Source organism: Crotalus tigris, unplaced genomic scaffold, assembly GCF_016545835.1.
Source record: "Crotalus tigris isolate CLP2741 ecotype Arizona unplaced genomic scaffold, ASM1654583v1 scf7180000023829.5930981, whole genome shotgun sequence".
Taxonomy (NCBI): Eukaryota; Metazoa; Chordata; class Lepidosauria; order Squamata; family Viperidae; genus Crotalus; species Crotalus tigris.
Window position 1 is genome coordinate 2,658,510 of NW_024100213.1, and position 72,089 is coordinate 2,730,598.

A 72,089-nucleotide genomic window follows, 5' to 3' on the forward strand; every position below is an offset into this window, starting at 1 on the left:
CAGCTAGATGTGACCGGAAAGAAATGGTCCCTCAGATAACCAGGTCCCAAGCCATGAAGGGCTTTAAAGGTGACAACCAGCACCTTGAATAGCATCCGGAAGCAAATTGCCAACCGATACAGCTCCTGTAGGAGAGGGTCTGCACAAGATCTACACAAAACTATACAGACTGCTGCATTTTGTATCAACTGGAGCTTTCAGATGCCCTTCAGGGCAGCCCCATGTAAAGTGCCTTACAATAGTCAAGACGGGAGGTGACTAAGATATGAGTGACTGTGAGTAGGAATTGTTGGTCCAGGAAAGGGCACAACTGGCATACAATCCACAGTTGTACAAAGGCCCTCCAGCTGCCATCTGCTCTTCAAGCAGGAACTGTGAGTCCAGGCGTACCCCCAGATTACGCACCGGGTCTGTTTGGGGCAGTGCCACCACATCCAAGACCAAAGATGGCAATTCTCCATGGGCCAAAGAACCCCAAACCCAGAGCACTTGGTCTTGCCAGGGTTCAGTTTCAACCCAGCCCCCTTTATTGTATTTGATTGTATTTGATAAATACAATAAAAGATCAAATACATTATCTCTGTCTCTCCCTCCTCCCTCCCCCATATACACAAACTCACTCAAAGTTAAGTACAAGGACCCCAAACCTATACATATGATTTTCACATAAATTTTACTATCTATAAAAAGGGCTGTTTTTTGTATGAAACTGAATGAGAGTAAAAAAAAAAAAATTGCTTACTACATCATTTAGTGCTGCTTTCCCTCCATCCCTTTAGGGGATCCTTACAACTCTGTAATATATAAAGAACCCAGTGCTGTCAGTCTTGCAGATTAGAAATTGAGAAAGAAAGGAAAGGAGAGAAAGAGAAGCTTGTCATAGTTATCTAATGGACAAATGGAAGAGAAGAATTTAAATTCAGGAGGTTCCGATTCATTACTGAATTTGGTAGCCAATAGCTGAGACTTTCTAGTCATGTCTTTTATATCTCTCCCTACCATACCCACCCCCTTTGCTGACTGACACCACTCTGAGGGCAGTTTCAGTCTGGCTGTTCTATCTCCTAACCCTAAAAGTTCTAGTTTCTTCTCAGGCCTTTGAGATTTCTTTTTCAAATCTGCAAGTCTACTGCTCAGTTCTGCAAAAGGATGAGAAGGCCTGCATACCCCACATGTTCCTCTGTGGGAATGAAAGTCAAAAGTTCTTTCCCATAATTGGTTTGATTTTCCCTTTAATTGCCTTTGTGATCTATTCACTTGAAAATTCAGCCTGCTTTGTCAATCACCCCACCTCTGATGTCATGAAGTAGTTTGATAAAAACACATTCTGGCCAAAGGGGTGTGAGAAAAGAGCTGAAATGACCTTGGCTGCAAGCTTTGTAAGATTCCAGGCCATTCAGCTCCAAGTATTGTTGTGTTTCGTTCAAGCTACAAGTGGATTTTTAGACAGTGGAGGCACGCAGGTAATACAATCAAGGAAAAGATTATGGGCTTGGCAAGTCCATTGAAGGAAAAAAAATGATGAAACTAAATATTCTTAGCAAGGCTCCCATGTTTGCAGAAACAGAAGTCTTGGGAAGCATCTCAATTTGGATTCCTGCCTCAAATACCTGAAATGTTCTCTCTTTTACTTCTCAGATGTTTTTCTTCATATTGAATTTGGTGAACTTGGTGAACTGGAGAGTCAGTTTTAGGCTTTCCTTAGGCATGGAAGTAACTGAGTGACTTTGAGCTACTCACTCTCTCTCAGCCCAGCCCACTTCACACTGTTGTTGTTGTAGAGAAAATAGCAAGCAGGAGCACTAAGTATGTTTGCCACCTTCAGTTATTTATTAAAAAGACAGGATAAAATAACAACAAGAAGCAGCAGCTATCCAGGATAATAATAACAATAATAGCAACAATAGCCACAATAGCAACAATAACAACAACAATAACAATCACTAATAATAATAATAATAATAATAATAATAATAATAATAATTAGTAGTAGTAGTAGTAGTAGTAGTAGCAGCATGAAAACTATTGTGCACCGGATGCAGAACCGCAATAGCAGATTCCAAATCAAAGGGAAAAGCTGCTAATATACCTCTTGTGATTGTAATGAACTCTGCCTATTGATTACTGCAGAATCTGGCAAATTAAAGCCCAGGGCTTTGTAGGCTTCCAACTTGGCAGCCCCCCTGTATATGTGTACAAGAGTTCAATTTGGTTAAGCTGCAGTGACATCAGCAATTTGTCCATTCAAGAGGGGAAAAGCATGTGTCCCTCCTTAGTTTGCCGACTCCAGCACATGCTCACTGATTGCGGTTATCAGAGGGCTAGTTTAGCATAATGAGACTAAAGTAAAGCTTTGATTATACAGGAACATTTCTTACATGTTCCATGTATTAGTATATAACCAAATAAAATAAACAAAGCAGGCCAAAATAACCAATTGGCAATTCATCTTCTCATCGCCATTCCCAAAATAACTCTGAAAAATACCAGCAAGTATTGCCAGTGACATGCCAAGCAAAATTATATCTGTAGTCATCTCATCTGGAAAAGCAAATTAAATCTGCACATCCTTTCCTTTCCAATGTGGCAGCTATTTATAGCTACCCTAATGCAAGGAAAATGGGCCTCTAAGTCAATGGGATTGTTTTATTAAAAAACGTAAAATTATACACATGACTGATGTCAGAATGAGCCAACTGTCCCAGAATGGATTTCTGTCAGTCTAGGTTTTGATCTTTTTTTCTTAATTATTTTCCACCCATCTTGATCTGTCTGTTTTTTTTTTCAATATATCTCTTTTCTATGTGAAAGGATTTTGAAAACTATACTCCAAAACTGAATAATGAAGAGTAGAAAAAGGAAATCTATATTGTGACTTATATGTACAATAATGAAAACCTGAAAACAATTTCTCTGAAATTTCCAGAGAGAAAAAAGATTGCTCTACATTCTTAATTTACAGTGTTTTACTCAACCACTAGATGGCTCTGTCAGCTGCCTGGAGACTTCTGGGGGAAACCAAAATGAATCAATTGGACTCTTTGGGAAGAAGAATGGAAGCCCATTGACTTGTTTAAAAAAACGCATCTGACCATTTGTAGGTCAGACTTGAAATGTTGGATTAACTTCAAGGCAATTTATGGAAGCAAAAGTACTTCAGAAGTTTGTGAAGATTTACCCAATGTCACAATCCCTGATATTATGATTTGTTTTTCTTAAAGCATTTAAATGTTTCTTATACATGTGTAAATTACACAGCCATTGGTTGTGATTTTTGCTTTTGTTTTAAAGATAACCCTATGGTGACATTTGCCTGATTCGGGGTTTGATACCAATCTTCCAAACATTCAAACTATTCATTAGGACCAGGTTGTTCTCACGAACATTTCAATTGAGTTCATGACATAATTAAAAGTTTGCTTTGTTCTATTTTATAAATTATTTTATTTTATTTGTTCCTGTTACCACAGCAAATGTTAACAAGCTACTTGTCACAGCTATACATATCCATGTAAAGAATTGACATCACTTTCTTGTTTCCAATGCATGATAGGCCATGCTAAAATCACAGCAAATTGAATCAAATCAATCAAGTTTCTCAGAAAGCTTGTCTGAAAACTAGACAATCCCAACTTTCACTTTGAACAACAGTGAAAGCCTTGCCAGACTTGAAAGTGTGTTTGACTGTTACTATCACAGAGAAGAAGGGATTAACTTATTCTCCAAATCACCAGAGGGCAGGACAAGAAGTAACGGGTAAAAGCTTGTTAAGGAAGATTGAACCTAGAAGTAGAAAGATTTGTTTTCCAATTCAAAATTTTTATTAGTTTATCCAAACACAATCTAAAATACAAAAGTACAAAAGAAAATAATGGAAAACTTTATAATGAAAAAGGGGGAATAGAAAAGCGTAGGGCAAAGAAAAAGTATTGACTTCTGACTCCTTTTGATGCAGTAGAATAAGATAAAAGCATTAAACCTCAACTTTTTACTTTTATATAATAATATAAACTAGCCATTTCTATAACAACAAACCTACCTAATCGGCAAAACCCAAAATCAAGAAGGAAGAAGAAATTTTCTGACAATGAAAACAATTCAACAGTGGAATAGCTTGCCTCCCAGAGTTGTGGACTAAAAGGACCATCCAATTCTGTAGTAGCTTCGTTCTGTATGCCAGGGCTTTTCAACCAGTGGTACGGGTACCATCTATGGTACATTGGCACCTTGCAGGTGGTACATGACCATCCTAGAAAAGTGGTAGTGGGGGAGGGGAATGAGCTGAACCGGTGGTAGCACCGCACAAGCCTGAGTGAGAGATGGCTGCAGGGCTGTCAGGGCTCAGTGAAGCACCAGGATCAGTGTCGCTTTCCAGCTGATCGGCGCTTCGGGACTGTCAGGGCTCAGTAGAAGTGCCAGGATCAGCGCCAGGCTCCAGCTGGAGCCCGGCACTGATCCTGCTGCTTCTGCTGAGCCCTGAAGAAGCACCAATCAGCTGGAAAGCAGCACTGATCCTGGCGCTTCTGCTGAGCCCAGAAGAAGCGCTGATCAGCTGGAATGTTGCAGCATCTCCAGGGTCTTGTGATTTACATTCAGATGCTGGGCAACTGATTCGTATTTATGATGGTCATAGTGTCCCAGGGTCATGTGAAGTGACCAAAACCTGCTGCAACCACCCAGCAGATGGGGGGAATAAAAACCAAACACCCCCCACCCCACTGCCAATCCTCAACAGAAATGCTCACAACAATGAAAACCTCAGACAGGAGGAAGAGCGCCGCCGGGTGAGCAGGCAGGTGGCTTGCTCAGCTGTGGCTTGGGGGGCACTTTTTTCAGTGCCATTGTAACTTTGAACAGTCACTAAGCAAACTGTTGTAAATCGAGGACTACCTGTACTTTATCACTTTTTCCCTTTTTTTTGTCATCATGTTTTTAATACCTTGCTAGGCGACTGGTGGTACTCAGATGTTGCCATAACCTAAAAGTGGTACAATGGGTGAAAAGGTTGAAAAGCCCTGCTCTATGCCATCCATCTGGTAAATTCGCAAGATTTGTTTTTCTCACCATGAACATGTATACATAACCCGAACCAGACTGTTGTTTCTCTGTGTCATATAATCTATCTGGGTATATGCATAATTCTGTATTTATTTATTTATTTATTTATTTTTGTCATATTTATGTAGTGTATATCGGAGGTGGTGACCCTTTGAGAGCTGAATGCAACAAAATTTCATTTTAATGTATGCCAATTAGTGTACATTTAAAGTGACAATAAAGTTATTATTCTATTCTATTATTCTTCATCACTGGAGGTTTTCAAAAATAGACAGGACAACCACTTGAGAAGGATTGTGTAAGTTTCCCTACCTTGAGCTGTGGGTGAGAACATCGTTCGACTCCCAAAAGGGTCGCCACCCACAGGTTGAGAACCGCTGCAATAGTCACACTTGATTATGAGTTTACGGAAAATGTAGTTCAACATATAATGCAGATACTAGGTGATGGGAGACTTCTGCAGAGTATTTCTCCTTGTGTTCCTGCAATCTTGTCCCATCACAAAGAAAATAGAAGTCATTGCTTTTGAGTTCAGAAGCATATTAATCCAGCCTGGAAAATACAGGGAAGATGATTTTAAATCAAACCTTTAAAAATCAGGCAAACAAGACCAACTTTGTTCGTGGCACAAATGTTTTTTTTTTCCCCCAGGTTGATTGTGGTTAAATACTACACTTCATTTTTGGTCCGTCCTTATTTTATCCAAGTTGGCTTTGTTTAATCCGTCTTGAGGTTTGCCAGTTCTTCTTGAATCTCATTTTCTTGTCTGATCTTTCTGCCTCTGCCATCTATCAGAAAAAAATCAGTTAGAGCCCTAAATTTGGGCTGCGCAATAATAATATAAAAGGCCTCTGAGAAAGGAAAGTTGCCAAGCACCATCCCAACCGTTCAAAGGAGCAGCTTACACTTTCGATGGTTGCATTTTTCCACAGAAAATAGAAAAAATATATATGCAGCTACCAAGAAAAACATCCGATTTAATATTGCCAGCCTATTTTATGTCTTTTCAAACCAGTAAATTTAATCTAACATAGTTTCTGGGAAAGGGGAAAAAAAGGCAAAAGAGATCCACATATTTATAATCATTTTCAAGTAGGCACAGTACAAAGCTTACTCCAAGCCAGCCATTGTAAGGACTGGCTTCTTCCCATCATAGAAATTGCACTTAAAATCCAGCTGGACTCTTCGCTTGAGAAGTTGCTGATGCTGGAAATGTGTTTATTTCAAGTCATGTGACTTCACATGGAAAATATTGCAGCAATGGGGAGCAATGGGGAGAGATGAATTAGCAGCAGTTGGGAGAGATGAAGCATGGCCTTGTAAAACAAAGCAGCCCCAAAACTCAAATCTCTTTCGACAAAGAAAAGAAATTTGTTAATATAAAGGCAGTGGGGATGGGTGGGTGGAGGGGTAGGTGCGTGGGTGGGTGTTCAACAACCAAGAACAGAAAGAAAAATAGAGAGATAACAGAAAGGAGACCATTTGAAATATTGAGTATCTCTCTATCTTACCCCCATATACATAGGCACATATATCAGTTCACCCTCCAGTTTTGGAAGGTAACCTGGCTCTTTGGATTCTTTCTACAATTGCATTTCTATTATTATTATTTTTTTTGAAGTATGTTAACTCAATGATTTTAATTGTGACTTGGTTCATACAATATTATTATTGCATACTTCTAGGACAGTGGTTCTCAATCTGTGGGTCGGGACCCCATTTGGGGTCAAACGACCATTTCACAGGAGTCACCAAACAACGCAGTCTGCCATTTTTTCCCCCTTTTCCCTAGCTGTGCTACTCCCTTTTATTCTATTGGCTTTTGAAAGCCAATAGAATAGACTCTCTTGAATAGAGTCTAATTTTATTGGCTTTCAAAAGCCAATAGGAAATTGTCCAGGCTGTCCCTGCCCTGCTGAGCTGGCCAAAAGTCCCATTCTGCAAACGGTGCTGCACCAGTTGAGTAGTCCTCGACTTACGACCGGTTGGGGGTCGCAGCATTAAAAAGGTTGAGAACCACTGTTCTAGGAACATCTTTGAGAAGATATTTAAATGAAATTAGTAGCAGCCAAGGCTCAGAAATTCTTCTTGCCTGCTCATCAAAGATGAATAGAACTTTACAGCTAGCAAGGCAAAAAGGAGTGCAATGAAAACTCATGCAGATAATATGGAGGAACTGCTGAGCAATATTGCAGGGTCGGGGGGGGGTGTTTCTTTGTTAATGGGCAGTTTCACTTGCAGGGCAAAACCAGCCCCTTAATGCATGAAGATGGTGGTAACTGGGAAGTTTCAATTGCAAACCATTTTTATCTACTGCCATGCTATACCGGTAGTCCTTGGCTTACACCAGTTCATTTAGTGACTGTTTAGTGAAGATACAATGGCACTGAAAAAAGTAACTTATTATTTTTCACACTTATGACCATTGCAGCATCCCCATGGTCAAGTGATCAAAATTTGGACACTTGACAATTGGTTCATATTTATGACAGTTGCCGTGTCACCTGATCACCTTTTGTGACCTTCTGACAAGCAAAGTCAATGGGAAAGCCAGATTCACTTAACAGCGATGTTACTAATTTAACAACTGCAGTAACAAATGTAGCAAGAAAAGTCGTAAAATGGGGCAAAAGTCACTTCACAAATTTCTCACTTAGCAATATAAATTTGGGTGCCAATTGTGGTTGTAAGTTGAGGACTACCCATATAGGGGCTATATCACTAGAGTCATTTCTGTAGATAAAGAAATGCTGTTTTAAAGCTGCAAATGTCATTTCAGAAATGGCAGCGTAATCACTGCCTAGTGCTCGAGAAGGCAATTTCCAATTTTCATTGGAAGGATTCTTGGCTTGTCCCACCACCCAGATCTCATGATCTCATCCTAGTAACTTGCTACCCTGACAAGGTAAAGATATCTCAAGGCAGAACTGGTGCATGTCTGCACTGAAGGCAACAGCAGTTTAATCCATGGCAAGCACAGAAATGTAAAAGGAATTGCCAATTGTACTCTTTCATTTTGGTAAAGAGAAGAAAGACATGTTTATTTAGGCCTGGATCTGAAGAAAGGTACAAACCTCCTGATGGCCAGTAAGCCCTGACTGTGCTTAGTAATTCATTGCCAAGGATATGATACTGCATTGGTTCTAGATTACAAACCCCAGACTCACAAACATAACTCATAGTAGCTGATGTACAGTTTTTTTGAAAACAAGCAAAAGAGCCTAGAAAGATCACATTGCCTTTTAAAGTGGATGCAGGAAAGATGCAAGATGAAAAGGCAGGTGGTCTAGACCAGGGGTCTCCAACCATGGCAACTTTAAGACTTGTGGACTTCAACTCCCAGAATTCCTCAGCCAGCTTGGATGGCTGAGGAATTCTGGGAGTTGAAGTCTACAAGTCTTAAAGTTGCCAAGATTGGAGACTCCTGGTCTAGAAAACATCATTGTGCAATTGCCCTTTTGAAGGGAAGCCAGGAGAGTAAGCTTCTAATAGATGCCATTTGCTTAGATTCCCATCCAAGAGGATATTGATTTGCCTTCCCTTCCTTCAACCCCCACCCTCACCACTTCTCAGCATCTTTTAAAATGAGGCCATTTTGTTCCCTTCATGGTTCCGATATAGCTGGTAAGGTATCCTTTCAGTGTCTTTGGATGCAGATTAAATAGGCTGCTTCTGGTGCCTTCCCCCAGCTTGTATTTCTCCCAGCATACCCAGAGATAAGCTTTCAAAAGAAAACCGGCAATCTTGGAGCACTTGCACGATTATGGAAAAAATTCTGATACTGATGAGCTGCCATTTCCACATAGCCATTCTAGTCTTCCTAGCATGGCAATATCTCTAAATTATACTAATCATGCCATTTTCCCCTTGTTAAATAAAAAACAATCTCAAAATATATCACAACTAGCATCTGTAGAGAAGAAAATATTAGCATTCATTCTCTAGTGGACCATTATTAATCATTTCCCTACATTTATACCTATCTCCTTTAGGGGTCTTTATCTTCTAGAAAGACTGCCTTGTTCCCATCATTAATAGGGTTCTTTTGAAGATGTATTTCAGGGGAGTCTTGAGGTTCTTGTTCTGAAAGCCATTAGGCATCTATGTAACATCCTAATCCCAACAGAGCTTTTTCTTGGTCCATCTGCACCAGATAAGATTATGCAATGATATTTTGTTTAATAATCCTCTGCTGGTCCCAGAAATTGGGCCAAAACCCTTTCAGACAAACAAGATCTCAGATTTCAGCTGTGGTAGCTCTGTCAAAAGGTTGTTTCTACTTGAATTCTTTGATTTTTCTCTCCTCTCAATAATTCATCAAACTATGAACAGGAGGAATAGATCCTTTGGGGAACCGCCATCATCTAAAAGTACAGTACAAGTAATAGTGTTTGTTTAGACATCTACCACCAATTTTGTTTTCCTCCTCAACATTTTTAACTTCAGATTGACTTTTTCAAAAGGCCTGAGGGCAATTTGGATTAGACATGGTATGGTGAAAATTCCAGTCTGGCAAGCTGATTGAATTCTAGACTAGAACATTGGAGCCCATTGTTACCAATAAATGTTTAAAGAATTCTAAGTTATGAAAACATTGCCTTCAGGCCAACAATCACTGAAGTGCTGATAGTATTATACATATGACAAATCTGAGGATAAAAAGAATAATAATCTATAATTGTGAGATAAACATTTAAATTCCACCAGAAAGGACTGGTACTGATACTCTCATATTTCCTTTGCTAGTGAGCTTTTTGAAGATACAGAGGCATAAAGGCTGGAATGATGGACATATGCTAGCATATTGGCAATATCTTGAATGTTATCCTATGTTTGTCTTTTATATCTATCAATCACAAATGGCTCTTCATGAATCTTAAATAACATGCCATTTCAGAGACTTGATGTAATCCACTGCTTTTCTGTCCCTAAAAACAGCCTTTTCAACCATAGATAGCTCATATGCGCTCTCAAATATTGAAAACATTCTTGTCATAATTCTCAGTCCAGTTCATAAAAAGCCACTTTATGCTTTATTTGTTTCAGTTTCCTATCTGTAAAAGAAAGAGACTCCACAATCAGGTCAATATAGGCTTGAACCTCAGCTGAGGAGACTGTCTCACCATGCTTGAAAGGATGTATGGTATGAAACTTCTCTGGTTGTTAGATATGGGCACTTTTTTTTTGGTACATAGGTCATCTTTTAAGTATGAATGATATGCTCATTTAGAATTTTGTAAAAAATACAAACAGCAGTTATTGGCTTATGCACTTCCATAAATGATTCAATTTGTGGATTCTTGGCTTCAGCCCGTGTCACTGCCTTATATGCATAAGTTACTGAGAAATAAACATTGTCATGAATATTGCACCATGTACATGAAGATTGTGAGGAATCTGCCAAGATTTTTATAGGCTTTCCCAAAATGTAAATTCTTTAACACAGGAGTGGTTTTGAACGCTTGATTCCATGTTTCTTTATGCAATACATTGAAGTACCATTCATTTGAGTTTCCATGATACCAGCTTTGTGGTCAGGTTGGGTGTAACAATTATCAATTAATTAACCATTCCTAGATATCTTAGTACATGTTGATAACTGAAGCCCAGCTGCTATTTTATTTTTTAAATCCAGTTTTATCCTTTTGCTGGATATGACATCGACTAAGAAGTTATGTCATCCGAAATATGCATTTGTCTATATGAGACTGGCCAAACCTTTGCCCTCTAAACTTCCCAAAACTTCAAGTCATACTCTACCCTGGTGGACTCCCAGGTATTACTGTCATCCCATCCATTGAGATGTCAGTACTGTTAGTATATTCATCATCCATGGAAATAATCTTACTACATGTTAGAAGCAAAAGCAATATCAAATAGCCATAACAACCTAAAACAAATTTTACATATAAAAACTGACAATCTAAAAAAAAGGAAATTAAAAGAAAAAAAAATAGAAAGTGAAAAACCCAGGAAAAATAGAAAATAAAGAAAAGCATATACCATAGAAAAAGAAAAGAAACATATAAAGAAATAACTTCCTCCTTCATCACAAGTATAAACAATTTTAGAAACATCACTTTCTTTTAAAATATAAGAAATGATCTCTTCTTCTCATATCCCATCACTTACCTGTAAAAAGATCCTTAAAGCTTGTAGTTCAGTCCTGATTCATTAAGGGTTATCAGAGATAACAATATATCTAGCTTAACCTTCATGAAATAAACCAACTTGATATTCTTTTTATTTTTAATCATCTTGATCTTCCTTATTTAATAAATATGCCAAAAATTCTGTAAACAAGACAAGCATTGGTGATGATTCTTTAGGTTGTTCTTCAATGTATCTTCAATATTCAGTAGATCTTCATTAGATTCAGTAGAGAAATATAGACTTCTCCAACTAATAGTTATCATGATTAAAGATTATGAGAATGATAGTCCAACTGTCTGGAGGGCACCATCTTGAGGAAAATTGGCCTTTTGTTGTTGTTGTTGTTCTGGAACCACAAAGATCTAATTGAAGCATCATGATTGTCGTTATAATATGAATAAGATAAATAATTCATGCAACACTATGATGGGAAGATAACACCTTCTTGGATATCTCACTGCCTTTTGATTCTTTGAAAGAATCAGATGCATTTTTGAAATATATGTGAGTACAACTCATTAGAAATACTGAACAGGTTTTTAATAGGGCAAATACAAGGATAAGCAATAATCTGCATAAAAGGTCAGCAAGGTTTGAATGACTACAATAAAATCCAGATGCAAGTGAAAAGCAAATCAAGGACAAATGCTACTCCTTATTGATGATCACAGGGAAACAAGGGATGTAAAATATAGCAGGGAGCACATTTTTTGTTCTTATACCTCTATCACTCTCTTCCCAGTCACATATGAACAGTAGGAAAGATTACTATGTCACTGCCATGTCAGTCTGTTTCCTCCACTTAACTATGAATACTCTCCTGGAGCATCATTTTGGACAACACAGAATATCACAGATTCAAGTAATTCTTTCTCAGTTCTTGAGGCTGGTTATTGTTATCATGAAAACCTGTGGGCTGATATTATGACATATTGTTTTAAAAAGAAAATCAAAAGAGAGGTTGAATAAGCTTTTGACACAAAATTCAAATTGGTTACTCTGAAATAGTGCTACCTCTTCTAGAATTCCTAGACTAAAAATCTGAATTCTATATCTGAAAGAATTGTTGAGCTTGGCAGAATTTATGTTTTCAATTATATTGGCATAATCTAAACTTTTAAAAACATTGTCTTTTCTAAAAAAAATGGAATAGTATCTATCAATTTCATATAGGATAAATATTCGGCTTGAATTGTCAAAATTCTGAATCAGTCATACCAGCAATTGAGTTTTATTTTCCAGATGAATATAACAGATCACATAGTATGGGCAGATTAAACCCATACAAGTACTAAACTCAGCCTTATCCCCTTAATTTTGTTCCACTTCGACCCAGTATATGGTACTGTGTGTCTCTCACAAGCATTGTTTCTTCAGTGACACCACATATTCCTGCATTAGCCTCTTATTTATAAAAATAGGTAATTTAGTTCTTTTGAGAATGAACATATGAGAATTTTTTGTTTTGTGCAGTTGCTAATGAAAAAGGCAAGTACCAGCCTCAAATCTATGTTTAAAAAAGAAAACCTATAACTCCTAACCTGGGTTTTATGTTTCCTCAACATAAAAGTAGCTAGAAGTAGCTGCCTATACAGCAGGTCAGCAGCCTATATGGCATTGGACATTGTCTACAAAAATCTGGTTTCTTAGTCTCCACTAAGCCAGGACAAAAATATATAAATCTGGATTTTCTTTGATTTGTCTGCAGGGGAAATGTCTATGAAATTAACCAAAACTAAGCAAACAATAGGAGCAAGCACATATTTTTGTTTGTTTGTTTGTTTGTTTTTACTCTTATAGAGGAAAGAATTAGCTCTTTTAAAACATGGCTTATTTTTTCCCCCATCCATCTGGTTGCAGTTAGCATGGAGATATAATTTTCAAAACTGATCACTTATGGGTAGACCATGCAATTAAAGTATTTGAAAAACAAACAGCTCTAAACCACTGATTGTTGAGAGTGTGGCTTTGCACACGATGGCCCATTTTCCATGAAGAAAGCATCAATTTCCAGCCAGGACTGCCTTTTGGGAAGTATATATAAAATAAAAGTCAGATTTTAACAGAAGCCAAGTCTAGGCAGAGAGAAAGATGAAAACACTGATTTGTTGGTGTTATTTTAAATCGATACATTGTACTCTCCCCCCTAATGGATATCAAATAAAACAACAGAGTAAAACTAAGGAACACAAAAATAAAGTCATAGAACAAAATCTGAGAATGGCATTACATTTAAAGAGTAATCAGACATGGAAGTTTCGTTTAAGAGCAATGTGAAAATGAATGGAGGAATGACCAAACTGACTGGAGGCAGATGGATTTCCATAACAGCATATGGCCTTATAGCAGATCAGATCACTTGTATTTTGCATGCAATATTATGAATGATAGTAGCTTCCTTGAATTTCAGAGATCTTTCCTATCCTGATAAATGTAGCAAAAAAGTTGAAAATTGTCCCTGCTTCTTCTTCCTGTCAAACATGTACTCTGTCAGTATTGAGTTATATGCTTCCCTCAAATGATGATAGCCAGCATGTTTATATCCTAGACTTTCTTAGGCAATCTTTCTTTGACCAGCCTCCAAGCAGCTAGCAATTTCATGTCAATATGATGAAGCAGCACACAAAGAATCAATTCCAGGGAATGAAAGAATCAATCACTGAATTATTATTTTAAAGATCCAAACTACATGCTCTAGGGCATGGGTGTCAAACTCGCCACATCACGTGACATGTCATGACGTATCATGACTTTTTTTGCATTGCCAGAGCTGAGGTGGGCACGGCCTACTTATGATGCAACCAGCCTGCAGGCCGGCAGTTTGACATCCCTGCTCTAGGGAAAAACAAAAACAAAAACACAACTCTTCAGATTCAGGAGGAATAAATTCAGCTATAGATGGCATTCCTTCTTATGGAATTGTCACAGTGCTTCTAACCCATTAGAACTGAGGCACGTCAAAGATGTTATCTCTTCCTGAACATAGAACTCCAATGAAGAAACCTGGAATGAAATTAGCATATTCTGTTTTCTTTCTCTGATAGCTTCTTGTTCTTTCCCTAGCTCTGGAAGATGCTCACATTTTTTTTCTTCCTCTTGTATGTGCGTGGGAGAGGGGTAGATGAGAGGGGATTTTGGTTGTTCCAGGATCATTTCTTCCCCACCTCCCCCCAAAGCAAGCACATGCTCTGTTCCTGGTATCTGCTTTTTAGACATGGTTTAAAAATAGTTCCTCTTCTCCAGAAACATGTGGCACAGTTCTAGTTACTGAGAATAGGAGGTTCTGCAATTCTGGTTGCAGAATTGCTGGCACACTTTTTACAGCTAGCAGGGGACAAAAAGTGCAATAAAAGAAAGAGGATTTGATGACTTCACACCTTTCCCTATAGAGCAACTGCTCAAACTAGACAGAAAAGAACCAGACTCAATATACTGGATCTGGCCTTTGGTTTTGATTTGTTTTTGCACAAAGTGGAGGCTAAGGAGAGTTTTATTGTTTTAAGACCTGCAGTCCTTAGATGTGAGGATGGATTGGCTTTTTCTTTCTGACTGAATTGCTTTTTCTTCCCAATAAATGGTTAGAAAGAAATTACGTAGGGGAACTTGGGACCTTGTCTATCTGTCTGTCTGTAAGATAATATTTGGTATAGGGAAAAAGGCAGCCAAAAAAAAAAAAAAGACCTTTGTAAATGGACCAGACAGAGGCTGCAAAAAATAAAAAAATATAAACTTTCTCCAATGCATCACTTTATTAGAGGAGCTGGGCAACAATTCAAAATGCTGCCAGTTGCTCCATTCTTAATTCATCTTCCCTTTCCCACCTAGACCTATGATCCAGAATGGAGCACATACAATCAATCTTGTGTTTCCCAGGGTACATGTATACACAAACACTTATAGATATAACCCAGAGTAGAAACAGAGACTTCTCTCTCTCTCTCTCTCTCTCTCTCTCTCTCTCTCTCTCTCTCTCTCTCTCTCTCTCTCTCTCTCTCCTATCTATCTATCTATCTATCTATCTATCTATCTATCTATCTATCTATCTATCTATCTTTCCATTCTGAGATGACTCACATGGACACTGAGACACACGTGCTTTCATCCTGATTACTTCCTGGAGGAAAAACGTCCAAGAAACAACATATTATTTTGTTCAGATGCCATCTGCAGTCACTACTGATAAAGTGGTTGAAAAGATCTTGCAGCCATGCTTGGCATACTTCCTCTACCGTGTACCTTCTTTCAAATCTAATGAAATATTGGAATTTTGTAAAAAAATCACTTGGAACTATTTTGCAGAAAGATAACTCCCATAATCAGAACAGAACGGAACCAGATTTGGTAAATCAGGGTGAGAGCTGTGGAGAAAAAAAAAAATCTCTTCAAGTTTCTTTACAGTATTTGAAAAGCAGAAGCAATTGGAGAATGGCTCAAAATGTTGTGGCTTGCTGCATCATAACCCTCTTTCTTTCTCCCCTCTAGTCTGTCTAGGCTAGGGAATTCTAGAGTTGAAGTCTACTCCTTTTAAAGTTGTCGAAGTTGAGAAACCACTGATCTAATTTCTCACTCCTTGCAAATTCCCCATATTGTTCACTCTCATTCTCTATTATCTTCCTGCCAAGCTCATTCCCATGCATTTCTATGTACATGTAGGCATTCACACATGTTCTAAAACCTCCATTAGGGGAAATTAAAAATAAAAGTGCAACTTTTATTTTAACTTTTTTTCAACTTTTTTTAAACACTAACTGCTAGTGGACAAGAATGCTACTTTTTTACAGACAGTAAAATATATTGTATTGTACTGATCCTCTTGTCCCTAGGCTTTATATTGCTAGAAGTCTTTTCCAATTTAAGTAGGGTAGGATGAATATTAATTCACTTTAAAAGATCCAGGCCAAAAAATCCCTGCCTGATTGGGTCAGATCCAAGAACAATACAGAGCTCTAGAAGATATATCAAACAGAAGATATTTCAGTAGGGAAAATCCCACTTCTTATGTATTTGCAGTTGCATAGCCAGCTTTCAAATTTCTTGTGGTGAATTCCAAAGCATCTTTAGAATACAGAATTTATTGCAGAGCTATGCTTGAATATCTTCTTTTGGATATGGATAAAGGGTGGAAAAATATCATATAAAGCTAACACAATGAAAGAATATTTGGACAGGCCAAAGGGTTTCCATAAAGTCTGAAACCTATACTGTACTACTGTTTGGAACTTAGATTGACCATAGCCTTGGTGCCAAAATCTGTCAGATAGCTATAGCTTCTACACTGATGCTAGGAGAACATACAGCCAAATCTAGTAGATTGTGTGGCAACAGTGAAGATAATAAAATTTTATTCAGAATGAAGGCACTACTCTGGTTTACCTTTATTTTGAGGTAACTTCATTTGGCCTCTCACTGGCTCTGGGATGATGTTGTTGATATTAAGAGGGGTCATTTTTCAAAGGAAATTTTTTTTTTGCTGAAACTGCAGCCAACTGGGATTACCACAAAGCTTCATGTGTGCATTGCCTAAATGGTTTGGGTGGTGTCATAACTTTTCTCTGCAGCAATCCCTATGGAAAACAAATTCCAAAATTAGCCTTGAGGAAAACTTCCAAAAAGCAGGAACACATTTTGCAGGGGAAGCAAATTACCACATTACCCTACCTCCTTCCATTTTGGCTCAACCCTAGTAACCCAGAGCTAACCGATATTACCTTGGCACTCGGCAAATCTAAACCACAATCTGCCAGAGTGAAGCAATTTAAAGTTTGGTGAATTGAATGCAAGAGTTCATCTTGGGCTTAAAGGAGGCCAACCAAGACATTTTGCCACTTGAGGTAGAATAGAAATGGCATTTGCTTCCTCCATTCAGACTGTACTATGTCCAAGACTGACTTTTTTTTCCTTCTTTTTGGGCCTTTTGAGGGAGAAAATCCCACAAATATCTCCTTTGGAAAGTAGAAACAGAGCTTGTACTTATCTAACCATTTGCTACTTTTTCATGACACTCAAAATCAGCGGCCTCAGGCAATTTCTTCCCTCTGCCTAATAGCAGAGTAGATTCTGGCTTTAGGAGACATGGAGAATTCAATTTTGATAAATACAGATATGAGATTAGCCGGATTTTGTAGACTGCAAGTTGGCAGATTGCTTTTCATTTTTAAATAATGCAACACTTTCTCTTTTTTGGAGAGAAAAATGTACATGTAAAAACCTTTGGAAAGAAACTCCCTATCATTATGAATGCGGAAAGATTTTTTTTTTTTTGAGGTAATCATTTTTTTAAAAAAAAAAATCACATTATTGTGAATGTGAAATAGAATTATATCTGTAAAAAATGATGCATCTGTCTCTCTCTCTCAGTTGAGACTAACAGGACCCTCTCAGAGATGGCCATTTGAGATCTAGACTTGCCACAATAGTATTGAACCATGCCTCTTGCAACGATTAATTGAGAAGATATTAACACAAAGGAGAATTCCTCTGAAAACTAATGCAGTGTAATAGTTAGAATTTAGAATTAGGATTAAGGAGATCCTGGTTCAAAGTCATTCTCAAAAATAAACGCTCACTGGGTGATTTTGGGTAGTCACTGTCAGACTAATTTAGAGGAAATCCAGGTTGGGATCCCTGAGAAAAGGCAGAAAATATCTCATTATAGGAATCATAATATTCTCATCATACAAGCCCTATCCCATTGCTGGGGGCCGCCCCACTTCTAATAACTTTGTTTTTAGTCTGCCATTATTTATTCAGTGGAGATAAACATCACTGCCTGCTGGCTGCCAGCAGTTTTGCAGTTCGAATCTCAGCAACTCAAGGTTGACTCAGCCTTCCAACCTTCCGAGATTGGTAAAATAAGGACCCAGATTGTTGGTGGGGGGAGATGCAATAAACTGAACTCTGTAAACCACTTAGAGAGGGTTGTAAAGCATTGTGAAGCAGTATATAAGTCTAAATGCTGTTGAACTTGAACTTGAACTCTGAGATTCAGAAGAGGCCTGAAAGAGGACAAAGCAAATTTTAAAATGAGGCAGCTTCTGATCACTACCCAACATCAGATGAATCCAGATGGATGAGACAATGAGTTTCTGTGTGAAAGAGAATGTGGAAGATGGTGGCAGCAGCAGAATAAGGGTGCAGACTGCCTATCACATCCCTAAAAGCTTCCTATGACAAAATAACTGTCCTCCGGGCTGCAACTGACTAGTGGGAGGCTTTCCTTGTTATATAATTGTCTGTGAAATTGCAGCCCATACGGTTAAAATATTAAATAGGATAGCATTACACTGCTTAATCCACAGCTGAGACAAAGCACAGATCAGGGGTAATCCACTTGACAAGATAGTGCTGACTGTCTGATGTGGGAGATGTCAATTAGCCTTTAAGTGGAAACACACTTTTGCAAGTTAGTAAAATATGACATCCACTTTTTTAAAAGCTTAGCCTCTCCCCAACCCCCTCCAACCCCTTTCCACTCAACTTTCTTTCACTTCTTGAAAAAGAGTGAAAGCTGAACATCATGACAGACTCACCATTCCTGGACATCATATGGCCAGAAGTGAAGTATGCACCTGCAGTTTTATCTTGGTCTTGAACCCATTGTTCAATGCTAATTAGGTATCTATTTCTTTGCTAAATATATTGAATCATACGGATGGATTTCAGGAAACGTCTCCTAGTCCCTGATATTGACCATGTTTGCACAAAGCACTCAGCCATATTGTGGTTTGGCTTAACATGTCATCCAAACCAGGGGAAAGGGTCACTTTGTGGTTAGGTGAAAGGTCCATTAATCTCAATAACCAATAATGGTAGCTCTTATTTAAGCAATGCTGACTATGGCTTAGCATGTCTTTTTGTTAGCTTATAGTTAAACAGTGATTTGTACCCAGAAAAAAATGATGTGCAGAATGGCTGTGAAGTAAAGCTACCTCTGCAATATCTCCATTGCTCTACTTTTATTTTTCATTTACTAGGGATGGGAGAAAGTTTTTTGACGTCTGAATGCAAGCTTACTTAAGTGCACCCTTTTGAATTGATATTCAAATCTAAAGGTAGTTATTGAAAAAATATGAATTCTGCAGTGTAGATCAATAGTTAAAAGTGTGTCAGAAAAATGGATTAAAATTGCATGTATTTGTAAGTATAACATACAAAGACTTTTAATAACATAAGGGAATGCTATTAACAAACCCATTCATATGTATTTGAAGAAAAGGACAGTGAAATACAGGTAGAATATAGTTTGAAACTTTCCAAGTTTCTCAAGCTTTTTACATTGAATTTGAGATCTTTGCTGTTCTATTTCTTGCTGGGTTCAGCATTGTAGAGGTGGGAGTAGTAGCACAGGTACTTCTTTACTGAAGACAAAACAGAACTCAAACAAGATGGCTCTGCCCCTATTTATACATTCTCCCGCTCAAATGCATACTAGTCAGCCCTTGCAGAGAGCAAGTCTGGCCCAGCAGGCCACATGGTCTGCTAATGGTTTCAGTGCAGCTCCCTGCACCTATTACCAGTTTAAGCTCAGTACATTACATTTACAAAAATCATAATTAGAAGAAATGAATGCAATATATTCGTGAAACTAGCAGGAAAAACAAATAGTTTTCTATTCTGAAAATAAGAACTGAAGATTCTCTCTCTCTCTCTCTCTCTCTCTCTCTCTCTCTCTCTCTCTCTCATACACACACACACACACACACACACACACAGAGAGAGAGAGAGAGACCTCATAACCATTAAGGCATTCAACCAGTACTAGTGTGCTGCTAACTGTTTAACAATCAGCTCTGCCAGCTCTATTGCTACTGCTATAACCCCCTGCTAGCTGCCAAACAGCTGATCAGCACAGTAGGCATCATGACTCAGCTTCGTTCTCAATCAGTTTGCAAAATTCAAGAAAACTTAATACTTGGCTGTTGTGAGCTTGCTCCAGCACACCACTGCTTTCATTCTAATCAAGTTAACCAAGCCTTTCTTCTGTTGTTAGAAAAGTTGTTGAAGGATACTGTGAATAATCACATTAAGGATATCTCACAAATCAGGATAATAATAATTGATTATGTCTGCATGGGCAAAAATGTTTTTGACATGAGAATACAAGCAGTGGACAAAAAAGAAAAGAACCAGGAGAATAATTAAACACAAGAAATATAATTATATTGTTTTTATTACATCATGTAAATGTGTTTGTTAAATGATATCAAATATCATTAAATGATATTTGTTTTATTTTGGCCCTGTTACTATTGTTCCTACTAATTAGGAGTAGGACTAATGCAGCCCTCTTTCCACAAAGAGTGCACCTCTGTTGCAGGACTTTTATCCTCCTTCATTTTTACATTGCCTGGACCATTAATGGCCTTCCCTGCCTGATAATTTACCTTGTCTCACTCAAAAGTAGGTTGTCCATTTTGCTGTCCAGGCCTTTGTGTCCTTTCTTTTTGATGTGTTCCTCTTATAAATCAATCTTTTGTCCAATGACAGCAACACAACTATTAACAGCTATTTTCCTTTTAGTTGCTGTGGGAAGCACAATTCCTGATACCACTCGTCTAAAGGAGAAATAGCAGAAGATTGGATCCATTTCACAGGTAACTGCCAAGCTTCCTACAGTAGATTTAGAGATTTAGATAAATAAATAGATCCCATCAGCCTCCATTTAACAGAAAGTTACACCTGACCGGTTCCCTGTTTCTATTTTAACCAAATCTTCTCAACAGCTGCAGGCTTTTCTGTTTTAAACCAACAACTCCCTTTCCATGTTTATGTAGCTACATCCCTTTTTTTTCAATGGGAAATATTTTTTCCTGTGAGGATAAGTAGGTGCTTGAAAAATGGTCTTCAGCAAGCAGAAGTATCTGAAATATAGCTATTGTTCCCACTGACTCTGTCCAAATCAAATAGTTGATTCTTCTGGCATGCTTTACTCGCCCTTCAGTTTTCTTGGACAAGTCTGAGGACTGGAATCTTACATAATCAGCCAGAGGTAGACCCCCATAAGTACAAGACTAAGCCCCACACATAGTATGTCTAGCTGCTTTCCTTTTTCTCCCGTTTTAAATCTATCCAGAGAGGATAATTTCTTGGAAATTCCCCAAATGCAGTTAATAACAATGCTTTAATATGGGACAAAGAGCAACACTTATCAGTATATCTCTTTCCTCTATACCAGGGATCTTCAAACTTTGCCCTTTTATGACTTGTGGACTTCAACTCCCAGAATTCCTCAGCCAAAATCATAGACTAATTTGAACTGAAAATAATAAATGATGTCAAGAGTTAAACTACAGCTAGTCCTTGACTTACAACCACAATTGAGCCCAAATTTTCTGTTGCTAAGTGAGACATTTGTTAAGTGAGTTTTGCCTCATTTTATGACATTTCTTGCCACAGTTGTTAAGTGAAATACTGCCGTTGTTAAGTTAATAACACAGTTGATAAGTAAATCTGGCTTCCCCATTGACTTTGCTTGTGAGAAGATCAAAAAAGGTTATCACATGACTCGGGGATACGGCAACCATCATAAATATGAGTCAGTTGCCAAGCATCTGAATTTTGATCACATGACCATGGGGATGCTGCAATGGTTGTAAGTATGAAAAATGATCGTAAATCACTTTTTTTTCATTTCCGTTGCAACCTGAACCTCAAGTCACTAAACTATTATAAACCTAGGACTATCTCTACAATATTAAACATAAATGAGGCTTTTGCTTCTGTGCATTGCTACAGAATCCTCTGCAGACAGAGGCATTGCAATGTTATTCCACTGATTCTGTGTGCAGTCTAAGTCCAGTAGAATTTCAGGTGATTTTAAAATTAAACTAATCTTTTTCTGAATGAGGCAATCTGTGATTTTTTTTTCAAAGCTATTTTTGTAGTCATGATGAACAGGAATGATTTAACAACATACTTAGCAATTGGACTTAAATTGGTTGCTTCCATTAAACTTATATCCTGGTTGATTACAGCAGAAGCATATAAACCAGAGTGTACAATCTGAGATACATCAAAGCCTTAGTTTAGCCCACTTCCAATGAGGATTCATGGCAAAATTATTTTTACCAAACACGATTGTGTCTGATTTGAAAGTAATTTAAAAATGACAAGCTACATGAGTGCACCTGCTAGGAAACCCCTCAAAGAAGCAGTGTCTATTCCTGGGCTCTCATGAAACTTCAGAAAAGATATGTTTGATTTAAAGGTTGATATGCTATGCTCATGCTTATTTACTTATTCCCCTTTGAATTTAGACCAGTGGATAAGCTGTCAAAGCCATACTAGCTGCATTTCAGTTAACTGCCATTTTTAATTACAGTAAATGATTGCCCTGGCTTCAACAACTTCTTCATTCTTCAGCCTTTGAACTGTGGACATAGGAATGTTACTCAAAGCTCCTAAGGCAGCTCATGACTGAAAAAAGGTTGTGTAATCTGGATGTAAATGGATTAAAAAAAAATTTGGAGTTAAATTTGTAGGAGATGTTATATAGTTGGCAATTTGTATTGGAAGCCCTGAAGGAGAGTAGGACTGGAACCCTTTGCCTTTACAGTCCTGATGCCAATGGGATCAGCTTCAGCCCATTAGTATTATTTGTAAGATGGATATTTATTTTTATTGCAATCTACTTTAAATTTTATAAATGTCTGATTTAATCTTAAATTCAAAATAGGTTAGTTCATTGACTTGAAATAACAATGTAAATTAATATCATCCATCATTTTCCAACTACAGCAGTTCATGTAGGGTATATATTACTTTCACATGGTATTTACTAGAAGAATGTTCACATGTGGGAAGAAGTGAAGTCTGCTCTGGCTGCATCACAAACATGGTCCACCATCCCACTTATCCCATTCAAAATTTGAAAAAGTCCCTACATCCAAATTTTTAGCTGCTCTGAGAGTTGAAAGCCAATTATCCCTTGTTTTGGTGAGCCCTCTTTATAGGACTGAGTACTGAAAGCATGGAAACTTTGCTTCTATAACATTTTTGGCTCAGCCTTTTGGCTAGATGAAGCATCTTCTGTGTGTGCTTGTATCTTCATTCATTTGCTTTCTCCAATTCCTCAGAATCTGGGTTCATAACAACATGCTCAAACAGGTCAGTTAAAGGCGTAATGTCTCTGTTTGCTCAATATATGACATTTGATAGGTTTTAACTTTTTCTTGTAGCGTTATATGTTGTATGAATTCAGTTAATTTCATTAGTTTATGTTTCAATGTATTCTGCCAATCTAGAATAAATCTAACCTTTTCAATAAAAAGGTTAAATGTGTTGGTGAACGCAGCCAATATTTTGAAATGAAGCTAAGTGACCTCTGCCACAGAACCAGAGTTTGAACTGAATCTTATCTATCTATAATGTATAAAGCATGCTAAGACTTGAACAAAAACAACATGCTGTGCCAAAACAAACCACAAACAGCTTAACTTGATGACCTGGTTCACACAATATGGTAAGGCAATGGATGAGTTCATACAACATGTTGAGCCACAAACTCCCACCCCATCTGAATTTAATCTAGGTTTTTTTAATATAAAAATAGCATTAGCTATGAATCCCATGTCCCTTTCTATTCCTGAAATCTGTTGCACAAATTATCCCAGTAAAGCAGTCACAATGGTTAAAGATCTCTTCCCAACATTGCTGGTTCAACTTACAGTCCACCACCTCCACTGTAATTTTAGAAAAAAAAAATAAATCAAATTTCTAGCTTAGCACCAAAACAATCCACCATCAAGTCTTCCAGGTCTTGTACTTAAAATTATGACCAACAGGAGTCTGTTGAAAGGGAGGAATCACCTTGCCTCTCTTATGAGCACAGTGACACATTTCCTGCTCTAAATGCAACTGCAACAGGAGACACCCTTGGCCTATTAAGTCAAAGTCAACATCTTAGTTAACTCCAACATCTTGTTTGCCTTCAAGCAGCTGCTGAAATGTACAGACACATTTGCATGGGTTAGAAACCTGTAGAGACACATTTTCTTGGGTCAGATAAAATTCTTGTCCATGACCATGCCATCGTAGTATGAAATATATCTTGGCTATTCTATGTGCACTTCATTGAAGAAAATGAAAACTGGCACACTGTCTTAATATCCATGATGTTGATGGGGTAGAATAATAGGTACTACTCCATCCATCATTGCCTGAGTGGTCATTTAATTAGATATAACATACTGTAGTGCCACCATGTAAATACTTTTGATCATAGCAAATTTTGGAAAATCATTTCCTTGTATGGTAAAACTCTTTCTTTAGTGCAGACATGTCAAACTCGTGATGTCACGTGATGTCGCACGACGTATCGGAGCTTTTTTTGCCATTGCCGGCAATGGGGTGGGTGCAGCTCCGGTATGATGAAAATGGCCCATGGGCTGGCAGTTTGACACCCCTGCTTTAGTGGTTTAGTTTCAAGTCAGAAGGAGCAGAAATTATTTTTTCCTCCACCTGGAAATGACACATTCCCCTATGAGTTAGCTGATTTCAAGGAACCAAACAGCTACATTTTGTGGCTTCATTCACTTGTTATATATGGACATATTAAAATCCAATAGGATAAAAAGATTTTGTAATGAAGCTCATCTTGTCATGAATGAAGATACCCATGCTCATCCCAAAATAGTATAAATATCCTATTATGTCCTTGCTTGTACCTGAGTCTAGGAGCAGTATACAGTAATCTAGAGGACTAAAGAGCCTCCAGATCAGCAAGCCCCTGCTATATATTTAGTTATATTCATTAAGGGAATCAGGGGGTATAAAATAGTTAAGAGATCTTCTAATGGAAATTTCAAGCACACCCAAACATGGGTGGGCAGGAGTAAAATCTGATGGATGTTCCTTATTTTAGCATATTTACAAATCTTCATAATTAACAAAGAAGGGAAACCCTGTAGAACCTAATTTCTAGAATTCTTTTCAACTCCTTATTAGCTCCACTGTAGGTCATGTGATCAGGAGGGAGGTGGTCTTAAAATAGAGGAGTTGGCAACATTCTAAATGGCAGCCCTCTGCCCCCTCCCCACACACAAAGATACATTCTCTGTAGCCCATAGTGGTATCTGGCACATTTTAAAACTCAATCTTTCTTTTACCAAGCTGTTCTTCCCCACCATATGTGATCCCTTTCTATTTAATTTTTACATATATTATGATGCTAACAGACACACCCTTTCCCTAGTTTCTTTTCTACAGTTTGTTAGGTTGGAAGGAATGTATGAATGGGATGCAGAGCATACTTCCTGCTGGAATTATTTTCAGCATCTTTCTTCTGCATTGGTGCCTTTGTATCTTTCACCTTGGGTTGTATTTGTGTATGTATGCACAGGGAAATACAGGATGGGCTGTTTGTTTTGCTCTGGATTATGTGACTGGGAAGGAGGGGTTTTTTTTAGAATGGATTAGTCACCAACGTTTTAAGTCACTACCTATTGACTTTTCTCATAAATGAAATGTTGAGTTTTTGAAAATGTAGCCCATTTTCAAGCTTGACCTTTCTTTTTCCAGCTTTTCTGCCCATACCAAAAGTTGCCCCATTCTGTTTAGTTTTGGGAGAGTTATCCTATTGACAGGCAGGCAGAAACTCTTAGATCATTTCAGACCTGCTCATTCCTCCTTTTATCTTACTAATTATGGAAATAACAACAATAATAATAATAATAATAATAATCATTAGCATTGACATTGACAAATTTGCCATTAGTCAATTGCAAAAGGCGGCCTTACTAATAACTGCTTCCATCCTGCAACAATATCTGTAATACCATCAAACATCCACATCTGCCAATCCCAGGTCCTTGGTAAGGACTTGATAGTCTGAACATCCAGTCTGAACATCTGGCTGACTGTGCGATGATTAATAATAATAATAATAATAATAATAATAATAATAATAATAATAATAATAATAATAATAAAGTTATTTATTGGAGGCAGGTTGTTCCATTGGTTAATTGTTCTAACTGTCAGGAAGTTTCTCCTTAGTTTCTCCAACTTTATTATTATTATTATTATGGATCATCGCACAGTCAGCCAGATGTTCAGATTGGATTTGGCATTTTTCTACCTATTGAGTCCTTACCCAGGACCTGGGATAGGCAGATGTGGATGTTTGATGGTATTACAGATATCGTTGCAGGATGGAAGTAGTTCCTAGTAAGGCACCTTTTGCAATTGACTAATAGCGAATTTGTCAATGCCAATGGTGTTCAAGTGGTGCTCCAGTTGTTTTGGGATTGCATCCAAGGAGCCTATTATTATTGGTACTACCCTTGCTTGCTTTTGCCACAGTCTTTCTATTTCTATTTGTAGGTCTTTGTATTTTGTTATCTTCTCCAGTTCTTTCTCGTCTATTCTGCTGTCTCCAGGCACTGCCACATCCACTATCCAGACTTTTTGTCTTTCTTATCGACAATTGTTAAGTCTGGGGTGTTATGTTGCAGGTGTTTGTCTGTTTGAATTCTGAAGTCCCAGAGCAGTTTAATTTTATCATTTTCTATGACTTTCTCTATTTTATGATCCCACCAGTTTTTGCTTACAGGCAAATGATATTTTTTGCAGATCTTCCAATGCACCATTGTTGCTACTTTGTCGTGCCGCTGCTTGTAATCAGTCTGTGCAATCTTCTTGCAACAGCTTACCAAGTGGTCCACTGTTTCTTCAGCTTCTTTGCATAGGCGGCACTTACTGTCTGTTGCTGTCTTCTCAATTTTGAATTTATATGCATTTGTCCTTAAGTCTTGGTCTTGTGCAGCCAGAATTAGTCCCTCGGTCTCTTTCTTCAATTTTCCTGCTCTTAGCCATTGCCAGGTTTTATTATTATCTGCTTTCCCAGCTATTTTTTTCATGTATTGGCCATGTAGTGCTTTGTCTTCCCATGCCTCTAGTCTGTTCTTCATTTGGTCTTTCCTGTAGGCCAGTTTGGTCTCTCCAGTAGTTAGTAAGCCTTCCTGATATACTAATTTCAGTGCATCTTCATCATTGTTCTTCAGATATTCTTCCAAAGCCATTTTTTTCTTCTTCAACCATCTGATGTACTTGTAGCATTCCACGCCCACCTATTTGCCTTGGTAGATAAAGTCTATCAATGTCACTGCGTGGATGAAGGGCATGATTCATTGTCATTATTTTTCTGGTCTGCCTATCCATTGCTTTTAGTTCTGCTTGAGTCCAGTCCACTATTCCAGCTGTGTACCTAATGACTGGAATTGCCCAGGTGTTGATTGCTTTTATGGTATTTCCTCCATTGAGTTTGGACTTTAAGATCCTCTCTTGATGTATTCACTGCTAATCTTTTCCTTGACTTCAGTGTGCTTGATGTTGTCAGCTTGAAGGATATCCAAGTATTTGTAGTAATCTTCCTCATTCAGACTCTTAATGTTATTTTCATGGGGCATCTTGATTCCTTCAGTTTTCTCTATTTTTCCTTGTTTGATAGTAAGTGTGGCACATTTGTCCAAGCCAAATTATTATTATTATTGTTGTTGTTGTTGTCGTTGTCGTTGTCGTTGTTGTTATTATTATTATTATTATTATTATTTTGAGCATACTGGCAGAGAAATTCTTCCCATTGTTAGCCAAAGGCTTTGGATGCAAATTTGGAAGGGGGCAGAGTCAAATTACAAAATACTTTGTAGGTTCATAGCACCCCTAGTGGTTCCCAAAGTCTGTGGAATGGGGCAATGAATTCACTAATCATTCCAGTAAATAGTCCCCAACTCAAGGTCCACAGACTTCTGCTGGGCCACAGCCCATTCAGAACTGGGCTACAAAAGTGGTAGGTGAGCATGCATGTGTGTGCACAGCAGCATTTGTGAAAGCAGCAGAAGCATGCGTGAAACCATCCTCTTTCTCCACCCCATTACTACCACCATCTCCGCCAGTGTGCCAAGCCAGAAAGTTTAGGAAACTCTACTGTAGGATATCTCATGGCATCCCATATTTGACCTTCAGCAAGCAAGATAGGAGAGATAATGCACATGTTGAATTTTTGAAGGTTCCACTGTTTTGATGTGGATTGGCAACTCAATTCATGTGAGGGGAATGCTTGCATTTGACCTGCATGACAAACCTTTCAAAATTATATGTACTTTATATTGTTTTCGATTGGGGAGGAGGGGCAATCAATATCAAAGGTCAGTAATACAGCCTGACCAGTGGTGGGATTCAAATACCTGAACAACCAATTCACTGCATGAACACTGCTTCTGGAAGTCCATTCTGGGCCTGGGCCTCCAAGGCTTAGAACAGACTTCCAGAAGTGGCATCCATGCACTTCCGGTGGTACATTCTTGGCCTTGCGAAAAAAGGCTAGGGCAGTGATGGTGAACCTTTTAGAGAGCGAGTGCCCAAACTGCAACCCAAAACCTACTTATGCATTGTTGGGTGCTGGGTGGATGTGGCCCATTGGGTGGGTGTGGCCCATTGGGTGGGCATGGCTGCAGTGGTAACAGCAGACTGGGTGGACTAAAAAGTTCAATCAATCAATTCCAACTTTGCAAGATCTTTTTTTTCCCCGCGAGAAGTTGAAATTGACTGATTGATTGAACCTCTTTTTTTGTACACGGCAGCGGAGGCCTAAAGCGAAAAGGTTTTATAAAACCCAGCTGAAGGCCTAGGACTGGGGCAATGGTGCATGTGCCCACAGAGAGGGCTCTGAGTGCCGCCTCTGGCACCCGTGCCATAGGTTCGCCACCACTGGGCTAGGGCTTCAGCCGGTTCACTGAAGTCAACAAAAAATTAGCTACCGGTTCTGCCGAACCAGTGCGAACCGGCTGAATCCCAACCCTGAGCCTGACTCTTTTGCACAGAGTCTGAAAATGCTGCAACATTAATTTTGAGAAATTCTCCCCAGGCAACCTCTTAGTTAAGTTCTCCCCCCCCCCTATCTCTGTCCCCCTGTAAACCTAGATTTTGATCATCTAATTTCACCACTGGGGCTGCCTCACTAATCTTCCCTTATTTACATAGGCCAAGAAACATTTTGCTTCAATGCCTCTTCATAAATCTAAAGAAGGGATCTTGTGATAGAAAACCCTGGTATCTTTTAGGAAAGAAGAACTACATATAAAAAAACTTGGATTTGTCTCATCAGGAGGCAGAAAGTTATGGTTGTAGAGGTAGCACAAAAGAATGATCATTATGAAAAAGCAGTAACCTTGGTTGGGCAAGGGACAACTTGTGCTACAATGTGATGGCCCTGAGATATCTACACAAGGCAACTTGTTAGCAGAAAGCACAGTACAACCTATGTATGTATGTATTATTTATTTATTTAGAAAATTTATATGCCCCCCAACTCACTTATGATGACTCTGGGAGGCTTACAGAAATAAAACCCCATATACAAAACCCAATAAATTCCCACCCCCTAAAAATTAGACAAGACCATCTCTAAGTATGGAAATATGTACCTATGCATACAGTGTGTTAGCAGCAAGGAGTTATTGCTAGCTACTGGTAGTATGGTGGCGCAGTGGTTAGAATGTAGCATTGCAGACTAATTCTGCCCACTGCCAGGAGTTCAAGCCTGATCTGTTCAAGGTTGACTCAGCCTTCTATCTTTCCAAAGTCAGTAAAATGAGGACCCAGATTGTTGGGGGCTATATGCTGACTCTGTAAACTGCTTAGAGAGGGCTGTAAAGCACTATGTAAATAAGTAAGTGCTATTGCTATTGATTCAATTTGGTTAATAAAATGTACTGACTTATATCACAACGGTGTTTTTCAAACTTGGCAAATTTAAGACTTGTGGGCTTCAGCTCCCAGAATTCCCTAGTCAGTACCCTAGCTAGGGAATTCTGGGAGTTTCATTTCACACATTTTAAGTTGCCATGTTTGGGGGGGGAACACTATTTTACAGTCTCCATGGTTCACTCTTATACTTGGAAGACAACATATTTTTGTATCTTCTACAGGGACATGTGCAAAAAAAGGAAGCATACTTATAGATTTTGGTTGAAGAGAGTAGTCCATATTATGTATTCTCTAAATACCTTCTGTATGTGGAGAATTAATTTACAGACATATCATAAATGGCATATCTAGTATGCTACTCCATACTGAATGATAGAACTAAGAGTACAGAAAAGAGAGAGAAAATTCCTAGGACAAGTTCAGCTTGTCATGAAATTAGTGTCCAAGGGGCTATTCTATTTTCTTGCAAGGGAGTTATCCCTAGCTCTGGCCTCAGCTTGGAAAACAGAATTTGGTTTTATTAAAAACAAAATTAAAAGAAATCCTCACTTTTCATTTTAAATAAACTGATTATGGCAGCCAACCTTTGCACACAGGTGGCCACAGACAGCGTCTAAGTAATTGGCTTGTCTTTCCATGTTTCCTGCTAATTCTCTAACATTCAAAAGAGCAAGTAGCCTAACTCCTTAGAGGCAAGACTTGTGAATTATTTAAAATTTGTGTTCTTAGGTTAAAACTTTCTCAAAAAACTCCAATGTAGTTTGATGAAAATACCATCCAATATTCCCCTGCAGCCATTTCCATTTTCAGTATTTTGTTAACTATATAGTTCAAAACTTTTCACATACCTGGTAGTATAAGCAGCTGTTCTTGTAACTGAGAGCATGCCTTGTAATACTTCAGTTCCATCTGCTAACTCGATTACCCCCTGTAACTAGAAAAAATTCATCATTGATGTCTCAAGTTGGCCAAATGTTTGCAGCCTTGTGGAAAAAGAAGACAAAAAAAGAGAGAGAAATCTAGTAAAGCATTAATCTTGCTCCACTTTCCTCTCATTTAGACAAGTCTTACTAGTCCCAAGGCCAAAATTCAATTGTTTCCTTCTTTTATCAATTGAATCAACCTAAAATGGACTTTCTTCCACATTGGCTTAATCAGACTCAGCCTCCATAGTCTTCAGAGTACTGCTGGATTCTCTGCTCTGCTGCAATCATGATCTGGTAACAGAGAGAAGACAAGACTGCAGAGTTTCCAAATAAATGGGTTCCTTTGTTGGTATAAAAACAAAAGTTGAGCAGGATTGCGCTAGTATATACTTAGGTGGGGGAACCACAATGCAGTCCCAGAGATTGTTAAAAAAAACAAAAACACAACAACTTGGAAGACCAAAATGACAAACCGCTTCTGCACTACTGCTGCCAAAAACCCAACATGAACTTCTTGGAGTTGAGTTTAATTCAGGAGACATTTTATCTTACCCATTTTATTGGGTAAGAAAAGGAGTCAATTTATTGTTTCTGCACTGAAGACAAATTCAGTATGGGAGCGTGGTGACTGGAGTACAGGTTTTCATCTTCTAGATTATTTCAGGACAACAATGTAAGTGCCAGCTGTGTTTCAAAACATTATTGGGGTCTAGGCATTAATTCACAGATCCGAGATCTCAAAAATATGACTTCCCTCTGCCATTTTATGCTGATCATTCTTTGTTGTGCTATTGGGGGGGGATCGTCCTCATTCTGTGTTGTAAATGGAATCTACCATTTCTCAGAGGTCTCTATGAGGCCATAGTGCTGAGATTCCTTTTATCTGAAGATATAGTAAGGAAGTGGCTTTCTAAGGAAGTGGCTTTGCAACATGCCCCCTTGTACCAAAAAGGACAGAGGCTTCCTTGTCCCAGTTTTTTGTTTTTTTTTTAAGTCTTTCAATCCCCAACTGTTGCACTGTAAACTTCCTAGACTCTGTTGTTATTTCAAATCCAGGCATATGTTTCCATCACAAATGGACAAGGAACAGCTGGGGAAAAAAAAAACAGGATTATTTTTTCCTTTCTCATTTTCTGACAGCTCAGAAGTCAGAACAGAAGTCAAAATGAGGTCCAATGATTCTTTGTTACTTGAAAGCATTAGGGAGCAAGGAAAAAGAGGGAAAGGACTTTGTGCCAGCTCCCCCTCCTAATATAATAATTATGGGTAATGGCTTCCAGATCTTTTCAATCTGTTTCTTATTGCTTTGCGCTGATCTCTTCTTCCATGTAGTGAACCTGTCAAGGTTTAGGCCCCTCTCAGCTGCACTCTACTCCTCCCTTGGAAACTAATGCAAGAGGATGGTTTCAGCTAAGCTGATCTGAAGCTGTTTAGTTCCCATTACAGCTCTAGCAGTATTCCTAAAAAGATGCGTCTGCCAGAGATGTGTGGACTGGTATCAATCCAAACCACTAAAACAAGCCAACTGGACAATGATAAGATAAGATAAAATAGGACAGGACAGGACAGGACAGGATAGGATAATAAGATAAGGTAAGATAAGGTAACCTTTATTGTCATTTTTTACTATGGCCCACATTAAAAATGAAATTCTGTTGCCTGCTGTCAAAAGAAAGTATATATTTATCCATACACATACATAACGCACATATACATGATATGTATATTAGTCACTGTCCATTTTGAATGCATAGTGGAAAGAGGAAACTTGAGAGTTCACAAGGTTGATGCTATATGGAACAAAACTGTGGTTGAATCTGGATATTCTGCTTCAGATACCATGAAGCCTCCTCCCAAAAGGTAGCAAGGAAAAGATTCAGAGGATTGAGTTGACTCAATGCATCTGTTCAATTCACTTTTGAACAGTTTGCATCGTACAGCCCTAATATCTCATAGTTCAGCCATTCTTTGTTTATTCCCATTATATGAACTTGCCATTTGCTTCTTCACTTACTCACTTGTAAAAGCAATCCCATAGGTTAAACTTCTTGTAGAGCCTTAAAGATTTCTGAAAAATATAGAGGACAGATCCTCTATAAGGAAATAAATACTTCCAACATTTTTGAAATGAAAACAAAAGCATGTTTTCAATATTTCTTCCTAAGCTTCATATGTTGCATCCTAAAGCCACAGATTATTCTTACCCTCCTTCAGTTCCCTTAAAATATCTAGCTCTACTGATTAACAGACCCTATTGGAACTTGTCTCCTTTGGAAGTTTAGAGGTGAGAATGTAGGAAAAGATGGAGAAAATGGAAAATACCAAAAGATTACAAAGGAAAAAGGTTTTCCCACTTGAAAAGTGATTAATAAGGGAGGGTTACCACATATTAGTTTGTACACACTCATTGCAATGTGCCTATTCAAATTATTAAATTATTTAAATTATTAAATAATAATTTAAATTATTAAATTTATATTTAATATATAAATTATATTATATAATTATTATAATTCTTTAAGAAACACATACACATCCCATGGGAGTCTGAAAATGCTCATTTTTTTTTTAGCAGCAACACAATTTCAAAGCGTTTTCATAATATGGGCAGTGGCTGTTTTTTGCCTCACTCCATTGGCATGCCACTGTTAATGCCAGTACTTCGTAAGACTATCCCTGAGGGTGTAAAAATCACCCCTGCCATCCCCTCAAATGTGATATGTTTGAATATTAGTAGCTCGGATTGGTAGCTGGGCTGTTGGTTTGATCTCTGGGCTTGGTAATTAAGTTGCAAACGTTTTGTCTCTGTTTGGGGCGACATGTTCAGTGTGGTTTGAATTGTGTTTGATTTGTTTGGAATGTTGCTTCCGGTATTTTGGTTGAAGTAGCTCTCTCACTCTCAGTGGTTGGTAGGCGGGGTCGATGTCAATGTGTCTGTTCACTGAGAGAAACAGATATCCACGAGAATTCATCCGGAGATCCCTACACACAAACAACACAAATGCCCCAAACAACACAACAACTGCAACAGGAACAGCAATGACCAAACACATGCACACATACAAAAAAGTCATATATATATATATATATATATATATATATATATATATATATATATATATACATACATACACACACACACACACACACACACACACACACACACACACAGAGAGAGAGAGAGAGAGAGAGAGAGAGATACAAAAAAGTCACACACACACACACACACACGCACATATATTTTTGCAGCTATCAAGGACATATATATGTCAACTCCTCTGCTTCCCTTCCCATCCCACCCGCCTATCTCCTCTGAGTTTCAACTTTATAGCCACAACCATTTATTCTGCAATGAACTGGGTTGCTTTAATTGCAAATAAAATGTAGGAGAAATAGGGAGAGAGTTAGGAGTTTAAAAATAGAGATAAAAACATGGTTGTCCTATATGCTGTTGCCAACAGACATAACAAAACTCCCCAGCATGAGAAAAACACAGTGTGCACCGCTGCCCAGTGCTGTTTGTTAGTGTGCATCAGAAGCCAGATGGGTCTGTGTTCCTCTCAGAAGTGTATAACTTACAGATACCCTAAAGAAGGAGTTGAACTCTGAAGAATGACTTGCAACTAATTCAAAGAATGCTCACAAGGCAAAAACAGAATCAAAGTAAGGGTGGGCGGGCAGGATCCTTTTTTTTTTCTTTAACCCAAGATTGTCTCTGATATTTATATAAAAAGGGCAAAGCATATTATGCAGCTGTTTGCATTCACAGTTGCTGAATCCTATTTATTTACTAGTGTTCCCTCTCTGATTCACATACTGTAGATATGAAGGTTCATGTGCTCACTGATTGGTCTTCCAGCCTTTATAACCAAGCATTCTTTCTCTACAGAAGGGAATGAAGCACATAAAAGAGGTTCAGTTAGAAAGTCTCAGATAACCAGAACACATGAGTCTTCACTTTTTCTTTCTTCTAAAATGTTGCCAGGGATTTACAAGTTGGTTTCTCTCTCATTTTCATCTGTACCCCTTCTCTCCCCATTACCACAGCCTTAATCCGAGGTCCATTTAGAGCTCAAGTCCCCACAATTTTGAGGAATCTTCCCTTGTTCTCCTGTCTCCCCACTACTACAGTTCTATCTTGACTACTTGACTTTTCCCCAGCCTAATTATTTCCCTCAAATTCTTCTAAGTTTAAATTGTGCTAAGGAACTGGCTAGGCTAGCTAGACATCTGCTTGATCAAAGAAACATGTTTTATGATGAACTGTAGCCCCAAGCAGGAATTTTCTTTCATGCATTCAGGCTTAATAGCAGTAACTGTGAGAGGGATCTTGGAGTCTTAGTGGATAATCAATTAAATATGAGCCAATAGTGTGCGGCAGCAGCCAAAAAAGCCAATGCAATCCTAAATTGCATTAACAAAGGGATTCAATCAAGATTTTACATGAGATACTAATATCACTCTATAAAGCCTTAGTAAGACCACACCTAGAATACTGCAATCAATTTTGGTCTCCACATTATAAAAAAGATGTTGTGACTCTAGAAAAAGTGCAGAGAAGAGCAACAAGGACGATTAGGGGACTGGACTGGGTGTGGCTAGTTACAGGGACTGGGCGTGGCTAGCCTAGTGAAGAGAAGGACCAGGGGAGACATGATAGCAGTGTTCCAATGTTTGAGAGGCTATCACAGAGAGGAAAGAGTCAACCTATTTTCCAAAGCACCTGCAGGCCAGACAAAGAATAACAGATGGAAACTGATCAAGGAGAAATTCAACCTGGAAATAAGGAGAAATTTCCTGACAGTGAGAACAGTCAACCAATGACACTGCCTTCAGATTTTGTGGATGCTTCATCACTGGAGGTTTTCAAGAAGAGACTGGACTGTCATCTGTGAGAAATGGTGTAGGGATTCCTGCTTGGGCAAGGGGTTGGATTTGGAATAACTCTGTTATACTAAGGTTTCTACTGTAATGCACAGCGACAGTGGGGAAGCCAACTACATGGAGATAAATATGGAAATAAACCCATATCAGACTTTCTACCTCAACAGGGATGATGGGAATGGGAAAAATGCACATATGCCACTTTTCTCCATTCCTTTAATGAATGGGAGAATAATAATACAGACCATATTAATAATATCATTAACATTCTCTTAGTATTTTAAAATGTAGCCACAAGGTCTTAAGCAGGGCAGGAAGATAGATAGATAGATAGATAGATAGATAGATAGATAGATAGATAGATAGATAGATAGATAGATAGATAGATAGATAAATAGGTGTGTGTGTGTGTGTGTGTGTGTGTGTGTATACAAAATTAAAAGAAAAGCAAACACCAGGATAAAGGTAAACAAGACTGTTTAATGTAAACAAGCCTGTAGATAAAAAGTCACTAAGCTTTTGTCGGCCAAACTGCTGACGTCGTCAGAGGTGGAGTAAAAGGAGATCTGGGAGCTGGCTTATATAGTCGCTTGCCTCTGCACCCGGCTTCTCGGACACATCATCAGCCCATTGATTGTGCTCGTCCGTAATGCGCTGAGTTGCTCTATGTTTATCCTGGTGTTTGCTTTTCTTTTAATTTTGTCAATATGATGCCCAGAATTCGCATTTTTAGTGTTATAAATGAAATATTGGATGTCATTCTAGAAACCACTTAACCATTTTCCTCTGCATGATTGCCTCCTAATAATGTTGATACCAGATTTGAGTTCTTCCTTCCTCTAAAACAGTGCTCATCCACTTTTAACCTTTGACTAAAATCAAGTGGGGAAAGCAGGAGAAAACAGCCGCATTATGATCAGTTCTGTCAGAGCTTTGAGAGACCACTTGAATTCTTAACTTTTCTGCAATGTAGCACCATGCAACATCACAGAATAGTTAAGGTATTGGTCTGAAGTTAAGAAGAATCAAGTTCAAGCACTTTTAGTCCCAGAGTTCATATTTTGACTTTAGTCTAGTATCCTTGACTACTCATCCTCATATGGTTGTTGTGAGAGAATATATATATATCTTTTGGGAAAAAGATAAGTTATAAATTTGATGAATAAATGTATGTGAATAGGGCTTCTGAACTGCTTAATACAGGGGACCTATGATAGGAAAACCTGTCTCAAAAGGTTGCTATGGTGAAGATAAACTCAAATATACTTCTTCGAACTCTCTGAGAAAAGGTCTAGTATTTTATTATCATAACTTCTGTAGCATTTGGAGGCTGCAAAAATAATTTAAAAGTGTGGTTCCTGAATTCAAAAATAAAATCTGTTTTTAATTTAGGGATACATATATGAAATATGTAGTTCAGACTTTATTTAAAAAATAAAAATAAATGCCAGAATTGTTTTTCTTTAGTAGATACTTTACTGTGTATTAAACCATCTCTGGCACCAATGATGATACCTAGTTGGGTAATGAAATATCTGCAGACAAACAAACAACCTTAGAGAGCATCATATGCCATCTTTCACTGAATAACAACAAAATTGAACTAGATGTCAACAATAATCCCAGCCACGTTTAAGATTAATTCCTAAATTAGATAGCCAGTCTGCTCTCACATGCATCAAAGGCAAGCAATTCCATTGCAAAAACATTTCAAGAACATTTTCCAGAATGTTTGTATGTCCGGAACTGGAAGAAGCTGACCAACTAGGGAATTGATGGTGGAGAAACCAAGAAGAAATTGAAATATGGCATAGGTAAAAAGTTGCTGTAGGGAAAAGAGAAACCGGTGAAAAGCCAAAAATTCCTCAAGGCATGGCTCATTTCCCTCTTTCTCAAACTTCCTGCCTGAGAGACACAATTTGGCTTCAGCTTTATGGAAGACATTTCCATGTACTGCAAGAGAACTCTTTGACTATTGTCTCCTGCCTCTTATTTTCTCCCTCTCTCTTGGACTACAATGATTTGTGTGTATAGAGCAAAACCTGTATTCGTATCCCTTCTATGTCCAAGAGAGATTCTATTTGCACATGTTTGGGATTATGGGGCTTGCAGGTATCTTGGAAAGCAATTAAATATATGCTAATCAGGAAAGAGTGATGTTAGTTTAACAGCACTTCCTTTAGAGCTGTGGTAACTTCCCTTTGGTGGAACCTCCATCTTGTCCTGCCTCCAAAATTCCCTTTCCTTCAGAAACTAAGGAATTATGGCCCCTTGGCTTCTCCTCCATCAATCTTTCCCCACTGAATGGAATCACTTGGTTTTCTTTTTCTCCCCTCAACAAGAAAAGCCAATTTAGGAAGATGAAAAGAAATAACAGAAAGAGGCTCTGGTGACCTCATGGTTTTTGGAGTTACTCCCATTGACTAGCTGGTAAAATACTGGCTGGTGCATGAAGAAGATGGGGATGTTTGTGATAGGACAAAATGATCATGACATTTAGGCATGAAAAGTTGGTGGTCATCGTGATGAGCCCTTTGGGTATCTCTAGGGTAATTTCCCATATGGAAAATGTTATCATCTACTTGATTCTATATGCATTTTTAAAAGCCTTCTTCCAATAGAGGAACATATAAGTAACAAACTTGAAAAACCTGATATATTTTTTAAATAAAGCATGCTGGAAAAGAGTCTTCAAATTTCTTAGCAGATATCAGGACACATTTGAGAGATAGGCACACTAAGCATAGAAAGACCCTTCCTTGTTAATACCCACCTATTAGGTAACAGAATGCCCTGCTATAAAATTAAGTCTGCATCTCAACTACTATACATTTGAAATCTCAACAAAATATAAACCACTTAGACTCCTCCTTTATTTGTAACTCCTTGCTATTGCTATTGCATTGCTTTTTCCAAAATAATGTGGTCATGATTACAGCTTGAAGGGCAAACTAGCTGCAAATTAATATGCACTGCCAGCTTTTGTTCTGAGTTGTTTTAAAGAACTATTGGAGTGAAGAACTTCAAGGATGGATACTTTGTCTTTTTGCTGCCTTCCATGTCCCAGCTTAAATTGCTGTGTAGAAGGACTTTTCATACAACCACTGAAAATTCTCAAAGTTTATTGGATTATTAGCTGAGCCAGGACTTAATGATTGTTTCAACAGAGAAACAAAAAAAATATGTATGTACCGGTACATTTTGTTTAATTCTTTTCTGTGAATATTAGTGAACTGAAATAATGAAACAAAACTTGTTTTTATCTGTGCACCCCAATGCACCTTTTTGCCTTCAGATCTAAAGCACCACACAGCCTTAGTCTTCTGAATCACAAGTTACAATGGATGGATGGATGAATGGATCTAACAGACATAGATTTTGAAATACAAATAATTGCTGATATTTCTTCAATCCTTTGTATCCCAGGTTGTGGTAATAAGAGTCAAGGTGGCAACTGTGACAGTGGAATTAAAGCTTCACCATTTTTTAAATGCATACGCCATTTAAAAAGAGAGAAAAAATTGGACATAGCTTTAGTTACATCATCGTGAATGCCATGTTAACTTTTTTTAACCATACCCTAAAGAAGCCTTTGCATATCACAGCACTCTTATTCCTTTCTACCTTGCAGATTCCCCCAGAACTTAAATATTATCATTTGTGCAAATCTGAGAAAATTGAACCATTATTAATGCTATTGTTAAAATTAATTTAATTGTAGGCTTCCTGACACATTACATATTGTAATGGTATATGGGGAAACAGGGAAGAAATGCAGACTAGACGATGGTCAGATAAGAGCCATCTGAGCCTAAAGAAGGAATGTCACAGAAGGGTGTGGTAAATATTTCAGAAGAATATCTCCCTAGTTTCTTGGCCTGTAAAGTGAAGGAGAGAGAGAGACTTGCAAGATTCTGTTAAGGTAACCTTACAGTAAAGGTAGAACTAGTAATTCTGGGTGTGCTTATCTGGACTATCTTGCAAAACTGACACATACAGTGGAGCCAAATTTCAACTCAAGACCTCTGGCCATGAATGTTTAATAGCAGGGAAGAAACTCCCAGTGGCCAGGTAGCAGCTGGGGTCCCTTTCCCTTTCCTTACAGCCAAAGGAGTTATTCTTTTTCTCTAAACAGCAGACTGCCCTGTGCTAGGCAGACAGCTGTAATGTGTCAGGGAAAAAAAAATGGCAAGGCACCTTGTTCTTTATTCAAATGTAACTTTCTGAACTTTGGAACTGGGTGGGGTTATTATGCAATCATGGCAGGGCCTGAAAACAAAGGCTGTCTTTTCAAAGGCACCATTCAGAAGAGCCTACCTCTGAAGAATAATAAAGTGCCCTTGTTTCTCTGGTGCACTCTCTGCATGGGAAACGGAAAAAATAATTGGAGTGTGTATGGCTTTGTTCTTGAATGTACAAGGTCACGAAGTTAGTTTTAATTAGCCACATTCACTAGCGCTTGGGAAAATCAAACATTTGCCAACTTTTCCATTAATGGCCCACAGTGAGGGGAAGGGGTGGAATTCAGACTGTCTGGACTTAAATGGGGGTGCTCTTATCTTGCCTCAGTGAGGCATTTACTCCAACAGTTGGAAGAGGCTTCTGCACATAAGCAGAAGGTTATTTCGGCACTTTCAGTCACTGTACTTTTCCAGCTATTGGAACTACCACTTAAGACTGGAAGAAACTTCAGGATAGCCTGGCATCAACCAGCATCCCTCCTCCCTTTTAGAAATAAGTGAGCTATGTTGCATTACCAGGCAGCTTTGAAGAAAAGATTTGCATCCCTGAGAAATGTTACAGAGGCCCAATTTTAACCAGATTGTCTACCGCCTTAGATGGTGGATTATATTCATCCCCACCTCACCAGGTGGCAGCATCTAACTGATCTTACTGGTCTCAGAAGCTGAGCAGGGTTGGCCTTTGCTAGAGCTAAGCAGGATCAGCTCCTAGATCAGCTGGAGTGGACTAGTATTGACTTACAATAAAAATATAACATAAGGATGTGAGAACAGCATCTCTGTTCATTCAATAGAGCTGTCTAGTCAGCATCCTCTTTCCAAAACTTGTCATTAATTGAGGTAGGAAGCTCCAAAGCTTAATTTATTTTATTTTCCATGCACTTGAAAAAAAAAGCTATATTGCCTCTGTAAACAGGACTTCCATTTTAATATTGGGCTGAATTTTGTTCCCCCTCGTGCAATTATTTATTCTTTATGAAAGGGCATAGGATCTGATGCTTTCCTGGAACTTAAAAACAGTGCTTGCTCCCTTGTGCCTTTTGAAGCCTCATTGCCTAATCACAGTTGTGTGTTCAGGCAGTCATTCTGGAAGGAAGTTGTAAGACAGAAGACATCTCACTTGCTGCTCTGAGTATTTCTAGATGGGGGAATTCTTAAAGAAGTTAAACATTTAAGAACAGAAAGCCCGAGAGATATGGGGATTTCTCCTGTCCATGTACATATTCCGCCCAGTGCAACATTTTTTTTTTTATTCCCATCATTTCTGCCCTCCCCACCTTCATGGATGGGTGAGATTAAAGAAGAACAATGATGCTGTCAGCCACAGGAAGATTCATCCTCTGTTCATTTAATCAAATTATCAAACCTTTTTTTTTAAAAAAAAAAAAACCACACGGATTAAGTATTTAAATAAAACAGGAATGAATAAGGTTTCTTTCTGTAAAGTGATGCATACCTGATAGGTAGAGCTGAAGGAAGCAGGATAGAGTCATCCCTAATTTGATTGACATCTCTCTTTTTTCCCCTATCTGTCCTTATCTTCTGTCTCCACCAAGAAGCAAATTGCCCAGAGGGAACGGGTCTCACTAGAAGTCTGAACTAATCTCTTGCATAGGAATTTTTAATATTAGGCAAAGGGAGATTTGAAACTGGAGCTGCAATTTGCCATCCCTAGACTAAGGTTATGCAGAAAAGTCACTTCTCATATACATATTTACAGAATTGTACTTCAGTTGTGTAGTGGGGGAAAAAATCACTGAAAATATTTAAGATGGAGGTGCCCACCTCATTTCATTCACAGGGACATTTGGGGAAGCTGATGGAAATCTTTGCTGAATGCCATAGGAAAGGAAAAATAACTCCATAAACCACGTTGCCTATAAACAGAAGGTATGCCAAACCAAAGCTTGCTTCTCTAAATGTTCAAACATTTATCCTAACTCTAATCTGATGATACTAATGGTCTACTAATAACTACTAATGTAGTTATCTCTGGGGGAAGAGAACTGGCAAAAGGAAGGGAAGAGTATGCTATTTAGTCCAAGGGAAGTGAAGTTTGATTACCCCCCCTTTTTTTAAAAAAAATTGCTGTTAGCAGCATCAAACCAGTTCTCTGTTGTTAAAACTGTAGGAATGTCAAATGGAACCAGTGGGAAATGTTCTCATAGAGACCAAAGTTGAGAATCTTGTGAAACTGATCGGCTTTCAAGAGGGAGCAAATGAGGAATCGGGTAAGAGTGTCAATCTTGGTATACAATGGAATCAGCTTACAATTCTTTTAAGCCAAGATATGTAGCCTTTGTGGTAACTGGCAACTCACAATGCACAGATTTACTTAGAAGTAACTCCCATGGATTTATGTTAAACTTAAATACACCTCATATATCTGGAATTACAAGGACGGGTTTCAGAGTCAAAATACTGTAACATCCAAGCAGATTTAAATTTCTTTTCTTCCCTCTTTCCACCACCCCCCCAAAAAATCCCAAATTGATCCCAAAACCATCTCACATGGACCTTACTAGAAGTTGGGCGTATTAGGGATCTATTGCATAAGGAAAATTACTCAAGGGATTGGTGAATTAGTGTGTTTCCAGTCTGTGTCACTGTTGTTTGTGTTGTTCCAGTAAAAAAAATATCACTTGGAAAATTTGCATATATCTTCTTTCAAAATTATGTATTTGTGAACATGCTTGCTTCCAAAATGTGTATCCTTAAATGTACTTTGAGAATACATTTTGTGCTAACAAATCCATTGGAATGTCCTGGTGGATAACTTCACTGTAGTCTGCACATTGGCCTATCTAACAAGTTGCAATTATTTCTGAATTCAGAAAGATTAAATTTCCCAAGCTTCATAAGTTTTAGCTTTCTTATATTAGCAGCCAGAGAGGGATTGGCTACAGATGGCATAAGCGGTCTCTTTGCCCTGTTGATGCTTGTTCATCTCCTGAAATTGTACAGGTATAAAAGAATTCCTTAGTTTATATTCTATCACATCTTCTGAAGTGCATAACATTGATTTAATCCTGAAAGTTTTCTGCCATCAAGAGCTAGCTGTTTTACTTTAGATCTATGTTCCCCGGAACTCTGATGAAATTTAGGGAGCTCAAATTGGAGCCAGGAACAGCACGGGGTAAATCCACACTGTTATTTACTATGCATAGAGTTACATGGCATATCGTTGACATATTCCCAAGGCTTAGAGATTTGAAAAAATGCTGATTCTATTTGTTTTGAGAGTCATTAAAAAAAGTCTATGCAATCAACAGGTAAATATCAAAATGCCTGCAACTGCTTAATATTATTAATAATGAATGAAGAATGAAAGGGAAAAGGAGAGATGGAAACTCCATTAGAAGATATCTAAAGTTTTCTGTTAAGTTTTAAGTACTTTTGAAATTTTCACTCCAACAATTAAAAAAAAACAACAACATTTCCCTTCTGTTTTAAAGGAAAGGGAGCGGAGATGAAGAGAGGATAGCACAACAACTTCCATTTTGTCCATGTTGGATTAAATCAGTTCTGAAAGGGTTCTCCCACCCCTTAATTTTAAAAAGTAAAATTTAAAAAACGTCTAAACAAATGTTAGTTCCAGGTTTGTCTTGGTATAGTTCTGCAGTTCCTTAATCACTAGGTTTTGTGAGTTATCAGAAAGTTAATATAGTAGCTGGTTGGCAAGCTTGGCTGTTCTGAAGAAGAACTTCCTTATCATTAGCATGAGATGAGAATATTTGTAGTTCAGGGTTGAAATAAGGTACAGTGATGTCTCACTATTTGATTGTTTCAAAACTCATCAAATTTGGTACTCGACATGTTTTGACATGAAAATTTTGTCCCAGTACTTGTTATTTCTTCAGGTACTCAACATGCAGGATAGAACTTGAGGGTGTTGGCTACCTTGGTAACTCACTACCCTTTCCGACTGAAACAAAGGGTCAGTCATGTAATCTGTTTGATACTCATTGTTTTTAGTAACTCGTGGCTCTTCCTGCAACCAATTAATGAGAAGTACCAAGGTACCACGGTATCCTTGGTGCTCTCTGAGTGTGGTTGTTTTCTTGCAGACATTTCATTACCAAACTAGATAACATCATCAGTGTTAGTAGGAGTGGAGTTTGCTCTCATTTTATATACAATTGATACTCATAGCTCTGTTATCCCCATTCTTTAAAACAATAAACATTGGGGCCAGTCTGAAACTCAGTGAGTATAAAAAACAGACATAATCATGGAGAATTTAATGGAAAGGTATGAGTCATGAATCCAGACAATAGTGCACACTGGACTCATCAGACCATATGCACAGAGTTGAAGTAAGGTAAATTCTCACTTATATTGCCAGGATTGGCATGTTAATATATCACCCCCATGGTACAAGGGAAAGCAGACTTAAAGCTTATGGCTGGCCACACAAAACAAGTTCTGAGCCAAAATAATACACAACCTCCAAACCAGTAGGATTCTAAGAAGTTCTGACAGTCAGAATGGAAGTGATAAATGAAGAGATAAAAGTCACTCACCCACTCTTCCTATCAATATCAGAAAGCCCATTATAATCTTCTATCTCTACTGAACATTTCCCTCATAGGAGTTAAGTTGAATGTTGAATTATACCCATCATAACCCTGGAAATAGCAAAAAGAGCATCAAACCTGTTATGTATTATTTAAGATTTTTTAAAAGCTAATACAATCCTTGGTTGTATCAACAGAGGCATAGAATCAAAATCACATGAAGCATTCGTACCGCTTTATAAATCCTTAGTAAGGCCACATCTGGAATACTGCATCCAATTTTGGTCATCATATTACAAAAGAGATGTTGAGATTTCGGAAAAAGTGTGAAGAGTAACTAAGATGATTAAAGGCATGGAGACTAAAACATATGAAGAATGGTTGCAGAAACTGGGTATGGCTAGTCTAGAGAAAAGAAGGACTAAGGGTGACATGTTAGCAGTATTCCAGTATTTGAGGGCTGCCACAAAGAAGAGGGGGGTCAACTTATTTTCCAAAGCAACAGAAGGCAAGACAAGAAACAATGGATGGAAACCAATCAAGGAGAGAAGCAGCCTGGAATTAAGGAGAAACTTCTTAACAGTGAGAACAATTAACCAGTGGAACAGCTTGCCTTCAGAAGTGGAAGGTGCTCCATCATTGGAGATTTTTAAGAAGAGACTGGACAGCTACCTGTCTGAAAGGATATAGGGTCTCCTGCTTGAGCAGGGGATTGGACTAGAAGACCTCCAAAGTCCCTTTCAGCTCTATTCTGACTGAGCATTTTGCAGACCTCTGACTAAATTCATTTATTTGGAGTAGGTTGCCATCTCAGGGCATGAATCTGCTTCATTTCCTGATTCAGGAAAGCTTTGTTAAATCAAATCATCCTTTCAAAGTTTTGCAGAGCCATATGCCTTAGAAGCCTGGGCCAGCAGCGTTACTTTGGCATTTGAGATGGAAAGCTCAAAAGCCCAGCTAACATCTCCAGTACTTAAACTATAAAAACAAATTAAATAATGACAATTAGTTTCCATTTCACGTCTCAGGTGGCTCAGTTTGTTTAATGGTAGGATTGGCTCTGGTAAGTATGTGTTGCTGCTGTTACTATTTACTTAGCAAATTAACTAAGAAGAGTACAGTTTCTATCCTATGAAATGGTTTGATTGTTAGCTACCTATCAAGCACAACTGAAATAAATTAAATGCATGCATACATACAATGATATTCTAGTACAATAAAAGGACATATTTTAACATTGATAAATGGCAAAATTTCCTGCTTCCTTGGGATGATGTTGACCACCAAATTGGGTGGTTTTACAAATAACTGATCAGATTACTGACAGATGTATCACTGGTTACTAGTTTTGTGAAGTATGTAGTAGTGCAGTATCTTACGCAACTGATTATGAGTACCAGTAGAAATGTATGTGTTAGTTACCATTTGCCTGCATCAACTAAAACCATTCTTGCCTTTCTTTTGCAGGGTGCAATTTTTTGGGGGAAATAGACTTAAGTTGAATAAAGCATGCATTATTAAACTGTGTCCTGATTTGTAAGCTGCAGTTACAGAACACCCTCAGATCTCCTTTTTCCATTTTGCCAGCACCTAAGCTTATAACTAACCCTCTGCATAATACCAACAATTGTCCTGTACTGCCTTATAAGAGGATAGAGTAACCTTGAAAGGAAAAATAATAGCATCTATGTTTTGACAGACAACTCCAAGATGAAAGTATGTTTGCTTATTAAAGTTGTTATTTGTTCAACCCATGAAATGGTCCAGCCAAAGCCTTCTGCCCCCCAGAAATGCATCACCTCATTCTACAACATGTGAGGTTGCATCACTACAGGAGAGCAATATAGACATTCTGCTGCATGAAAGAGAACCTGGGTTCATCTGTGACATCCTGATTGGTTTCAACAATTCAAATTACATGGCTTTTTGTGTCAGGATCTACAAATCATTATCAGAGCTAGGAAAACTTGGAAGCACATCGCATAAACATAGAACAATATAGCTGTGCTGGGTGAAGTTTTCCTTCTCAGAGTAAAAAAAAAAAAAAACAGTTCATTTCTCTGGCAGAGAGAGTGACAAATTATGCCTCTACACTAATGTTTATTGTATCAGTTAAGCACAGAAAATCCTTACTAAGTGGTCTTCATGTTGGCAAGCAAAATCTTGGGCAGTGTCTAGCAGTGATCTTTTGCAGCGCTGTAGTGCACACCACAACCCTCCGCAGTGGCAAGGGCTAGTCAGTTAAATCGGTGTTTTATATAGCTCAAAGTGAGAGTAGCCAACACCTCCTTGCCCCACCTGTAACACTGGCTTCTCCCCCTTCCTTGATTCCTTTCCCTTGGCAACCTATTCCAGACACAAAAAGAAAGGTCTATTCATGGGTTGGCAGGTGGAAGATTAATACTGTCAGGGGAAGAATTTGGAGGTAAAATGACTTCAAAAACAACATACCTTGGATGAGGGAGAAGACGGAGGGAGTAGAGCTTGCCTGAAGGTGAAAATGGGGGTGGGGGTGGTGAGAGGGAACAAGGGTAATAGTAACTGGCATCATGCCTATTCAATAAACTCTCTCCTTCTCCACCCCCTTCTGTGCTAACAAGTTGCCCCCAGCCCAGTATTTTTGCAGCTGTGCTTTTCTTTTAGTGTGCCTCTTTTTGTGGGCATGCGGGACATAGCAGCAGGTAACCAAAAACTACACCACAGTGGAATTTTTTAAGGAAATGTTAGAGGCATATAACATACCCTCACTGGGAGCCCTTTCTTCCTGTTCAACCTGGAACAGCTAAGTTGACCCAAATCAAAAGATTCCCTTTTCTGTCCCTTTCTCCTACCTTCAGTTTACTTTCCTCTGGATTTTGTCAATAATATGGACCCTTTTGATATCAGTCCAGAGTTTATAATCCAAATAAGACAGGGTAGCCCCTTCTTTGCTTTAAACATGGAGGGATTATGATGGAATATTTGACTCTTTTTTGTTGCAATCACTATCAAACAGAAATATCTTTCATGGGGCATCTTGAGATGTCCAAAGCCTCTTTTGAAGCACAAAGAGGAAGTTACACAGGAGAGGAACATTCAATTTGACAGAGCAGAGTTTGTGGCCTTCCCAGATGAAATAGGAACAGGAGGGAAGCAGAAATTAAACAGAGATTCCTGGGTCAAAGATGTAAGATGCATATATATGTGTGTGTAGCAAATTGTGATAGTTATCCCACGTAAAGGTATTAAGAAGAATGTAATAGCTCTTGGTGTTATTTATCAAAAACAAACGGCACAACTTATAGTTAATGGGGGTTTGTCAGAGGTCTTTACAATAGAAAAGGGGACTAGACAGGGATGTCCATTGTCACCTTTGCTGTTTGTTTTAACTTTGGAAATATTGCTGATTAAAATTCGAGAATCACAGCAAATAAAAGGAATAGACATTAATAAAAAAGAATATAAACTAAGAGCTTTTGCAGATGACTTGGTGGTTACCCTGTCCCAACCTACTCACTCTGTAGTAGAGCTATTACAATTGATATACCAATATGGACGGATTTCGGGTTTTAAAATTAATAACAATAAGACCAAAATATTACCCAAAAATATGACTAATATGGATAAGCAGACTTTGGTTAATTTGACAGATTTTGAGGTCGTTGATAAGGTAAAATATCTGGGGGTTACTTTATCTGTCTCTAATGTAAAATTGTATAAAAATAATTATGAAAGGTTGTGGGTCAGGATACAAAGAGACTTGAAAAATTGGGAGAAGTTGCAATTATCTCTTTTGGGAAGAATTGCGGCGATTAAAATGAATGTCCTGCCTAAGTTCCTTTTCTTATTTCAAATGATACCTATTTTAAAGAATGAGGTCAATTTAAATGAATGGCAGAAAGGTATCAATAAATTTATTTGGGCAGGGAAAAAACCAAGAGTAAAGCTTAAAATTATACAAGACATTCGTGAGAGAGGTGGACTCAAGGTACCGAATTTGAAATTGTATTATGACGCTGTGGTCTTAACATTAATTAGTGATTGGGTTAATTTAACAAATGTAGAAATACTCCTCTTGGAGGGTTGGGATTTACTTTTTGGATGGCATGCCTATTTAATTTTTAATAAAAAAGTTGACCGGGTTTTTAAATCTCATATTATAAGGATTTCTTTACTGCGGGTTTGGAGGAAATATCACAGAAGTGATTCTAAAATACCATTATGGGCTATACCTTGGCATGTGATAGAGGGGATAAGGAGAGGAGTCAAGATGGATAGTGTTTCTTATGCACAATTGCTTAGATGGGATGGTAAAATTTGGCAGTTAAAATCTTTGGAAGATTTAACACAAGAAAATATTATATATTCATGGTTTCAGTACAGACAAATAGCGGACAGATGGAAGATAGATCATAATGTGGGCTTGCTTAGAGAAGATGAAAATTTTGTTAAACAAGTAAAAGATCAAAGACGAACTCATATTAAGAGAATTTATGGGTTGCTAGTAGAATTGGACTCAGAACCAGAATTAATTAAAGAATGTATGATTAAATGGGCACAAAATTTTGGTGAACCAGTTCTACTAGATACCTGGGAAATTATCTGGGTGAGAAATGTTAAATTTACACAAGCCCAGAACTTAAGGGAGAATTTTTATAAAATGTTTTATAGATGGCACCTTGATCCACAAAAAATGTCTCGTATGTATCCTGACTTACAGCCCAAATGTTGGAGATGTGGTTGTTTGGATGCTACTTATTACCATATTTGGTGGTCGTGTAAAAATATAAAAGCCTTTTGGATTAAGATATGGTGGAATATTCAAAGAATTTTTAGAAGGAGGGTAAAATTTACCCCACAATTGTTTTTGCTAGGTATTGTTACTGATTGTGATACTAAGGAGGTTGTATTGAAGTTAAATTTAATTACAGCCGCAAGGTTGTTAGTAGGGCAATATTGGAAGAAGGAATCTTTGCCTACTTTGCAAGAGTGGTTTTCTAAAGTATCCTATCTGGTGGAAATGGCAAAGATTTCGGCATTTTTAAAGGATCAATCGCAAGAGAAGTTCTTTGTGGTATGGGAAAAATGGATAGATTTTATACAACATAAGTTGGATATAAAAAATATTATTTAGTTTTTCAATAACTTATATATAAATTTTAATATTGTATAGATTGTAATATTTTTTCTTTCTTTTTATATTTTTTATTATTATTTTACTTTCTTATATTTCCTTTCTTCTTTCTTTCTCTTTATTTTTTTTTCTTTTTAAGTATTTTTTTTCCTTTCTTTAATATTTATGTTTTTTATATATATATATATTATTGTTAATTATTTTATTAGTTGTTTAAGTAATGTATTTAGATTTATCTATGGTTTATACTTTTTTTTTAAGAATTCAAGAAACTTTAATTAAGCCTATATTCAGCTCTGGGAAGGCTGAGGGAGGGAATGGGAGGGTTGGGGTGGGTTGGGGAGGGTTGTTTTTCTTCTTGTAAAAATTCTAAAAATTTTCAATAAAAAAAAAAGAAGAATGTAATAATCAGTCCTCCATAATGAGTGAGCCAAATATCTAGTTATGTTGAAGGCATGTTTCTGCAGAAACCTCTAACTATTGCAAATTGAATGATGTGAGTGTATACTTTTAATTTCAGTGATGTGCAATCCTAATCTGAACTAAGGGAGAAAAGAACAGAAAGTCAAATAAACGTTAACAGTGAAACTTCTGGTTATTGTAAATTAGAAAGCTTGAGTTTTTTTTTTCCAATAGGAAACAGCAAAAAAAAAAATTTTTTTTCTTCTTGGCTACAAAATAAACATCATGATAGTACCCACCTCACATCAATTTCAGAACCAAATTATCCCTAGCTATATTTCCTCTCTATCGAGAACCAGAGGCATTAACATTGAAATAATCCACACTTTTTCCAATATATTTCTGAAAATCCTGAAAAGTAGCATCCACTTTTATGATTGTGACTTCTTTTTCAGGGCTAGATTTGACATATTGCCTATACTTGGGCAGGACCTACTAATAATAACCATCTAATTCCAAGAATGCTTGTACTTGCTTTGTTGCTTTGCTGTAAGAATGGGCTATTCCTAGATAGCCTCATTTTGACTTCCAGAACTGAAATACTGTAGTCCAGGGGTGTCAAACTGCCAGCCCACGGGCCGGATATATCATGCCGAAACTGCGCCCACCCCATTGCTGGCAATGGAAAAAAAGTCGCAATACATCGTGACATGTCACGTGACGTTGCAAGTTTGACACCCCTGCTGTAGTCCCTTAATCCACTCGGTCGTCCAAATAAATCACCCAATTAAGGCCAATATGGCATTTGTAGGCTTTAATAGTCTGGTTTCCTTGATGGTTGAGGTCCCATTTCCAGATCTTCCAGGTGGCATCTAGACATGCCAGGCACAGTCATTTAACCCTTAATCAGCTCACTGGCCAGTTTTTGGAAGATTGCAAATGCTTTCTTAAAGCTAAACATGAGCAGATTAATTTCAAGCCATTTGTAGTGAATGGTAAAGATTTTCTTCTTATTTCTTTCTATCAATTGCCCCAGCAAGTATATGTGAAAATGTACCTGGTTTATTCTTGCGTTTCCAGAAGTTACCAGTGAAAAAACATAGGAAATTGTTCTGCCTCCATTTTTTTAATTAAATTCTTTATAATCCACACAAAGGCATATTTTCCACCATGAGCTTAAGGAAAAGGATGATTGTGATTGTGTACTCTTAGAAAATCAGATCACCCCCACTGCCTGAATTTCTTCATTTCTTCTTCAATGGCTTTATATCATCAAGGGGCTGTTAGCTAATGTCTTTGCTATACTGTCTTCTTTCCCTCTTGTCTATAGCGTGGATGGCCAATTTTGTAAGACTAAGCTGTGTTTCAATAGCTCAACTTACATCTGGCATAACTATCAGACACCTTTCTTCTTTTATAGTGTCAAATAGAATCCCTTGAAAATTTTTGTGCACAATCCCCCAGTGAACTCTCAAAAAAATCATTAGAATGTCAACGATGTCCATCAGATTCCTTATGATTTACACTGGTTTCTATGAAGTGGTATGATCTGAATGTGATCAATTCTAGGTTTCAACCTACTTCCTAGGAATTCTAAAACATAGCGTACCTATAAACCTGTTTACTTATCTACACAAGAAAAATTAAGATTCTGAACAGACTATAACAAGGTATTAGTCTATTATGTAGGATACCCACCAGCTGAGTTTGCATAGAGATGATATCAGAGATGATAGAGCTTATTAGAGATGCTAGAGATCAGAGACCATATTGTTTAAATACTCTATACCAGGGGTAGGCAACCCAAAACATCAAAGAGCCACTTAGACCTGTTTCCCACCAAAAACAAAACATCGGGAGCCGCAAAACCCTTTTGATATCTAAAATGAAGATAACATTGCATATATCCCTTTTTACTTTTATTATACGTGTGTGTGTGTGTGTTTGTGTATGTGTTTGTGTATGTGTGTGTGTGTATGTATGTACACACACACACACACACACACACACACACATTAAAAATAAAAGTAAAAATATGACTCTTGGGAATATCCATACTATTAAAACAATGATCACCAAGAGAATGCTTTAAGAGAATAAAATTACATACACACACAGGTAAAAAAAGGATATATGCAGTGTTATCTTCATTTTAGATGTCAAAAGGGTCTCTCTCTCGCTCTCTCCCTCCCTCTCTATCTGCCCTTGGTCTGCCACTCCTCTTCCCCCACTCTCTCTCTCTCCCTCTCTCTCTCTCTCTTTCTCTCTTTCTCCCCCCCCCTCCTATCTGCTGTTCACCTGGCAAGCTTCAAGCTGTTGTCCAACAAGCTCAGGGGTAGGCAACCTCGTCTCTTTTATGACTCATGGACTTCAACTCCCAGAATTCCTGAGTCAGCCTAGCTGGGCTAGCTAGCTCTCTCCTGCGCTTCCTGCACACACACACACACACACAGAGAGAGAGAGAGAGAGAGAGAGAGAGAGAGAAGCAGGGACGCGCAATTGCCTCTCTCTGTCTCTGTCTCTCTCTGCAAAAGCAGAGGAAGCTGGGAGCCACAGGGGAAGGCTCAAAGAGCCGCATGCGGCTCCAGAGCCGCAGGTTGCCGACCTGTGCTCTATACTTTCCAAAATAAAAGTAATCAACATTTCTAATTCAACTTGTTGCCTACTCCTTAGAAATACATGGATCACTGCATCACCATTTCCTGTTTGCTTCCTCGGAATTTTTCTAAATTCTTGATGATACTTAGCACCTTTATATACCCACATGTTTTACTTCTTTTATTAATTTTTAAAAACATGAATGCTTTTTTATAGAGAGTGGAAGCAGAAGGTTCTTTTGCTACATGATGAGGTAAGCAATCATATTTCCTGCTTATTTGCTGTATATTGACAACATTTGAAATCTATGTAACCTGCATGTAGACAGTCTGAACTACTGTTAAGGAAAGTTTGCTTCACAACAATGATTTGCTGGCAATATCTATAAAAATGTTTCCTGATGCTTTGGCATTGCCCAATATTACACATGTTCTCTTTTTGCAATGAGTTTATTTTATCCTCAGTGATGCTATAATGTATATCCCTAAGAATTTTAGTGAGGTCACATTGTGGGGTATTTATAAGTAAATATATAAACACATAACAATTTTAATTAGTCAATTGATATACTACCATAGTCATAAATTTTAGGCAGATTACAATATTTTTTTTAAAAAAACACTAAAAACAGAAAATTAAAAATATCATTATTTTTAAGTAAGTCACCCAGAATTACTGAGAATGAGGGGATAGCCATATAAATTTTCTAAATAAATTATGGTATTTTGATTCCCTACCAGAATCAGAATACCATAAGGCAGGGGTGTCAAACTGCCGGCCTGCGGGCTAGATGCGTCACATAGAAGCCACGCCCATCCCAGCTCTGGCAAGAGGGAAAAAGTCACAATATGATGTGACACTTCACGTGACATGGCGAGTTTGATACCACACCGCTGGCATAAAGCAATAAGCTTAAAACATATCTACTGATGTGAACTCAATTTGAGCAGGTTTAACTCCCAAAGGGCCTATAGAATAACTCTGTCTTGAATTAGCAGTTTATCACTTTCATTGAGGTCTCCAAATTTCTGGTAAGGATCAGAAATATGAATGATTGAAGAAGCATTATTCTAGTAAGCAATCAAAGCAGTTTTAATTGGTAATGTAGTATCTTGCAATTAATGGATTTGGTTAATTGCTAGTGTGTCTAAAAAAATAATTCACTTGAGTTAACACTACAAGGATGGAATATTTTATTTTGTACTCTCTGTTGATCTCGGTAAAGTTACTTTAGTAATGAGCAAATGAAAAAGCATAATCAGTCAAACAGAAACTTTTACAATCCACGTATTCCTTCTTTACAGCCAAGATCCTATATATTATAATTCCATACCATGTGGCATTCAAATTTCTCTAATTATTGCTTAATTTTCTATCTAGAGTTGCTATCTATGTTTCTCCTATATATGTCTGCCTCCATCAAATTAAGTTCAGTTCATAGTCATTGCATATCCTTGTTATCTTGGCAACAATTTAAGGAAGTGATTTGTGTTATATGTTGTCTTGCTATGCAGATGACAAGGCAGTGCAGAGAACTCAGAAACAGTTGTGAGCCAGATCAGTGACAATTCTTCTAGGAAAGTAGGGTCCCTGTTACAGTATCTGGGCTTGAAAAGTCTGAAAGTCAACTAGTTGGCAGCAAAGAGATACAGAAAGCCCTATGTTTTTGTTGCCATCTGTTGGTTTCCTCAAGTTTTGCAGATTTCATATAGTCACCCTTCAATATGTAGGAAGGCAAGCTTGCTTGCATAATCAGAGCCCAGAAAAGATTCAAAATCTAAGACAGTAATTAAAGTGAGATAAATTGAAAAGTAATTCAAGCACTGATCCAAAATTGACTTCTGGAAACGGAACACTTATAAATTTGAACTTCCAAGACTAACTAGACCCAGTTGTTGGCAAGTCTGGTCATTTGGAGAGAATGTCTCCTTACAAGTAGACTCTTACTCCCAAGTAGCCTTTTAATCAAAAGAAGTTTAATTCAAAAAAATGGGATTGATCTTTATCCACTGTTATTGCTGAGAACTGAGTGGTGCTTTGATCAGATCCCCTAAATGGGATAGCCTGACCTCATTTGCTTGCACGGTGAAACCAGGATTTAATATAAATGTTTAAGGAACCCTAGTTTCAGTGGAAAACTGGTAAATTTAGCAATTTAATCAGAACGTTTGATGAGGGAGAGACTATATTCTTGAATGAAGTTTCCTTCAACATGGCATTAACCCTATTAGAGGTGAGGCTCTTGATAGGCTTATTAAGAAGCAGCTACTTTAAAGATGTATTTCACATGGATAATACCTTTTATCTCACCATGTATAACAGGGTGGAACAATTTTCTTCCTACCATCTTGTAAATAAATTGCTGTAGAGGCACACAGGGGATACCAATCTATTATACATTTTTAAGAGTGAGCATAGGAAGAGGAATTAAAAGTAGCAAAGCTATCTAAAAAAGGTAACAACTAAAACAATTGAGTTTTGTTTTTTAAAAAATGACTTTGTCTTTGTGCAGTGGAATTTTCCCTTGACCTCTTTCCCTCATACTCTTCCACATATTCTCTGGAGGATCACCAACAAAAGTTGAGAGGTAGAATCCATTTTACCAGAAGTTTCTGTTCTTCTGGTGAATGAACCATCTTGGATAAAATCTTCAGATTTAAACACTGGGTAACAAAGATGAACACATCTATTCTGGAGGTCAGATGCTTGTTGAAATAAAAAGGTTGAAATGATTGCTGGGAAAAGGCCATTAATGAAAGGACTGAGGTTTTTTTTTTGTTGGTTGTTATATTTTTGCCTCTTAGTTTCAGTGCCTGGGAGCAGCCACTAAGGCGGGCTTCTCTTGAACACCCATCAAACACATATTAGATGGCTGAAAGAGAAAAAGGTTATTAATCTAGCCAATGAATTGACTAAACATTACAATTCTCATTCAAATGCAACACACAATTTACTGGGGATTGGATTGTTAGTGCTACTTGGATGTGTGAACCGAGAGATAACTCCATGCATTATATGCTGTGGTGACTTCCCAGGATTTGTTATTTGCCAGGTTGGCAAGCAACCTTACAAAGATGTGAGGAAAGCAGAAATGCCAAAAATGGGAGCAACCATCTCACAGAACATTCCCCTAATCATTTGGGGTCATGGATTTCATTGAGAATGGGATCTTGTCTGCCTTCCTCTACATATTTAAAAGAAGGTGAAGAGTTGTTTTTTCCCCCTGCCTTTTATAGAACACATTAATGGGCTCTTGTAAAGTTGTTTTGAAAGAGGAGGGAAGACTGGGAAAACATTCCTCTTTAAAATTACCAGAATGCTGGCCTAGTCTCCTCAAGTCATTTGGTTGCATGCTATGGGTTTTTTTTTCCCCTTTGTAAACTGGCAATTCAAGTCATGAAATACAACAGTTTTTTGGGGGGGGGCTGGGTAAAAGCATTTATTCCATCAAACTAAACAATGCTTTTGGCTTTTGTTGCTGGGTGAGGAGTGCGGGAAAAACCAATCTGAGGTTATGTGACAAAATTCTCAGAAGGTGCTTCTTTGGGTTCTGGTATCTCAACATTTTCTCACATTTAAGTGCATGGACAATATGCCCTCCTTTTGGCACTACACAAAGCGCAAGAAGACAACTGTCCTCTCTCAGTCAAATGTAAGCAGCAAAACAAAACTGAATTATGTACAGCTGTGAGAAGCATGCCTTGGGACTTAGCACAATCACTCCATAACTGTGGTTATTGAATACCATTGATATTGTGCCAAACATCTATAGATTAAAGGGACAAGAAACACTGCACTAAGGAAATAACTTGTTTTAACTGTAAGTATGATGTAGGAAATGCAACCACAAATGCAGAAATCAAAAGAAGATAACCCTCCCAGGAGAATGCAGGGTGGATATATTTTTCCTAGCCTGCAGATTGGCCCAGTGTGATAAAAGAAGGAACTGGGAATTGCAGACAGGGAGATCTTTAGTGGACTGAGAGCCACATTCAATTTTATGTGGCATACTTAGTGCCACTACCCTGAGAAAGTAAGAGTGGGTGGGAAAAAATAGGCCAGGCCAAAAGTGTCACGCATCCTTCTTCGTCCGTGGAAACAAACCAGGAATGAGTTCACAAGCAGTTTTATTCTGTGCAGTAATAGAGTCAGTGCTGGGAGTGATCTCCTCCCAGCGCTTTACATAGCCTCCCCCACCCTGCAGTTCCACCCTCTATCAAAAGGCCAGCATCCAGCCTTCGGTTGTAAAAAACAGTATTCCAATGCCCAGCCTCCCCCCCTGCTGCTATTCATTTCAGGTGTGTGTCCCAATGGCGTTTTCTCCAGGCTGCTCTGGCCTGGAATGGCATTGCCAGGACCCCTTCTGCCAATGGACGCATCCTGAGCCCTATGCCCTGTGCCACCAATCCGGACTCATGGGGCTGTTTTGGTTCTCTCCCATTCTGGTAAGCTGACCCAGAAGCCGCAGGCTGCTGGGCCTCTGCAGGATGCCCTGCCCATCAGTGCCACCGCAACGCCACGTCCTGCGCCACCAGCAATTTCGAGCCAGAGCCTGCTGCGATAGAGTGCCAGCCAACCAACCCTGCCAGAAGACAATGGGTAAATATAATGCATGCCACCAACGTCCACGGCCCGCGCCCAGTTGGCCCTGCATTGCTGACGATGCCAGAGCCTCTCACACCGTCCGGTAGACCTGCTATGCTAGCCCGGACTGTACTGCCCTGCACAACGTTTCTGTCGGCCAGCTGCTTGCTTCTGGTGGCCAGATGCTTGGTTCCTCCCCCCTCTTGTGTATGTCGAGCCCACAGGAGTTTACAAAAAGGAGAAGTAGAAACAGACAAGGGGAAAAAAATGTATCTGTAGGTGCATGTGTGTGTATGTGTATCTGTCTGTCTGTCTATTTATCTATCTTAAAAATCAATATAAGAATTCTGTACTGCATATATAAACCTATACATACAGAATAGTAGAATTGGAAGGGACCATACCTACAGAATAACACAGTCTTGTCCAGTTAGGTCAAGAGCTGAAATTCTTTTGTAGTTCAAAAAAGGTTTGAACTTCCTTCAGGTTTCCATTTTGTTATTTTTTTAAAAAGTTGAAGCAATACTTCTATTAAGCCAGTTCAACATTTACAACATAAATACAAGTATTCAAGTTTCAAAAAAATCCATTAAGTAAAATAGTTAAAAATCCAGAAAAAAGATGTGTGTCTGTCTGTGTGTGTGTGTGTGTTGTATGTGTGTGTGTGTGTGTGTGAGAGAGAGAGAGAGAGAGGGAGGGAGGGAGGAAGGGAGGGAGGGAGAGAGAGAGAGAGAGAGAGAGAGAGAGGGAATGAATAAGTAATCAAGCCCTGAAATGTATTTCTTAAGTCAGGGGTCCCCAATCTTTTGGGCACCAAGGACCAGTTCCATGGAGAAATGTTTTTTCCGTGGACCAGAGAGTGCGTGGTTTTCTGTACTGACTGTATCCCATGGATGGGGCTTTGCTTGTTTGTGCAGACCAGTTGCTGGCATGCTGTGGCCCGGTACCAATCCACAGACTAGGGGTTGGGGACCCCTGTCTTAAGTGACTGATAAATGAAGTCAGTATCATGTCTTTCTATTTGCAGTAGTAATCTGTATATAGTTTCCCTTTTAACTCTCATCTGCATCCTAATTTTCCACCAAGTTTTTTTTTACTTGGCAATTCTGAAATTACTGTATAACTAAGAATAAGAAATGAAGACAACTACAATTAGAAGTTTCCAATTGACTTCATTTTAACATCATGCTTCTTAATATTTCTAAAATGTCCTTTATAAATACTGAGCAACTTTTCCTAACATGGTTGCCTCTGATTACAACTCCCATAATTCCCATCAAACATGCTGACTATGAATTATGGGAGATGCAGTTCCCATCATATCTGCAGCTCCCCAGCTTGTGGAAATCTGATGTAGAGAATGCCATATGGGCCTAATATGTTCCTTTGGGCCACTCACCCATAATTTCTTACAGTGGATTTTCTTGATTTTCTGCATCTTCAGATCCTACCATATACCATTGTGTTAGACATCTTGAAAATAAGAATATCTTTTTGATCTCTTCTGTTCATTTTTTTTTGTTCTCTAAATAATGGTGAATGAGAGCTGCTTTTAATTTTTTTATTAAGAAGAAAAGCTTTAACATAAACATAATCAATTAATTTATTTTAGTATGGCCTAAGTCTGTATATTTTAATGGGTCATGTAGTACTCATTCCTCCTTTTATCATGCTGGACCAGGGTGATGTGGAGATCTTTCTTTCTTTCTTTCTTTCTTTCTTTCTTTCTTTCTTTCTTTCTTTCTTTCTTTCTTTCTTTCTTTCTTTCTTTTTCTTTCTTTCTTTCTTTCTTTCTTCCTTCCTTCCTTCCTTCCCTCCCTCCCTCTGTCTTTCTTTCTTTCTTTCTTTCTTTCTTTCTTTCTTTCTTTCTTTCTTTCTTTCTTTCTTTCTTAATTTCTCAATATCTTTCAATGCATTGGTCTCAATTCAGTAAGCTTCAAAATTCCATTCCACAATGATGGCTATTTCACTAGCCCCAAATCATCGAAATCTCTCTTTTTTTAGCAGTATGAGTTAGAAAATACTGGCAAGAGATTAGAAAAGCCATGAAATTTTCTTCTAGTCTGAATGACAGGGCTTCTACAGAATGTAGCAGGAAAAGAATTAAAAATGATGTTCTACTTCTAAATAGATTCTTAGAAAAACTAAATTATTCTGGATACTCCCTTCCAATTAGGGATCTGCAAGTTAATACTTAGGATTTATCAAAATACATTTGCTATTCTTCAAAAGATTTTCTGGAGAAAATTCAGATCCACAATTGTTTCCCTAAGAAATGCCAGGCCATGAGTCTTAATTGGAAAGATATTATAAAATCCCTATCATCTCTTTCTTGGAGAGATTTCTACATAATTAATGAGTGCAGGCAATAGACTCTCTTAAACAAAGAAGAGATACAGGGAGAAGTAATCATGAAGACATTTTCATCCTGGTGCTTCTACTAGCTTTTCCCAGCTGGACCATCTTCTTCAGAACAAGAGCAAATAAAATGGAACCTCTGAGCCAAAGTCTCTGGATAAAATTAAGAGAAAGAGTGCTCCAGAGATTTGTGACATTTTTGTTATTATTTATCTTTTTGTATATGCTAGCATTCTATTAAAGAGATATCTTACATCAATATCCAGCAACATAAACTCTGTTCTCAGTATATTTACTCAATTTTTCTTTTTCTCCTCTGTTAGGAAACTTATTTTTCTCTCGGAAATAGCGGGAGGGAGGGAGGGAGGGAGAGAGAGAGAGAGAGAGAGAGAGAGAGAGAGAGAGCAATTTCCTAAGCTTTCATTAATACTTCATGCAGGTCCAAAAGAACATCCTGGCTTCTTTCTCTCCATGAGCTCTCATAGGGTATCAACCAATAATGCCTACACAAGAGATCATCTGCCAGCAACATAACAATAGGCTAGAAAAGCTCAACTTCCTTATGTTTTTTCATGTCTAGTAAATTTGTGTTTGGATGAAAGGGTTACTCAGGGTCAAGTAGCCAGAGGTAGGCAGAGCTGACTTTACCATGAAGTAGTTTCAATGTGTTGGCAAAAGATTTCAGAAGTAGGATCTGTGGAGCATAGGACATATTCACAAAATTAACTTTCACATGTAGATTTTTTTTTAATTGGGCCACATGCCCTATTATTGTTGTAGGGTTCATGGTGCAATCCCTGAAATATATTTTACACTATATATTTCAGGATCATAAAGCACAGGTTAAAAAAAAAACTACCAAAACTTTGCTTCCTTCTATTTCAGATTTTTCTCTATCTTTCTTCCCTCCCATTTTTCCCCATTCCTTATCCAGCGTGTGGCCATTGCACATAGGTACAAGTAGAGCCATGTGAGGTCATTCAACAATGAGACTAAATACCTTATCACTGAATCTTATGAAGAAATGTATAAGGCCTTAATTTTGATTCAGCCGATTGGTCCAGCCATCACTTGTCTTGACACAGCTGATCCTGAACAATAAATCTCAGGTTGGAAGACTAATGTTAACACCTTCGCTGGATCCAATTCCAGGAAGGGATCATGATACACCAATGCTTTAGAGCTAGATTTTTTTTAATGGTAGGTATCTTAAACCCAATCCAAAGTGTTAATCAACGCTATTCTACACAGCTAGTTTTATTCTACACAGCTAGTTTCCCTACCAGACTGAGGATGGGAGTTAGTGGGGAGACTTCCCTGAAGAATATGTTCTTGAAATGGATATGTGTGGGAGTAGCTACTGTTTCACAGAAATGTGTACTTTGTGCCCTGTAGGCATTACATTCATGCTCTGCCAATCTGGTAGTGCTCTTCCATTCACATTTCTTGACAAATCCATACTTAACAAAACTTAAGGTAGACCCACTTCTTATCTGAACACGATGCCAGGTCAGAACAGAAAGGATTACATAATACTTACATCAGACACACATAATGAAGACCCAGAGAGAGAGAAAAAGAGAGAGTTATGGTGCTCTCCAAATAGTTATTTTAAAGGCTTAAACCATAAACATATATAGACATAGTGAACTGGGATGAAAAGCACTTTTCCCCAGCTATACTTATGCTAGATATAATCTAGTGATACAACTTCTGCCATGGATTATTATGTTCATGTCAAATAGAATATGACAAGTAAATTTATTGCATAGGGAGACAGCGTGCTTGCCTTTGCATGGTTTGAACAAGCTAGGCATCTCTGCATCTTAAGGACTAGTGGAGAACTCCAGCACTGCAGAAAAAATGCATTCCAGAAAAAATGTACAACAGACAAAAAGCCTATATGATAAGAGCGCCACATAAAGTACAATCATAAAACTTCACTCTATTTTCTGTACTCTATGGGAAATACTTACCTACAAAAATGTATTTGACTACAACTTCAATTCATTGCAAGATGACAGTCGTCCATAGTTGTTACACAGGTTGAAGACCATTGAATGAAGTCATATTTGGGGAGAAAGGAGCCCTTGAACATCAGGATAAAATTCTGAACTTGGAGATGGTGCTTATATTCTCATTGATTCCTTGTGTGTAGATCTGGGATACATCAGAAGAAAGCTTAAATCCACACCCTCCATTTTTTCCTAACATGCCCCTGGATAAAGCTGATCTTTATCTTATGGAATGGTATACTTTTTGTGCCTAAGTGTGTCCTTCCTTAGGTTTATTTTTCACTCCAATAGGACTCGTTCTGTGGGTGAGTTCCACTGAAGCCAGTGAGGCTTTCTTCTCTGTAGACATGTATTGAATTGCCCTGCAAATTTCCCTGAAAGCTGGGCAGAAGAATGTTATTTTCTTTTATATTGGAGTATAGGTTTACCTGCTACAGTACATCATGAATATGCCTTTTACTGTGGAATGTGGCTTTTTACTCTGTATGGTTGACAGATACTTCCTGGTTTTGTGTGCATAAAACAGCTCTATTTGTTTTACCAATCAGTTTTATTCCAAGAAGTGCCAGTGCCAGAGTAAATCACATGTCTAAGAGCTCATAGGTTTCATAACAGTAAATATGAAACATGATGTCTTGCTCCAGGCAAAGTAATGGCAGTGATATGGGGCAGTCCCACAGATGTCCTAGTGTTAGAATTCTAAGAATTCCAGCTATTAGAGCTGCTGACTGCGCTGTCTGAGGTTTTGGGGCTGAGATTCCCAATAGATCTGGAGGGAAGAAAAATGTAGTGTTATTATTGGAGCCTGTTGGGGATCAACTGACAATGAGTGAAGGCCACCAAGAGACAGAAGAAAAAGGTGAGATAATCTAAAGTGGTCAATTGCCATTGGTGGTTGATTGGGAATGTTTTTTTTTTTCTGAAGAGACCATTGGTATGTGATCTTTCTTGCACTCAGACTGACTGGTCTGGACATTGCCCTAGCAGCAGGAGTCAAGTAAGGTCATGTTGTATGGAGGAAAGTCAACAATGCCAAAAAGAAGAAGGGGAAAAAAAATCTAAACAAAATCACAGTATGAAGAACATGACTGATGCCAACATCTTAGCAAAGAACAAGTTGAAACAGAAATTTCCAAGAATGGGGATGCCAAATAATTTCAACTTTAATCTTAAGAAATTAGGAAACTAGTTTATCCCAAGTCATAATAGTGGTTCCCTCAATCTCTTATTTCTGTAAAAATAAACAAGAAGTCACCCTGCAGGGCTTCTGAGATACAGCTATTCTCCAAAGTATTAGGGATCCTCAGCACTTAAGAAATGCTTCAGTTTATTTTCAGCTATCATCACTATGGAATTCTCAATAAATACAAATGGGGATTTATTGGGCCAAATGTTAGTAATGCTGTGCCAGAAATTGCTTTGCAATTTCTCAAAGGTCCTCTGAGAAAGATACTCTTCTTGCTCATATTCTCATGAGCTCGAAATGGCCATCTTAGTCTCCTAGTTTACTTCTTTAACTCTTTGTCAGAAAAAGAAATTTGGGTTTGTAAATGTTTCGCAGAGCAGAATGAGCTCAAAATGGCCATCTTAGTCTCCCAATTCAATCCTTTAACTCTTTGTCAGAAAAAGAAATTTGGATTTGTAAATGTTTCGCAGTTGCGACTTGAGCCTGCTTAATGCCCCTAGTTGGGGGGCTGCAAGGCAAAAGAGATTGTAAAAAGTATAACTGCAGTATAGCAGTTAAAAAATGTCAAGGTGTAATCAATCAGACCAGTCTGTCTGAAAAACTTCCTATATATATATATATATATATATATATATCACATGTATAAGTCATGCAGATATAGGAATTTGACTTAATATTAAAGATGCTTGATCTATGCTGATCTACATTCTGCCAAAAGAGCATCATTCATGTCAGATCTAATTTTGACAGCCTTTTGAGAAAGACAGAGAGTCTCATGAGAAGCTTTGAATAGTGTAAAATGATGATAGAATTGTGTGAAAATTCCATTATAAAATATTCCATTATAAAAAGATAAATTTAAAAAAAGCCTTGAACTTAATCTGGACATCCTTTAGAGATTTTTGAAAATGGTGGAAAAAACAAGGATTACCAACAAGCAGCTGTGTTTTATTACACTGGATTTCCTTTTAAGGGGGGGTTACAATTTCACATTATTTTATTTGGCATCCTTAGCATCCTACCCTTGCTCCTTAGTTTATATTTGTGGTCATTAAAAATGGGCTAAAACTAAAATCACAGATATTGACTCTTTACATAAGGCATTATTTATTGCTGTCAGGAGCAGAACCAAAGTGTTGTAAACCCACAACAAACTAAATGCCTCCAGGAATCATGGTCAAAATAGCTGTTGTCCTTTGTATCATTATTATTACATTGTTAAGTTTTAAAACAAGGTGGCCTGATTTGATATAGTGCACTAAGCAAACTGGAATGATTTCAGTTGTAATAATAACCAGCGTTCATCTGTCAGGAGGTTCCTTCTAATCAATCAGTGGCAAGAAAGTCAACGATCAGTGCTATTTCATTAGGATGTCACATTTCCAAAGATCATCCAAGTGTGTTTTTTCAAGTAAATTACCCATTGATTACATTAGTAAGGACCAGTCCATTGTAGGCTCTGTCCCTTTCCAAAGTAAGCAATGAAACAAAATAGCAAGGATCTCCTCTCCTTATACATGCTGTTAAAGCATTTAATAGAACATAATTGGAGATAGGATGGCAGATTAGGCAATCATAGTCACATGAAGGAACCTTATGACAAGTGAGTCCTGACTAACATATTAAGGAACCCATAAGTCATAAAATATTATTATTATTATTATTATTAATAATAATAATAATAATAATAATAATAATAATAATAATAATAAAGTTGGACGGGACCTTGGAGGTCATTTAGTCCACCCTCCTTCAGACAAATGGCTGTCCAGTCTCTTCTTAAAAACTTCCAGTGTTGGAGCATTCACTGCTTCTGGAGGCGGGTTGTTCCACTTGTTAATTGTTTTAACTGTCAGGAAGTTTCTCCTTAGTTCTAGGTTGCTTCTCTCCTTGATTAGTTTCCATCTGTTATGCATTGGTTCTTCCTGGAATGACCATGCAGACTCCTAGTACCATACTGCTGCTTGACTTCTTAAAAACATGTTTTCCTACTATGTCTCACTTTGGTTCCTCTTCCACTGAATCTTAAATCCTGATCAGCTGCTCTTCTATATCCCAGCCAGGTTTGTAGACTTTCCTAAATGAATTATATTCTTCCTCATTAAAATCCTTCTCAATTTAGAACCCTTTATTTCTTGGCTTTCCTTTACCTTCTCCTTTATCTTTTCTATTGCTTTCTGAGATACAGATATTCCTCTAGAAAAGTTTTGTTTGAAAAAACAACAACAATTACTTCCATTCCCTAAAACTCCCACTGTGTAAGAATGTCCTCTTAGCTACCTAGGAAATTGTCTTACTTGAGGGAAATTAACAGCACTGAAGAATATTTTTTTATTATATAAATTAGAACACATATTTGTTTACTGCATAAGGTTATGCAATGTCTACGAAGAAAATTGTTTCAGGTTACCATGTTTAGCCTAGAAGTGACACGTGATTCAGATACAATCAACAGATCTAGAAGATACCATTTACTTTCAACCATTATGGATTTCAAGGAAATGGCTGGAATAAATACACTATAATTTAGCAATTATCCCAGAAAAGAGTCTTATTATACAACAGGACACAGAGAAACTGAATTCAGATTATCTTTTGGATCTTGTGACATTTTCTTGACCTGCTTTAGAGAGCCACTCTAGCCCATATTTTTGTCTCATGACTCAGCTTTTGTTAATACAACAAATCCCTTAAAAAGTGAGCCAGCTGTTTAGAAGTTTATGGACCAGCCAAACTGAACAAAGCTGCTCTGCAAAGGAAACCAATACTGTCCAGATAAACTTTCATCAAGGGTCTTTTGATTAAACGTAGACATTTCCTTCATCACTACCCAAAGCTTCTTTAGTTCTGTTTGGTCCCTGTGAAGCTGGTCCTGAGATCCTTTTCAATAGCATGCAGAGGTCTGGAGAAAATTGGAAGATCATCAGTACAGATTTCATTAGAAGCTATTCTCCCTCTGCATCATATTATTTTTTTCTACTTTCATCTTCAAGGCTAAAAGCCTACTTGCTTTTCACTGGTCCTATCATCCTTCAATTATTTTCCTATCCCTCAATCTTGTTTCTTTTTTATCATCTGAATTCATGCAGAAATGAATCTACCATGCTGTATAATAAGATGTACTCAAGTTTCTCCAGTTCTTGAATTAAAGACCATATTTTCTACAATCTAGTGATGAAGGTTAAAACTCAAAACTAATCCCCAAGAGAGGCTTCTGAGGAAACTCAAGAAACAAGCAGGCAGATGCTTTCATGCATCAAAACTGAAGAATATGAAACAAAATATAGCTTCACACTTTCAGGCTTAGAACTTCCTTTTTCAGATTACTGTCAGAACTGAGTTCTCTTCTTTGTGAGAATTCTCAGTTTAATCATAATTTCTCTTTCCAAGAGGTATGTTTTCTTAGCTACCAGTCTATAATATTGTTTTATCCCATAGTTGCTAAATTTGCTCAGGATCTTTTAGTAGAGATCATGTCAAACCCTTTTTGAAAGTCAGTTATATTATCTACATGCTTGCTGGTGTTCTTAAAGAATTACTGAACTTTTATTTGCAAAGTCACAATGACTCTTTTTTATCAAGACTTCTAAAGCTCTTTCAGACTGCAGTCTTTCCATCCCCCACTGCTTCTGAATGCAGCTTTAAAATGCATCTGAGTTTACACTGATCTGATCTGATTATTTCTGGTCAATTTCATATCAGGAAGAAAAGGGCAATCTTTTTTTAGAAGACTGAATTGAGACCAACTGACCAATCAGTGTTTATGGCCAACAGTTGATCACAAAGCACCTTCAGCTTCCTTCCTGATCAGCAACTGTGTGTCTTTTTCCATTGGTGCAAGCCTCTTTGTTAATCCCCTCTCCTTTTTAACAAAATTTTAAAGTAATCAGTAGCTGACATTCTCCTATGTTTCTGGGCTTGCAGATCTGAATTTTGATTTCTATATTTAATCATGCCACCAAGCTGCTATGAGGATCCAAGGAGAATGAGCAAATATCTTCAATGAAAGCACAGAGGGCCTCATCAAGCAAGACAGAAATAATCTGCAATATCTACTGATACAACATCATTTCAATGATACATTAAAATTGCCCTTCCCTGTAAACTGCTTTCCCTGGATACAACAAGCAAGAGGCTCATCTCCTGCTTTTACCAGTGCTTTGATATCATTTGCAATAACTGTTTTAGTTAGCTGGTTAGTTAGTAATGTTTTAGGGAATATTTGTTGACAATAGATCAATATGAGAATTTAATCACCACCACCATATCCCCTTAAGAGGCTTTGAATCCCTTTTAAATTCAGGGTTTACTGAAGTCTTCAGCTTTTCTAGAAAATGATATAAAATAAAATGTTGAGTCACTTTTCTAAGAAAGGACTTATTATTGTATTGGATGAATGAATAGTTCTAATATTGATTGCTGTACACAGAATTTGGAGAAGGATTGCATGTGCACATATGTGTGTATACACATATACACACACACATACCCGTCAGGGAAGGCCACTGTCTTGGGAGATATAAATGTGGTGTTAAACAGGAATGTCATTCCTGGCTCAAGAAGAGAGACAACAAATCCATCTCATCTTCTGGATGTACCTCCACTTTTTGGGGGGATCGAGCCTTAGTGAGAAAGCAATTTGTAGCAGCTCAGAAAGTCCCTTCTTACAGATTATAAAGAACTCTGTTTTTAAGATACTTGATTTCTTCTGAGTTACCTAGGAGACTAGGACTGCACCTAAAGGAAGTGGAAGTGACTGCACCTAAAGGAAGTGGAAGTACATAGTCGTAAGAAGACCGGGGCTCTATATTGTTTGTTTGTCTCTTTATTAGATTTATATCCTGTGCTTCCTTTCTCATGGACCTCAAAGCAATTAGACACTTCTTGATTTTCTTTTTGATTAACTAGAAATGCCCCGCTTATCTAAATTAATGTCAGTCCATGACTGTCATCAGATATTGTTTAGGTCTTGAACAGCTTCCTTGAATTTCAGCCTTTGAATAGATGAATGTCTGGCTTTATGTAGAGAAGAAGAAAGGACAAGAAGTCTGGCCTATTCATCTTCATAGATTTACTATTTATGTAACCAAAATGATTAAAAGTAGTAAAGTCATTCTATAAAACCACTGAGCTTTTTTAAAAATTATCTTTATGAAATATGCATCCAGCTACAGTATAAAATCTGCCACTCCAGGAATAAATACACAGTTCCAAAATGTCCATGATTCAATATAAAGGTCATAATGCAAAAACTGCAGTACATTCACTGAGGAAAAAAGTACCTGATTAATAATATGGAAATAAAATGAGTTTCAAAACTTCCACCTGTAATATCCATTTCTCCCCATCCTCACAAAATATGTATTTCCCACAGATTTCACTTTTTTTCCCCACAGAACATTAATCCGCATTTCCAAGGGAAAGGTTGCAACTTTGTGGTAGAACCTCTCTTTTATTTACAGAAGGCCCAGATTTCATCCCTGACTTGCAGAAGTAGATATGGGGAAAATTGTAATCTGAAATCCTACAGAACTTTTATTAGAACTAAACAAGAGTCCGATTCATGGTAAGGCAGATTCCCATGCTCCTGTCCTAGAACTTGAGTTCCTTTGCCCAATCAGAGTTGTGAGAACTATGTCAATGGGTAGTATCTAGCACAAAGGATCAGGACCATACTTTAAGATGCAGTTAAGGTTTATTGCTCAAACCTATACACAAGAATCTAGTCAACTAAAGTTCAGTATTAAACTGGTGCCAGATAAGGGTCAATGGAATTCAAGAGTGAGTGGACATAGACCATTTGTCGGAACATAATGACTCTAGGCTGATGACTCTCTTGACTCCCCCTCGCCCTCTGCCTGATCTTCTCTTAAGATAGCGTAGCCAGAAAAAAATCCATTACAAAAGAAGCATGGGCAGTCACATTGCACCATGCTCACGTGCTATACCATATCCTGCTTTTTACAGCTTTGTCCCACCTAACTGTGGGGGGAAAATCTTATGGATGATGATGTTGAGTAGTGTGTTTATATTTATCCTATCAGTCCAAACAACAATCCCGTCTACATATCCACAAACCTTTTTTAAAAAATAATAATTGTTACTGGTTTTTTTGAGAACTATGATTTTTTAAAAAAAATAACACTGCTTAACATCTAAATAAGATATAAATAATTTAAAGATTATATAGAAATAATAAGAAACACAACTACTAACAAATACATGCAAAAAAGAGTAAGAAAAGGCAAAGAGGAAAAGGAATTTATAATTTTAAACCTCAATTCTCCTCCCAAGAACCTGGTTTACCATATTATTGATATACAGTATATCCAAAAAGAAATCAGCAATGGACATAGTTAAAATATAAGCACTAATGTGCTATCAAATTTATTACATCTGTAATGTAAGGAAGACTGTAACAATAATTGACCTTTTTAAAAGATCCAATAATACCCCCCAAAGACTATTGTTTCTTGAATTAGTTTAATCAGTATTAAATTAATCAGAATTAATCAAATACTTTTATGACACAAAAGTATTTTATAAATTTCCTAAACAATATTGAATGGTTGCCTTAACATTTAAAAAACTTATCAAATTGTTTCAATGATACAAGAATTTCTGCTAAGGCATCTAGATTAAACAAAGCAAAGCAAAACAAAACCCACGATAGATTCTTTAATTGAATAAATTGCAGTATAATTTAGAACAATATTCCTTTTCTGATCTTACAATTTTTAAAAAAAAAATATTAGTAATTAACTGATGAAAAGTTGCTATCCCATTTTCTGACCATGTGTTTCCCAAAACATGTTTTTACCAACATTTTAAAATAAGTATTATTCCTAATCACCCTTCTCTGCTGAGAGTTCAAATCAAATCTTATTTTTTTTGTCCAGTAGTGCTTAAGTATGTCTAATTGCCTTCAGTGGTATAAATTAAACAGATTTCCTGCTATACTTTGAACCAGGTACATGCAGAATTTCAGAGGTGCTGAATAAGATCGTTCTAGCAAGGTCCGTAAATAACAGGATTAAATTGAATTTGATTTCAGATCCATGACCAACTACTATAAGGGACCTTCTTCAGGTATCTAGAAATATCCATTGTTTTAATTTTGTCCCAAACATGAATTTGCGAACTTTATCGCAGAACTGAAGATAGCCATTATCTTTTTTTTTCTTGAAATGCTTTCCTGATCTCATTCTAGTACATTTCAATATTCAATTTATTTTGCTATTCTGATAATGCTGCTGAAAGTAATTCTGTTATTTAAAAAATCTGATTTTTCTTTCAATTTCGACCAAGTTAGTACTCTCTCTCTCTGCTGTCCTTCCTATACATTTTATTAAATTTTATAGACAAGTGTACTCTAAGTTTTATGGAAGCAAATAATGGCAGAGCCACTCTCAGAATCTGGAAGCAGAGTTGTTTTAGCTCCCAATTTGAGTTTTTAGCACCATCACTTTGTGTAAGGGAAAAATTGGAGGCACAGATTAGAGGGAACGTTACAATATAATGAAGTGCTTTTGTGAAGTACAATTTCAAATCCTGAAGTGCATTAGTAATATTATGTGAAGCACATCAGAGACAAGGGTCAGTTTGACACTAAGTTGACTGCCCTGCAGATTTTTCAAGCAGCTGAGATAACAAGAACACACGTGGGACAGTTAAGTGGAGGAGGAAATGGGTGTTCAATGTGTGCCATAAATTACTGAAGGGGAACAGGCACGGTGTGCATAGGAGACCACAACTACTATTAGCAAAGGTCAGGAGAAGCCCCTAAAATGGAAAGGTACACAGGGGATATAGCATTAGCCTCTAACCTTGCCGGTTTATGGGAAAACCTTGCAAGAGACGTGGGAAAGGAAATCACTCTACCAAGTGTTATAGGTCAACAACAGAGAAAATCCCAGGTATAGCTGTGAGAGTCCATTCAGCTTCCTGTTTAACAAGCCACATTGTGATGTAAACCAATGTATCATAAAGTGTACAACTGGTTTTGACCCAATTTAATTAGAGAAATCTATTGAGATAAACCCAGGCTTTTATGGGCACTTAGTGCTGCTCAGATACAGAAAAGGAGAAGGCAGATAAAGTAAGGGAAGACCATCACATGCTGTTCATATTTGATAACCAAACTGCCAGATGATCAGCATCCTAAAATTTCCAACTGAGGTTCAAGCTGGTCACAATTTGGGTGTGTTCCAGCTGAGGTCCAATACTATGTTGATTTGCATCCTCATTCACTCTTACTTTCTGCCTTTAATTTCTTAAATTAGAGAAGTTTTTTTTTTAAGAGCCTTAAATTCAAATACTCAAGTCAGCATATCTGTTATGCTTTTTGGTCTGGGGAAGGATGCATCTGTTGAACTTTGATAAAGGAATGTATTTCTCACCTATATAAGTGCCTTAAAGGGTCTTTCTTTTCATTCAGTTCTGTCTACTTTGTCTCTGACAGGGATCTCTGGGTGGAAGAGAAATAGAATTTTTTTATCTGTCAAAGGAAGAAAGAACAAAAAAAGCAGAACTGGTATATTGTGTTTGATCTGAAATACACCAGAAAAAGAGGAGGAATATGGAGATATATGCAATATGGAAGTATAGAGTATAGAACAGTATCCCCCAGCTTTAGCAATTTTAACTTCAACTTCCAGAATTTGTTAGCCGGCATACTGGATGAGGAATTCTGAGAGTTGAAACCTATACATTTCAAAGTTGCTAATGTTGAGAGATAATGTCCTATACTCTATACTTCCATATTCTTCCTCTTCTTCTGGTTTACACACTGATATAGAGCCTGCAAAATGGCTACTAGATTCATACACTTTAAAATATGCTATCCTGCATTTTTGTGTTCTATTTATAGTTTTTTTTTTTTAATGAATTGACAACTTTACCTGGATGATTGAGAATCTTCATCGACATATTGCAACACACTTTGGGGAGGAAACCCCTGAAGTTGGTGTGGCAGGAGTTGGTACATCCCAATGAATCTCTGCTTAATTGGCTTGCTCTGACTAATGAAGCTACCTAGATGGGCAGTGAAACACCTCTGAAACTAACAACAACAACAACAACAACAAAAATAACAGTCCAGTTGCAATGATTCAACCTTCAGACAATTTCAGAAAACCTTCAGACAACTCTATCTGGATGATTGAGAATTTTCATTGACCTATTTTTAATTGAATCTTAACAGGTTTCTTTTTAATTGTTTTAATTGCTTTTGTTATTTCATTTATGTGTCCCATCCAGAATCATGCATGTCAGATGGGCAGCTATCAAAATTTAACCAAATTAAATAAATAAAAACAGGAGAAAGAAGCAATAGCAATCAGCCTCAGTT

General features: G+C 37.7%; 1 long non-coding RNA gene across 3 annotated transcripts; it reads right to left on the bottom strand.

Annotated features, from left to right (window-relative positions):
* Positions 1-5,232: 5,232 nt before the first annotated feature.
* Positions 5,233-31,129, bottom strand: LOC120298294. Of its 3 annotated transcripts, XR_005554029.1 has the most exons (4): positions 30,765-31,129; positions 16,585-16,775; positions 11,191-11,557; positions 5,233-5,846 (listed from the first exon to the last, which is right to left on the bottom strand). It is a non-coding gene; the product is annotated as an uncharacterized LOC120298294 (long non-coding RNA). The 3 variants fall into 3 exon arrangements; XR_005554030.1 differs by lacking the exon at positions 16,585-16,775; XR_005554031.1 differs by lacking the exon at positions 16,585-16,775 and having other exon boundaries at positions 11,191-11,573.
* Between the last annotated feature and the right edge of the window lie 40,960 nt (positions 31,130-72,089).